At 40.4% G+C, this 53,494-nt stretch overlaps 2 protein-coding genes across 2 annotated transcripts; both read right to left on the bottom strand.

Annotated features, from left to right (window-relative positions):
* Positions 1-15,527: 15,527 nt before the first annotated feature.
* On the bottom strand, positions 15,528-30,197 carry htr3a (5-hydroxytryptamine (serotonin) receptor 3A). The gene is made up of 8 exons (XM_049592442.1): positions 30,024-30,197; positions 27,722-27,766; positions 27,132-27,241; positions 26,846-27,015; positions 24,520-24,680; positions 20,294-20,504; positions 16,440-16,676; positions 15,528-16,261 (listed from the first exon to the last, which is right to left on the bottom strand). The coding sequence occupies exons 1-8, from the start codon at positions 30,195-30,197 to the stop codon at positions 15,951-15,953; spliced, it is 1,419 nt and encodes a 472-aa protein (XP_049448399.1). The 3' UTR covers positions 15,528-15,950.
* A 9,237-nt stretch (positions 30,198-39,434) lies between these two features.
* Positions 39,435-53,037, bottom strand: htr3b (5-hydroxytryptamine (serotonin) receptor 3B). Its single transcript, XM_049593069.1, has 9 exons — positions 52,951-53,037; positions 50,207-50,370; positions 50,012-50,056; positions 49,528-49,637; positions 46,902-47,071; positions 44,588-44,745; positions 43,531-43,741; positions 41,785-41,994; positions 39,435-39,761 (listed from the first exon to the last, which is right to left on the bottom strand). The coding sequence occupies exons 1-9, from the start codon at positions 52,982-52,984 to the stop codon at positions 39,496-39,498; spliced, it is 1,368 nt and encodes a 455-aa protein (XP_049449026.1). The 5' UTR covers positions 52,985-53,037; the 3' UTR covers positions 39,435-39,495.
* Positions 53,038-53,494: the final 457 nt, after the last annotated feature.

The raw sequence follows: 53,494 nt of genomic DNA, 5'->3' as shown, positions 1-53,494 counted from the left end.
TCATCATCAAAATAGTCCTTCCTACGTTAAATGAATAAATGAAAGCTTGTGGTCTTGGCTTGAAATGGGTATCCCTTTCATTTTTACAACTTATTTAACAAGAAGTAATAAACCATCAAAGACACGTTGACTCATTGGGGTTGGTTGTCTCCATAGTTATCAATGGGGCTTCAGGAAAAAAATAGATTTGTAACTTTTTTGTTTTATTTAAAAAGAAACACCAAATAAGTTTTGAAATGAATACCACCTCTGTAATAGTACTCATCAAAGCCCCTTGTGTTTAAACCAGGAATTTGAACCAGGTGGCTGTCTGTTTGAATCATCCTCTGTAATGGCAAGTAAAATGAGGTAGAATTTACAGCACTGAAAAAAAATCAGGACTTTATTAAAGCCATTATATAATAAAAAATTATTGTGAGTATAACATGAAATGAAACAGTGAGACTGGAATAAATTAATCTCCATCACAATATGACCAGGAACTCTTGTTAGGTCCTGTTTATACGACAATGATTTCAACTGACAACGGTAAACTTTAGTTGCGTTTTGGCCAATCGTTTACACGACAGCAGCGTTTTGGGTGCCTGAAAACCAACGTTTTGAAAATATGAGTGCAATTTTTTGGAAACAGCACCGTCTCCGTTGTCACGTAAACTTGCAATATGCAGTTCCTCTGAAAACTGAGACTTTTCGCACATGTGCATTACGCTTCCAGTCACTAGGCATGCCGACGGTCACAACAACAATGCCGAGCTCTGTTTGTGCTGCTCACCCAGTTGAATTTATCAACGCTTCTCCGGCAAAGTGTAGATCTACTGTGGCAACTCCACCTCATTGTCCATCCATACAAAGTTATCCGTGCATGTTTTCGCCATTGTGTCTTCTTTGTTTTGGTTTGTAATCACCATAGACATAATCACCGTGTTGTAGAGGAGGGCGCTTCAGCGCAGGTGCATGGCGTCATGCCGTGATGTTGCTTTGCAAATTTACACTGCCACCCATTGGCCTGGCGTGCATACTACAGCATTTCCAGTAGATTTTGCGGCACCGTGTGAACGGGGATCGTTTCAGTAACATCGTCATATAAACGCAGAAGTTTTTTAAAACGCAAAGGACACACTTTTCCGTTTTTAGAGAAACCATTGTTGTCTAAACAGGGCCTTAGAATGTTAAACAGCCGAGGCTGATGTATGTCACTGTTGAGATACAACATTGTTTATTAATAATTAGGAACTAAAGCAAAACTGTGTGTGTGTGTGTGTGTGTGTGTGTGTGTGTGTGATCAAAAACACCTGAGAACATATGGACTATAACATGTTTGCCATGCTGACTGTCTTCACATGTGACAACTGTCCCCAACTGACCTCTTGCTAAACATTTATTTTAAGCTAGCTTTAGCTGGCTTTAGCTTGCTAGCTAAAAGTTGACTCAAATCAAAGCTGTTACCTTCAACATTTTAATTACATGTTTGATTTTTAAATAACTAATAACTGACAAGCTTTTAATACAAAAACACCAACATGAAAAATGACTCTGACCCATTTAAAATTACAAAACATCTCCTCACTCTGTGTTTTGTTTTTATTCCACAAAATGAGCAGGATGTCAAACTAACTGTTTGATATCAATGTAATGTCACAGCGCCCTCTAGTGTGGCTGTAATAAGCCCTGGGACAACCAATCACAGTGTCCCCCTAGAACAACGTGGTGGATTCTATGGACCAGGACCCGCTCTATATGCAGATATACATGGCTCATTTTAAGGTATTGAAAACACATGGAAGCATCCTGATCAAATGCTCGCACCACCTAAACTCACCCCTTTCAACACAAAGGAGCAATGGCTCTACTCCAAGCTCCCTCCAGATGCCCGAGCTCCTCCCCATATCTATAAGGCTGTGCCCAGACACCCCACAGAGGAAACCCATTTTGGTCACTTGTATCCATGATCACATTCTTTCGGTCACTACCCAGAGCTCATGACCATAGGTGAGGGTCAGGGCGTCGATGGACCAGTAAATCGAAAGATTTGCCTTTTGGCTGAGCTCCGTCTTCACCATGACAGACCAGCGCAGCACCCACATCACTGCAGAAGCCGCACCAAACCGCTGATCTCACGCTCCATTCTACCCTCACAAGACCCCAAGATACTTAAACTCCCTAGCTTGAGGCAGTAACTCTCCCCCAACCTGGAGGGGGCAATCCATCAGTTTCCAGCAGAGCACCATGGTCTCAGATTTGGAGGTGCCATCTCTCATCCCGACCGCTTCTCGCTCGGCTACAAACCGTCCAAACCTGACCCCCCCCCCCCGGCTGTGCCTTGAGATCCTGCCCATGAATATCACAAATTTCAGTGACAAGGGAGAACCCTGGCGGGGCCAACACCCACAGAGAACGTGTTTGACTTTACATCGAGTATGTATACATACCATTTCTGCCAACGGATGCCCCGAAATCCTACACACTGGACCTTTTTTGTTTTTGCAGAGAGTACTTTTAGATGAAAAGCAGTCCACAGTGAGATCGATGTATTATCCACAGTCAAGATGCTGTTTCTGGAAAGACGCTGTTGAATTCATCTCTTTTTTTTTTCATTATGTGAGCAGCAAAAACAAAATCTCATTCACATCCACTGTGATGAGGTGGAGGCAGAAATTTAAAATACAGACAGAAAAACCTTGACGACTAAAACTGTCTGCACATATAAAAACCCAGAAAGGGAGGTGAGATGACAGTCACTCTCTACTGCCGGGCTGTTTTGAATGAAATATGTCAACATTCACAATATGTGTCCAAGTATTTTGCTTTTCAGAATGACAAAATGAAAAGTTATATAATGATAATTATACTGTATATGCAGTACCTCCATGAAGTGACAGCCTGCTGATTGGCTCAATAAATCCGTCAGTCTTTCTGGTGTCAAACCCAGATGGACGACCTGCTTGTCAGAGGCATGTCAGATCATTTTTCTAACCACTGGGGAGGGCCTTGTGTTTTTTATTTTGGCTTAGGGGAGGGGCATTCAAATTTAAATGGTTGTAATTGGTTTTTATTTTACTGCGTATTTTTAAAGAAAACATGTACAGTACAGGCCAAAAGTTTGGACACACCTTCTCATTCAATGCGTTTTCTTTATTTTCATGACTATTTACATTGTAGATTCTCACTGAAGGCATCAAAACTATGAATGAACACATGTGGAGTTATGTACTTCACTCAAAAAGGTGAAATAACTGAAAACATGTTTTATATTCTAGTTTCTTCAAAATAGCCACCCTTTGCTCTGATTACTGCTTTGCACACTCTTGGCATTCTCTCCATGAGCTTCAAGAGGTAGTCACCTGAAATGGTTTCCACTTCACAGGTGTGCCTTATCAGGGTTAATTAGTGGAATTTCTTGCTTTATCAATGGGGTTGGGACCATCAGTTGTGTTGTGCAGAAGTCAGGTTAATACACAGCCGACAGCCCTATTGGACAACTGTTAAAATTCATATTATGGCAAGAACCAATCAGCTAACTAAAGAAAAACGAGTGGCCATCATTACTTTAAGAAATGAAGGTCAGTCAGTCGGGAAAATTGCAAAAACTTTAAATGTGTCCCCAAGTGGAGTCGCAAAAACCATCAAGCGCTACAACGAAACTGGCACACATGAGGACCGACCCAGGAAAGGAAGACCAAGAGTCACCTCTGCTTCTGAGGATAAGTTCATCCGAGTCACCAGCCTCAGAAATCGCAAGTTAACAGCAGCTCAGATCAGAGACCAGATGAATGCCACACAGAGTTCTAGCAGCAGACCCATCTCTAGAACAACTGTCAAGAGGAGAATGCACGAATCAGGCCTTCATGGTCAAATAGCTGCTAGGAAACCACTGCTAAGGAGAGGCAACAAGCAGAAGAGATTTGTTTGGGCCAAGAAACACAAGGAATGGACATTAGACCAGTGGAAATCTGTGCTTTGGTCTGATGAGTCCAAATTTGAGATCTTTGGTTCCAACCGCCGTGTCTTTGTGAGACGCAGAAAAGGTGAACGGATGGATTCCACATGCCTGGTTCCCACTGTGAAGCATGGAGGAGGAGGTGTGATGGTGTGGGGGTGTTTTGCTGGTGACACTGTTGGAGATTTATTCAAAACTGAAGGCACACTGAACCAGCATGGCTACCACAGCATCCTGCAGCGACATGCCATCCCATCCGGTTTGCGTTTAGTTGGACGATCATTTATTTTTCAACAGGACAATGACCCCAAACACACCTCCAGGCTGTGTAAGGGCTATTTGACCAAGAAGGAGAGTGATGGAGTGCTGCGGCAGATGACCTGGCCTCCACAGTCACCGGACCTGAACCCAATGGAGATGGTTTGGGGTGAGCTGGACCGCAGAGTGAAGGCAAAGGGGCCAACAAGTGCTAAACACCTCTGGGAACTCCTTCAAGACTGTTGGAAAACCATTTCAGGTGACTACCTCTTGAAGCTCATGGAGAGAATGCCAAGAGTGTGCAAAGCAGTAATCAGAGCAAAGGGTGGCTATTTTGAAGAAACTAGAATATAAAACATGTTTTCAGTTATTTCACCTTTTGTGGTGAGTAACTCCACATGTGTTCATTCATAGTTTTGATGCCTTCAGTGAGAATCTACAATGTAAATAGTCATGAAAATAAAGAAAACGCATTGAATGAGAAGGTGTGTCCAAACTTTTGGCCTGTACTGTATGTTCAACACATTCTCACTTTGACCTTGTCACATATGGATGTTTGGTCATAGACTTTCCACGTCCAGATACAATGTGAAACATACACTGGGTGCGTTGGTTTTTGATGTTCTTGGACGCCTTGTCAACTTCAGCCTGTTACATGTATTGTCTTCTTTCAAAATACACTTCTGTTTTTACCGTTTGCAAACAGTCTCTTTCAAAATAAACACACTACATCACTACAACATCGCCTATTGACGTTTTTCGTCCTTCAACAACAAAAGTACATGTTGGGGTTTAGGAAAAAGGAACAGGGTTTGGCTTTGTACTCTTATGGGCAGAGTTGGGTATAGAGTACTTTGATTACTTTTTGCAGTAACGAGTAACCTAACGCGTTAGTTTGCTGTTTGAGTAATCAAATACTTAAGTACATTTTCAAACAAGACATCAGTTACTTCCGTTACTTTTAGAACGCTGGTCCTTCAGCTCCGAAACAGCAACGGCCGTCGTTTGGTTCTAATAACGGAGATAACGTTAAACCTATCAGTCTGAAAGAAGCCACGGAGCTTGTGGCTCGCTACGTGGTCGGAGAAATGCTGCCATTGTCTACGGTGGAGTCTAAATAGGTGGAGGAGGACTCGCTGACAGACATATTTCAGACTCAGGACTTGCATTATGCCTGGTAAACGCTACACGCTGGTACTCACCAATTATCCCCGGTCGTCTTTCACGGCGTGTGTGATGTCATCGGGTTATTCTTGTCCTGTTTTTATTACTTTGACGATTATTTGTGTCTGTTCATGTGCCAGCCGACATGTTGTTGTAGTCACCTAAAAGCATCAGCAGATGGCAGGAGCTGATTTGAAGGGCCACACGTAAACTATCAAGCTACTGTATTTTCCACAGGAAGTTCTGACAAATGCTTCAGAATAAAAGCCTATTTAGAAAATGGAGGGATTCTCTAGCCGAGGCTATAAGGGGCTTTTAATTTGAAACAAGTGTTGAGTTTGAAATGACGGTGCGATATGTTAACTTTACAAAGACAAATAAAAATAAAAAGATAAAAAGTAAATATATAAACACACAGAGGGATTAATAAATAACGGACCATCTATAATGTAGTTTGTTTCAAATGAAGCTGGGAGCCTCTGCAGTTGTGGTGAGTAAAAGGTCCTTTTTATATTGTTATTACTTTATGTCCAACTGTGAGGATGTACCATTGTTTGCTAGCTTGATGCTAATGACAGTAATGTTAACTCAGCGGGTTGACAAAGTGCCTCTGCTGTTTCACACCATCATTTCCCTCTTTTACTGTGTGTGGTAACATCCCTAGGGGAAATATTAAAAACGCTGGGGTGTTGTTGTCATACAGTTGTCTACGGCAGCAGATTGTTGTGTGTTTCTACTGGTCAAAGTAGCGAGTCTGTGGTCCATTGCCCAATAGGGAATGTAGAATACTCAAAAGTACTTTAAAATTGCATGAGTTACTTTTCTCAGGGAGTAACGTTGGAAGTACTTTTAAAATAATTGAGTTACTTTACTCAGGGAGTAAAGCAGTAAAGTAACTGGTTACTTTTTAAAAAGTAACGCAGTAATGTACTTTGATTACTTTAAAAGTAACCCTTACCCAACACTGCTTATGGGACACAAACACTGCTCTCCTGGGTGAAAGTCGGTGGTTATTGGACCCATCCACCACACCTCCCACCTGTCCTACTCACACTTTTGCCACCTTAACTTTCAGTGTTGTCCCACTGCATTTTCCCCTGACATCGCTGAGCGGTGTTCAACTGTAACTGCGACCAGCCACGTATCACGCCAACATTTAAGGATGCCTTTTTTCATCAGTGTCTGATACCGCAAGTCACTGCCCAAGCACAGGATTTTGACGACTTCGGATTGAGACCACTTTGTTATGTTTTCTTTAGAAATCAACAAAATTATTCGATTTAACGTTGCCAGAAACTGTAAAACAGTAATTATCATCGGATTTTCAAATTTCCGACAGTCCTTGGACACATCAGGTGCGGCAAACGTTTCAACACGTTCTCATCCCAAGTAGTCACATAACGCCGCTTCATCAGTGGACTTTCACATCTACACATTACACGTTTGGTATCCTTCTACGTTTGCTGTTGATGTTACGGGATGCCAACGCCGCAACGTCAACAAAAACACATGGTTAAGTTTGGAAAAAAACATCATGGTTTGCCTCTTCATTGGGAGCAAACACCAGGCTCCTGGATGATAGCCAGGGGTTGTTGGTTCCTGTATAAACTCAGTCTCATTCAGAAGTCAGCAAATATTTAACGGTGCCTATAAGTTAAGGCCTGAGTCTAAGTAGTCTCTGACACTGAAATCACGAACAAAGTGGTGGTATTTGACAACTTTGGAATGAGAATGGGCTAAACGCTTCCATCAGAAAAAACATGACGAAATCTGAGCCTTAAATAATGATGTTTCATCTGTCACTTTATTCTTTAAATAAATTTATTCATTAAAATTTGCCCAAAAATAAACTGTAAAAAGAGAAAAGTCACACCCCAGCCATCCCCCTCCTCTAATAAATAAAGAACAGTCCCTTAGCTCTGCTGTATGTAACCTCTGGTTGTTGTAATGTGGCTGGTATCATCCTTAAAACATAAACTGATGCAAGAAAGCAGAAAGTAACATGCGTTTGGTTGAATAATCCTTTCGGGATCATTTCAAACCACAGCACCTGACTAAGTGCCACCACTCCCTCTCGACAGCCTGCTGCACGTTTCCACAAATGTTCACAGTGGAAGCGCATTCAGCTGTCTGGCGTCGCACTCACCACCTGGCTGTGATGTGCTAATGGTAACTACTGCAGCACATCAAGCCTGACTGGCTTTTGTCTGTTCTGCCTCTTGTGCCATAGAGGTCACAAACGCTATCATTAGATATGCAGGGCGTACTTATGTGTGCACCTTTATTGTCACACACGCATGACTGTCATTATAGAGGAAGCGAGCCGAGACGCAGGATGTGGAGCTTGTGCGTGGTGATAGATTGACCTGAAAAAGGTTTAAATGAGTCTTTTTGTGGCAGGTTGTCACTCATGTTCACCTCCCTGGTTGTGTTTTCATTGCTTTAGGAGTTAATTAAACATATCATTTTGTATATTTGCTCAATCTCAAATCTAACTGGAGAAACATTTCAACTCACAGTAGGAACTAAATGATGTCTCGTTCCAGTGTGTAAGGAAAATACATCACCAAGAGCAAAGTTAAAGTAATAGTTTAACATTTAAGGAGGTCCACTTCTTACCTGTCTTTTGAACAGTTAAGTACAGAGCTGGTGTCAGATCAGCATAAAGGCCCAGACCAGCCTGTTCTTATTCCTAAGTCGTCAAATATAACTGTTTTGCTGGTGATTTCGGAGTCAGACACTGAAACAAAAAGGCACCTTTCGTGGCGGTATAATACACCAGCGTCAGTATGAGGTGCCGTCTGTAACAATGTAAAAGAAAGAGCTGAAAATGAAATGTACAGTCTCTGCGCAGTAATGCATACAGACTTTTCAAAATAAATATACTATGTTGGTAAAATATGTTTATTGTTTATTTCCTTTTGCAATAAAAGCATGTGGTCACGTTTTAGGCAACAAAAGCATGTGGTTAGGTTTAGAAAAAAACATGGTTTGTCTCTACGGTCCCACAGGAAGCAAACAGCTGGCTCCCCTGTGATAGTCCAAGGTTTGTTGGACCCATCCACTTACAGTCCCGCCCGTCCTATAGAGACTTTCCACGTTTTTATATTACGCCGTTATCATTTTAAACTGATGCCCTCTGGTGGCGTAATAAAGTTACACCACCCGGCAGTCGATCATACCACTGCGAAAGATGCAGTGGTATTTGAAGAGTAGGGCATGAGAACACGCTGTTTAGTTTGGTTCATGTACCATCCACTAACATGCAGGGGTGGGGTGTCTGACCTGTACAACAGGCAGCCACCAGGGTGCAATCCAGGTCTTTTGGTCTCACTTTTGGGGACCCGTCATGTTGTATGGTAGGAATCAACACATTCTCATCCTGTCCTTGTCACATATCGACGTTTGGTCATGGACTTTCCACGTTGACATATGGCATGCAAGGTACCCTGTGCCATAACCTGTCGAGCTACCTAAATACATGTTTATTTTTCATCCATGTGTTCCCTGTTTTATTTTGGGAACCACTGTTTCGTCTCATCTCAGATCAGATCCCACGCCCTGGCAAGTTTCCCTCCTTTGTGATTACTTGCCCCGCCCTAATGTTTTTCACCTGTGTCTCAATGTGTTTTATCTGTATCTCAATGTCTTCCTTGTCTTAGGTTATTTAAGTCCCCGTCTTCTCTGTTTGTTGCCACATCATCTTTACCTTTGAGTGAGAGTTTCAGCGTTTCCCTAGTGTTCCTTGTGAGTGTGAGTTTTTGACTGTTTTTGTCGTATTGGATAGCTTTGCCTGTGTAACTGACCACACATGCAACTTTTATCCGAGTCTATGAGTCTGCTTCTTGAGTCCATCCACAGTTTGTGCTTGACACCCAGGGTGTGTTTGTTGTTGAAGTTCTGGGACGCCGTGTCAATTTCAGCCTGTTACATGTATTGTCTGTTTTGAAAATACGCTTCTGTTTTCACAGGAAAGGTACAGTTTGCATACAGTCTCTTTTAAAAATGGAGCACTACGTCAATACAACACCATGGATTAACGTTTCTTTCCTCTAACAACAAAAACGCATGGTTGGGTTTAGGAAAAAAGAACAGGGTTTGGCTTTACAGTCTTACAGGAAGTGAACACCAGCCTCCCAGGTGAGAGTCGGTGGTTATTGGACCCATCCCTCATGCCTGCCCTACTCACTTATGCCCCCTCAACATATGTTGTTGTACGTAAATGTTGTACAGCATTTACCTTGATGCAGCCAAGCGCTGTTAAACAACCACAGTGACCAGCCACATATCATGTCGATGTGAAAGGACGGCTTTTTTGTCAGTGTCTGACTCTGGACGTCACTCACCAAGTGTCGGTATTCGCTGACTTTGGAATCAGACTGGGTTTCCGGGTCATAACACAGTCGCACAGCACCAGCCATGGCAGTATGATGCGCATCACTATGAGACAGCATCAGTTTGAAACACTGCTGGTCACAACGTAATATAAGGACCGGGAAAGTCACTATAGGGCGGGTAGACGGGGTGGTGGATGGGACAAACGTGTCGAGCCCAAACCATGATTTCTAAACCTCACTACATGCTTTTGTTGATGTCCCAGCGTTGGTTGGAATCCCGCAACATCAAGTAGAAGGACACTGAGAGTGTAATATGTAGACGTGAAAGTCCGATGACAAATCAGGATATGTGAAAGTCAGGGGTTGTTGGACCTATCCACCACCTCTCCTGCCTGCTCTGCTTTGACTTCCACCACCTTAACAGATGCTTCCGTGCACCGTTAAACAACAGCAACCAGCCGCGTATCATGCCGTCGTGAAAAGACAGCTTTGTTCATCAGTATCTGACGCCGGAAGTCACTGATCATGCGCCACTTTTCAGTGACTTTGGAGTGAGACCAGGATGTTGGAATAGTCATGGTTGCCAGAGGGTAATTCAAAGCGATTATCATGACCTGACCTTTCCTCTGGCGCCACCATCCGGCCAAAGTCTCCACATGCTTCCCAGAAGATGAAGCTTCTCTAAAGGCATAATTTAAAGGTTGATTGTAGGGCTGAGAAACTGTTCTGCACAGTCTATAGGAAAAGCATTAAACATTTAATGAGGTTTGAATGCTGCATTCACACCGTCAAGGCAGGATGTGAAAAACCAAAAAAAATCCATCACCTTTTCCATCCTTTAATTGGCGCAAGCAGCGATTAAATGCAATGACAGAGACATGTTCTAACACCACTGCGGTTTTGCGCTTCCTGCTTGAGTTTAACACGTGACATTATATATTGTATGTGAAGTATTGTGATTTACTGATGTGCTAAAACATGCAAACGTGTGCAGTATGCTCCTTTAATGTGTTAAAGTTTAAACCAACACTTCCATTGTCATCTGGTTGATGTCATTTCGTCCCCAGTAAAGCTTGAAAAGGCGAGTCTCTCTGTGTGTGTCCAACAAACAAACATCACATCAAAAGTGTCTCCAACGCGTCCCAATAATGCCACTATATTTGCTCATTTCCTCTCTCTGGCACGCAGGATCAGATCTTGACTTCAGTGTATTGGGAACTAATGAGGCAGCTCTCCACTTTCCCTCTCCACTTATGCACTCACTCCAAAGAATTACACCCAAAACACATGGCGGCTCTGTGGTTATTTTTTCGGACTTTTTTTAGATTTTGGCAGAAAAGAAAAACAGGAAATGAGGGGGAAAAAACTCTCATTGTGAAGGGTTTTGTTGGACTTGTTGCTTCAGTGGGACTTTGATCTTATTTTGGGGTTTTAGGAAGGAAGGGGCAGGGGGGTGGTGAATGGTTTGTCAGGGTGGTAATATGAACAGTGAAGGGCCTTTGTGTTGCAGCGTGAGGATTCAGCTCTAAACTTTGACCCACTAAAGGCTGGAGTCTTTAGGCTGCCAGCCTTTGCTACAAAAATGACGATCTTCAAGTTTTTAACTTCTTTATCAAACCAAATCATGTGACATCATGGCAATCATATCTGAGGTCTGGTCAGGGTGGCCACTACGCGTGAAAATGTGTTTGCCCTTGACATCCTGTCTCACGTTATCTGATGTCTTTATTGGCTCATATACAGACAATTAATCAGTTGAACAAATATGAAGCTAAAGGATGTGTTATACAGCTGATGTTTACTTTAATTAGTACACGAAAAAAACATAGGAATGTTAATATTACCTAAATAAACCGAGGAGAAAAATACCCTGTATATCTTCACTTACATTTGTTCACACGTGTCTGATATGTCAAACACCGTATTACAAAGGTTTAAAATGTAAATTGTCTTCTAATTTCAGGCTGCAAAGTACTTAATGAGGGGCTGCGGCAGGGGCCCTGTGAGCTGGAGGGGCCACCTAAAGATACACCTGTGCTCAAAGAAGAACTCACAGTAAATAGAAAATGGTGCAATTTTCTATATATGCCCTCTAAAAGACAAACCTATCTCCATCATGGCTTTCTGTTTTTGTAAAATAATATCAATCTATAACAAAATGATATGCTTATTCTACATACACTATAGAAAATATAATCCAACCCTCTGGAGTCCACAGACACGCCGGTGCGACCAAATCACATGACCGATTTAAATTGACGTAGCAGCAAGACGCAGCCTCGCTGAGTCTCCGTTTCAACTTGTGTCGAAAGTGTGAACTTCAGACTGTATACCACTTTTAAATTGTGTTGATAGGCTAAGTAAAACCAGACTTATGATAAAAAAAATTATGCAGTGCTTTTTCCTGAATATTGTTGTCACGTTTGGTGCAGGAACAAATGGTAAAAATGGGCTATTCTAACGAAAGTGCATGCAAGCAGAAAAAAACATGGCCCCTTTCCTATTGGTGGTGTTTGTGTGATTTTAGGTCCAATGTGTTAATACAGTATGTCATACATAAATGACTAAAGTCACACAGGTAAGGTTTGTGCTGAAAAAATGATACCAAACAAGGCAAGATAGGTGAAATTTAAAGGTACAATGAAAAGTAGTCAAAAACAGTCAATTATACCCTTGACCACAAAGGGTTAACTATAAAAACTATTTAGTTAAACTAATAATTTCCTGTTTTCTTTTGTAGTTTTTGTCATTTAAAGATTGCTGGGTAATATGTATGTTACCTGCATATGTTACTCTGCGTTCCATTAAGTACATTAATATCAGCACAATAAGTAGTATCTACTAAATTGGATTAAATTTACACAGACTGGCAATGCCACTTTTTTTGTATAGCACGTCTCATACACAAGGGAAATTCAAATTACTTCACAGAGCAATATAATATAAAACATAATGAAAGATACAGAAAAGAGTGAAGAGAGAAAAAAGATTTAAAATGTAAAATTAATTACAAAATGATTCACTTTTTTTTTTTAACAAAAAAATCACAATTAAAAAAATAAGTGCAGACAAGAGGTGCAGAGATAAAAAGACTATTTAAAATGACTGAAAATTGAATTTAAAAATAAGTTTGCAGTCCTTACAGGGTGGAGCAGGCAGTGTGATAAAGGAATGACATGTTTGTGTCAGAAGATGCAACATTTAGATTTAGTATAATTATAAAAAATAAACACACAAACAGATGGAGACACAGTAACTGTCACTGTATCAAAACAGTGTATGAACAGTATGGCGTGTGTCTTCGTATTCTGAGCATACAAAGTATTTTATTATGGTAAATTTGTTATTATTACAAAAAAATAATCCCTTCCTAAGGCTGTTCTTGTGCTACTTAACTTAAAAAGAATTCCAAGGTGACTACTCACTGTCCACACAGATCATGACCGGGCTCTTCATTGGAACCATACAGATTTAAAACAGATTAAACTTCACTCTAAAAGATCTCTGGTGACACAGCAAGTCTTTTTGGAAACACAAAATACACAAAAAGACAAAGGGGTTTCATTTGTGTTAATGTATTAGTTTCCTTTACATGCATTTAAAAATATTCTTACGAACAAAGGATTTAATATTCAGTGACTCAGTTGTAGCATGAGCGAACCTGTTGTGCCGCTCTGCAGCTGAGGGAGACTGATGCTGTTGTGCATGGTGCCATCCTCTGGCTGCTGGGGTGAACTGCAGGAGTTAACTCATGATGATGAGCTGTGTGGTGTTTATACTGATATTAGCAGATTTGAGGCAGATTATGAGCAGTTCATTATTGTGGGAATTGCGGGTATTAAACACCTCAAATCTCAGAAAAAAATTAGAATATCAGCAGTGAATGGACCCATTTCACAATGGGGTCAGGAACCATGTTAAAACAATGTATTTGACATCATTTACAGTCCTCTAAACTGAGGGACTGTTCATTATTTATTTGGGGGAGGCATGTCAAATATTTTTTTTAAGCACTGGTGAGGGACATATGTTTTTATTTTGGCTCCAGGGACAGACATATAAATGTAAATGGTTGTATTTATTTTATCCCAGTTTGTAAAGAAAATGTGCATTTGGAAGGCATGCTTTTTTGAAACAATTGCCAAAATTCATTCAAAATCATTTATCACAGCCAGAAACTATTGTTGGATTTTCAAATTTCCAATAGTCCTTGGACACATCATGTGCAACGAACACTTCCATCAGAAAAAGGGAAAAAAAATAAATAAATAACCAAATCTGAGCTGAAAATAGTGATATTTCTGTTATCTTCAGCCTCTAACTTTTAACTTTCAGATATCAAAGGGTAAGTTTTAAAAATCTAATTAGTAATTTATGGAGGAGCGAGGGTCAAATACTTTCTGCCAGTCTCTAAGGGAGGCTAAAGGAAAAATATATAATAAAAAGTCACACCCTAACCACCGCCCTCCTCTGATAAGTGAAGAACAGTCCCTAAGTGAGGTTTTAATGCAGCGCTGAGAAATTTCATGGAGCGGTATTAGTACTTCTACCGCAGTAAAGGATCTGAATACGTCTCACACCACTGCACAGAATCTATCTTATATATAGACTATAAAAAAGACGTATTGTATCTATGTACCCATTTAAAATGTACCTAAAAATAAACCAAGTTAAAACCTGTGAGTGCCACAAAATTTCAGCTGAAGAAAAATATTTGTAGCACTGGAGAGGCTCAAAATAAATAAATTAAATTAAATTAAATTAAATAAATAAAAGAAGCCACACCTCCCCCCTGATAAATAAAGACCCGTCCCTAAAGATTAATCAGTAGTAATTATCTTAATCACTTAAGAGGGGGAAATACAAATGCTAAAGAGTAAAGTGTGAAAGTCCAGTTGGACAAAATTAAATTAAAAGTGAGGCTTTATTAAATAAACAGCCAAACGAATAAGTACAAATTAAAATAAATGAACCAACTGGATTTAATACTTTACATAAATACTGCTTATTATTTCATAATGTTTATGATAGCTATTTTTTATCTTAGGTTGCAACTTTAATTTCAGAATTCATTTTCCAAATCTATTTCCACATTAGCAAGTCGTTCTTCTTTAAATAAGAATAACATTAAAAATAATTCATAATAATGACATGAGTTTTAATAGAATATATCATAATATGTTACTGTACTGCTCAATGTGATTTATTTATCTGTATACGTCTGACATTTTGCATTTATTCAAATATGATTTATTAGGCCTTTTCTTCTCTTTTATGGTATATAATTCTCATCTCTTGTTGACACAGCACAATTGAATAAAAAAATAAATAAATAAAATAAAATATGATGATAATAATAATGATGATAATAATAATAATAATAATAAAACTACGGCACACATCTGCTACTGTATTTGTAAAATAAAAATAATCAGTGTATAAAATTACAGTCGTTTTTGGACAGATTTTATTACATAAGGTGACACATTGACATTAAACATTATATTGATATGTATTTGAAACGGTACAAGTTTCCACAGTTTTACATAAAGACTTATGATTTACCATCACATGAAAATAAACTAATAATATGCATCATACTTGTGTATATGTATCTGAGAACACATTCAGGGAGAGGGGGCATGCAGTCAAATATCTCAATAATATACATGTAGTGCAAAACAGGTCATCATATGCATTTATTACATCAATATTATAAATTCATTATTTACTAATTTTATGTATTCATTCGTTTTTTTTTTCTTTTTTAATCTATAAGCTTGTCTCTGAGTCCAAATTTTATTCCTAAACTGTGTCATCAGTGCTCCATATTTTCATACTTTGACCTTTATCCCAACAAACTGTCTTAGCTAAAATATCTTTGCTGTGTTACCACTGTCGTCCTTTTAAATCCTTAATAATCATGGATAATAATTAAGTGTGTTGGTGCATTGGACGTCTGAGAAAGTCTTGGCCTGGCCCTGAAAACACCTCAGGCTGCACTCACATCATGGAACTTTAAAACTCTCTGATCAAACCTAAAATGATGATAATAATATTTGTAGGGATTTGGTGGCAAACCCAAACCTTTGTACATGTGTCCCACATACAGGACGCCTTTCCCTGTTCCAATCATCTGCGAGTGCCTCCCTGTATCCACTGAGCTACACAGGGCATAGAGCCAATAACTCTGGCCCTCTGAATTCAGTGCTCCACCCACTGAGCTTGTGTCCACAGCAGTGCAGGGGTGAGCCTCAGGCGACCTGCCACACTGACCACAGCGTACCCAGTGTGATGCTGTAGGCCACCACGGCCACTAAATAAACTCTGAAGAGCAGCACGTCCAGCACGTAGCCGACCTGCAGCCACTCTTTGGCGACCTCCCGGCACCTGTCTCTCTTCTCCAGGAAGTGGCGTATGGCTGTCACTTCTTGCAGGATGTTGTCCATGACAGGCGGGGTGGGGTCCCTGGAGGGGGGCAGGCCCAGTCCGAGCAGTCCGCCTTCTCTGTCGTGGTGGCTGAGCCTTCGGCCTATCTCACAGGTGTGGTGGAGGGTGCACTGGGCTGCGGGATGAGACAAGAATAGGCTTCATTTAACTTGGAAAACTGTGTTTCATCGAAGTAGGTCTAAGTGTTAAAGCAAAGGGAAAAAGCTTCCTTCCAGTGCAATTAGAAGGGAAACATTTAGCATTTGGTTTGATTAAAAACTAGGCTCCCTTGCCCGCTTTCAACTGTAGCTTACCGGTCCCATAGTTGTTATCCTTGTAGTGCTCCAGGTCGGCGCCCTGGGAGGACAGTGAGGAGCAGAGTCGGTGCTTCTTGTGGATGCAGAAGAGGACCGGCGCTCTTTCCAGCACCAAGTACCTCACCCAGTGGGGCACAGGGGGCTGCAGGTCCTGCTTGTGGACCAGACGCACAATCAGCACGGTTTCTGTCAAGCTGATCACCAGGAGGGCCATGCAGACCACGAAGTACACACCTACAGAACAGGTAAGACGAGACAAGGTGTTTGATGATAATGATGTCAAAAGTTTGGGCACCTCAAGACATTTGAGCTCTCAGACAACTTTTACCAGGGTCTCAGACCTTAATGAGCTTATCAGGACTCTGGCTTGTTCACAGTCATCGTTAGGAAAGGCCAGGTAATGCAAATTTCAACTGATTCCTGAAACCTTGTCCCATCAATCAGCATCCATGGGCTCCTCTAAACAGCTGCCTAGCAGTCTGAAAACTAAAGTAACTAATGCCCACAACGCAGAAGACGACTGTAAGAAGAAAGCAAAGTGTTGTCAGGGAGCTGTTTCCTCAGTTTGTAATGTCATTAAGAAATGGCAGTTAACAGGAACTGTGGAGGTCAAGTTGAGGTCTGGAAGACCAAGAAAACTCTTAGAGTTGCTCGTAGGATTGTTAGAGAGGCTACTCAAAACCCCTGTTTGACTGCAAAAGACCTGCAGGAAGATTTATCAGACTGGAGTGGTGGTGCACTGTTCTACTGTGCAGCCACACCTGGACAAATATGACCTTCGTGGAAGAGCCATCAGAAGAAAACCTTTCCTGTGTGAGAAGTTTGCAAAGGAACATTGAAACGAGCCTGATTCTTTTTGGAAACAAGTTAAAATAGAACTTTTTGGACACAATGAGCAAAGGTATGTTTGGAGAAAAAACTGTTAAACACGTGGGTGGATGGATCAAGCTTTGAGCTTGTGTTGCAACTAGTGGCATGGGGAACATTTCACAGATAGAGGGAAGAATGGATTCAGCTGAATTCTTAAAGCAAACATCTCAGCATCTGTAGAAAAGCTGAAGATGAAGAGAGGACGGCTTCTACAACAAGGCAATGATCCTAAACACACCTCCAAATCCTCAATGGACGACCTCAAGAGGAGCAAGGTGAAGGTTTTGCCATGGCCCTCACAGTCCCCCGACCTAAACATCATTAAAAATCTGTGGACAGACCTCAAAGAGCAGTGCATGAGGACGGCCCAAGAATCTCACAGAGACTGAAGCCTTTGCAGGAAGAATGGGTGAAACTACGACTACCTGGCAACAGTGATGGATTAGTATAGTTTGGGATTGGGGGTAGTATGGAGCTACATTAGGGTCAAATGTTTTGTACTTGAAAAAATAAAATTTGAAACTGAAAATTCATGTGTTGATCTTGAATTTTGAAAAATACAACAATGTTGTATATGTAAACATTTTTTCAGGTTAAATATACAAAATACTTTGGTAATTCTTTTGAATGAATAATTTATTTTCACTTTTCACTTGCATATATATTTTAACATTTGAGGTCTTATTTTTTTCAGTTGCATGTTTTATCTTTTCAGATTCAGATCTTATTTTTTACAGTTTCAAATCTTTTTTTCACTTTCAGATCTTTTTTTTTTCAGTTTCAAATCTGTTTTTTGAGTTTCAGACTTTTGACCTTGATGTGGCGTGGGGGGCGTGGCATCAACTGAGAGGGGTGTGGAATCATGAGTGACAGTGCCTTCAGGGAACGTAGGAACTAAAAAAATTCTGACTCAACAGTTACATACACCATATTCATGTGACTGGCAGTGTAAAAATTGATGCCTTTGACAAACTTCCATTTAGAAATCTGTTTTAGACAGTACTGAGCACCAACTGCGGTATAAGAGCCATAAATTATGTCAGATTTTGCAGTTCAACAGCCACATTTTAAGTGCTGATATGTCCGATTTCCACAAAGCACTGTGAACGCAGCATAGTGTCCGTTTTGCTTGCGATGATGGCGTCCAGTCGGTCGTGATGATGGAGCTGTGAAAAAGTATGTTGTCACAAAAACGACCCTTTAATGTTTGTTATGATTTCCCAAAACATAGTTAACATTTCTAACCTGTGTGCTGGATGATGTTTGTCACTGGCATCAATTTTTACACTGCCAGTCACATGAATGTGGTGTATGTAAGTGTTGAGTCAGAATTTTTTTAGTTCCTACGTTCCCTGAAGGCACTGTCACTCATGATTCCACACCCCTCTCAGCTGATGCCACGCCCCCCATGCCACATCAGGGTCAAAAGTCTGAAACTCAAAAAACAGATTTGAAACTGAAAAAAGATCTGAAAGTGAAAAAAAGATTTGAAAGTGAAAAAATAAGATTTGAAACTGAAAAAAATAAGACCTCAAATGTGAAAATATATATGGAAGTGAAAAGTGAAAATAAATTATTCATTCAAAAGAATTACCAGAGTGAATCAAAATTATATTTAACCTGAAAAAACGTTCCATATACTTATTTTTATTTTGAATACATTGTTGTATTTTTCAGAATTCAAGATCAACATATGAATTTTCAGTTTCAAATTTTATTTTTTCAAAACATTTGACCCTAATGTAGCTCCATAGAGTAGGGCTAGACAAGCATGTTGCGTCTTCCTACTCCTTTTCGGACATGAAATGTTGATTTATGTTTCTCATTCTAAGTCTGTTCATAAGTTATTGTTTGTCTCTGTTTTGTAGGTATTTTTTCACAGTATAATCTATTTTAGTTATTTATTTATTTCAACTGCTCAAAATAAATAAATCAAATTAAATTAAAATCCACCAAACAAGAACTGAAAGACTCTTTGCTGGATACAAAAAGTGTTTAGGGGCGGCACGGTGGTGTGGTGGTTAGCACTCTTGCCTCACAGCAAGAGGGTTGCCGGTTTGATCCCGGGCGTGGGAGCCCTTCTGTGCGGAGTTTGCATGTTCTCCCCGTGTCAGCGTGGGTTCTCTCCGGGCACTCTGGCTTCCTCCCACAGTCCAAAGACATGCAGATTGGGGACTAGGTTAACTGATAACTCTAAATTGTCCATAGGTGTGAATGTGAGCGTGAATGGTTGTTTGTCTCTATGTGTCAGCCCTGCGATAGTCTAGTGACCTGTCCAGGGTGTACCCTGCCTCTCGCCCGATGTAGCTGGGATAGGCTCCAGCCCCCCCGCGACCCTCAAGAGGATGAAGCAGTTAGAAGATGAGTGAATGAATGAATGAATGAAAAAGTGTTTAGAAGCTGTGATATTTGCCAAAGGGGGCACTACTAAGCACTGACCCTACAGGGTGCCTGAACTTTTCCTTTTTTGTTACTTTGAAACTGTAAAATATTGAAATTAAAAAGTGGTCTTCCCTAAAATATTGAAGAAATGTGTAATCTTGAACCTCATGTCTTTTGGAGTTTTCATCCTGGAGTTTGCATGTGCGTTAACTGTCAACAAACAGGTGGATTGAGCCTAAATGTTTGTGTTCTTCTGTCATAGACCTGTGATATGATGGTAATTTTTTGAGGATGTTTTCTTGCTTTCCACCCAATGCATGCTGGGATCGTCTCCAGCCCTCCAAAAACCTGAAATTAGTGCTTGAATTTAGTCTGAGTGTGCTCTCAGAACTTGTTTTGCCCTCGCCAATCTGTCTCGGCATGTTTGACTTGCAGATTAACTGCTGCTCAATTTTGTTCGGAGCTCTCCTGACATCATAGTTTACCAACCTTTTTTTTTATTTTTAAATAAGGCTAAATATTTTAAAAGCATGAGCTGACACTGCAGGAACCCTGCTGTGAATGCAAACTGCTGATAAGCAGTAGCAGATCCCAGTCACCTATCAGCGGGGTTCCTATGGCGGTGGCAGGCAGAGTGTCAGATACAATGATGAGGAAGACAGAGTAGCCCAGCAGCAAAGTGATCTTGAAGGAAACCCTCTCTCCGCTGTCTGGTGGCAGATAGAAACCCACAATGTCCATCACCATCAAGAAGATACTGGGCAGCAGCAGGTTCACGGTGTAGAACAACGGCCGCCGCCGGATCACCACCTGGGAAATGAATGTTTTGAGTCAAGTTATAATGTCAGGGGGCTCTGTCCTAAGACTGTCAGTAATTAACATGTTGAACCTCTTGTTTTACTCCGTGCAGAACCAGAACTGTTGAAATTAAAGCTATATCCATCATCCCGGTAGGTCTGATCAGTATTTTCTAGTATCTACATAGTGAGTTTTGGTTTCCAGTTTTTATGCCAAAGGTTAATCATATCCTAACTCTAGCTGTGAACATAACACACAAACATGAGATATCAATCTTCTCACTCTCACACAGAATGCAAATAAAGCATATTTCAAAAAAACAAACACGTATTTGGGCCCACAGTTATTTTTATAGTTAGCAGCCCAGGCGCGTTATTAAGATTTGAGGACAGTGGTGGTTCAGCTCCAACCTCTGTAGAAGGGTCTGGGGGATCCTCTCACGCAAAATCATCTTAATGAGCAATCTCTTTTGGTGCACTATAGCATCTTGTTTACCCCTAAAAACTCTTTTTAAGACTTTATTTTCCAGAATAATTATGGATTGTGATATGAAGGGGCCTCCCTAGTGTAGTGGTTAGAGCACTTGTCTTCCATGCAGAAGGTCCAGGATTTGGATTCTGCTGGGGTTGACGTCATCAAACGCATACAGTCGCAAGAGGTTCCCACCACAGAATCAAACGGAATCAGATTCCTTAAAGAGTAACTCCAGAATCTGAGCCAAGTCCTCAAATGAGTGCGCATCTCAAGCCTGTTGTAGCCGGGAGGTTCCAGACATGAAAACAAATGGTTAAAAATTTTAGAAGTTGGTTGTTGGTTTGGCCATCAGGCATCTCATCTGGATCCTCCTGGGCGCCTCTCATTAAAGGTGTTCAGGGCACGTCCCACTAGTAGGAGGCCCCGGGGCAGACCCAGGACATGCTGGAGGAATTATATATCTCATCTGGCCTGGGAACACCTTGGGGTCCCCCAGGAGGAGCTGGAAACAACACTGGAGAGAGGGACGTCTAAGATGGTTTGCTTGGCCTGCTGCCCCCGAGACCTGGCCCCAGATAAGTGGATGAAAATGGATGGATGGATGGATGGAAACAATACTTTGCAACTGCTATCATTAAATTTGCAGAATTGTGAGGTTCTTGTACTTGAGTATTTACATTTTATGCTACTTTATACTTCTGCTCCTCTACATTTCAAAGGGGAAACACTGTACTTTTTACTGCACCATATATTTCTGCTTCAGTTACTATGAAAAATTAGGTATTACAAAATATAATCAACTAATGAATAATGATGATGAAAATTCAAGATCAAACTATCCAGCAATATATAAAGCATTAAAAATGAACTCTTCCTTTACCAAAACTTTGATTCATCATTATGCTATTTCCGAGGGCTTTAATGCATGAATGAAATGACATGTCATTAGATCTGTTTTGTCTTGGGGTTTGTTTTTTTTTTTAGATCTGGGGCTAATCATTAAAGAATCAGGGCTGAAGCCTCCACGCCCAGGCCTATTCACAAATTGTGTATAATTCAGTTCCAAATAATATCACAGACAAATATTTGAGATTAATTTTAAAAAAAAAAGCAAATACCTTTACTTTGGACTCTTCGTTTTCATTGGTCACTATCAGATGTCAGTCAGTGACACCTGTTGTGATTGGCAGACGGTGCGGAAGTGAAAGAGGGCGGGGCAAACAGCGCAAATAAACGAAGGAAAAAAAGCGGGTTTCGGTGAAGTAGATGGAGGAAAGTGTTAGCAAGACTCCAAAACGCAATTTTCTCTACTTAGTTACAGTTAATTAGCCTGAAGGTTTGTGTTCGTGCTGTGAGCGGGAAAGCTGTGTGGGTCCTCTGATGAAAACACCTGTTGGAAGATGATTGCGCAGTTTGTGACCCGAGATGCGTTTGAGGACCTGGGACGAAAGTTTCAGCCTCTGCTGCCTGCAACAGAAACTGCCTCTCCATGACCGAAGAGAAATGTGAGTTAAACTTTATTTATCTTCACTTGGTTTAAATAAAGAGGACACTACTGTCACGAGACATCTGAGACACATACTCTACAGGCCTGCAAGATTTAACTATATTTATTCTGTGTGTGAGGACAGGGGAGACTCAGTCTGCTGTATGACAGAGCTCAGGTGAAGGCAACAATAACTTGTGCTTAAAATGTGCAAATCTTAGTGATAAAAACTGCCACTGACCTGTTTATTTTTGGTGAGATGTTGTGAGCTTGTCTTTGCTTTACATGTTTAACTTTGCTAGTTGTTGATATAGCATTTACATATTCAGGTATGACCTCATATTAAAGGAGTCTGTCTTTATTTTTGAATGGATATAATTGTCTTATTCTGGTGTTTTATTTTGGAGTTGAATTTAAATTGAGTGTAAAATATAATTTGTTAATCACATTACATTAATTATCAGTAAACTACAATAAGACTGGGTATTAGAGGTGGGAATCGCCGTAAGATCCATGATACATTATTATTGCGATATTGCGATACGCTGAGTATTATGATGAAATTTATCATCTTTTTTCCCCAACTGCAAATTATTTCCCCAAAGGAAAGCTTTGTCAACCAAGTTTTACCTCATAAGATAAAGTTTTCAGTCTGTTCATCGATATCATTTTTATTGCAGCAATATGTGACACAGAGCAGACAGACTGACCTACACCGTCATAAAACCTGTCAGAAATGCTGCATACACCTGAAAGACTGAACTGTGGGCAGATTTAATGCTCTCTGAGAGGCCAGATTAAACACCTGAGCCAAACACTTCACATGCAGGCATCCCGCTAACTGAATGGTAACACCCATGTTCGAAGTGTTGTCTGTTAAATTCTTGTGCTGCATTTTGCAGGAGGTGTGCAGTGTTTGCTCCGGTCTGACTTTGATGTCCTGCTCTAGTTTGGAGAACGTGAGACAGCAGTCTCCTGTCCTCTGTCAGATAATGTCCCGTTATAGTCACATATGAATCCACTGACCTTGACGTCCAGGCGTCACAAGTTAACGGCACCCTTCCTGCTCTACTCAAAAGATTCCTCAGCTTTATGCTTCACTTCTCTGTAGAGCTTGGGTACAGCTGTGTTGGTCTTGGTTTTCAACAGCGCTGTATGGACGCTGATCTTTGCACATGAAGTAGGTGATGGACTGTGTTATTTTCTTCGCTCTCTCACAGTTGGATGGTAGTTTTGTCGAGCTAAGTGTGTCCAGTGTTGGTTGATTTTTAGGTGGAGCTGGTTTAGCGTTAGTTTGGCCATCAGCGGCTACTGCTATCGCTGGATGGTCTAGTGTGAGGTGAGCCCTCATGTTTGTAGTATTCCCAGAATATTTTGCTGTCATATGACACTGCTGACAAATTATATGTGTCATATCCAAGTCCTCCTTTCCATCTGTGTTAAAAAATCCAAAAATATGTCCAAACCAAGCATTTCTGATTTCTTTCTCCAGTGCCTCCATCTTTGTTTTGACAAACTTACTGCCAATATCGCTTGACTGAGACCTCTGCTGACCTCAGCAGGAAAAAAAAACCTCAGCACCATCTAGTGGAGCAAGAAAGCAATTGATTTTATTACTCTAGTACCAAAAGTTCCAAAATTAATGATGTACAATAAAAGGTTGATACTTGGTGTCTGTGTATCGATACAGTATCGCCATGCAAAATTTTGCGATACTCTGTTGTACTGTTTTTTTCCCCCCACCCCTGGTAACTTTTGTTAAGTACTCAACTTTACATTAAGCACATAACATGACAACGCCCAACCATTTTTCCCATCTTTCCCTAAGCCTAACCTACGTAACTTTCTGTTAACGTGACGAGTCCTTTGGCAGGACACTAAGTCATTAGATTTTGTCTGACCCGTTGTCTGAGGATAAGTTGTGTTATTAATGGGAAAATAATAAAGTTACAATAACAGCAGTTTGGCAGGTCTTGAGGACAGAGGTCAGAATCTTCAATACAAGATGCACCACCCCTCATTTATGCCACACATAGAAATTTAAATCTTAAAATATCAAGTACTCACATGAAACTTCATCTCAGCGTAGTAGTCATCATTGTCCACACTGAAGATCTTGTAGTTGGACAGTATATGGAGCAGCTCCCACTCTCCTTGGTTCATGAAGACGCTCTTGTCCTCCCTGAGCTCCTCGGGGCTTCGCATCAGGGTGATGTTGATGTCATCAACTACAGATCGAACACAATGTCGGGAGCAGCATGAAACGGCCATGGCAACAAGTTACCTTTCACCCTCCACTCTGCTCTTTAAGCACATGTCACAGCAGGGGAGAGTTCATGGATGCACAGAACAGAGCGGTTGTTCCACTCAAGCCTTAATGAGAAGAGCTGAAGAGAGAGATGGATGTTGTTTTCTGATGCCGGTGAATATTTTTCACCATTCTGCCAGAATTACATCAAGGGTGACAAAAGGGCAGATTATTAGCATCATCTAGAGAGCTGCACTGGGATGTTGCTAATGTGAAGTACCTGTAAGTACTTCAGAAATGTTTTACATCTTAATTATGAGATCTAGAATGGAAAATGCACTGAGAAATAATAGTTGGACACCTGAACTGTTTTTCATACCAAGTGCCAGAATAAAAACTGGCAACATACATTAATGCAAACTAGGGATATGTAACACTTGTTTGTTATTATGCAGCGGATATGTTAAAACTTTGCAATGCTGTGGTTAATGTGATTATGTTTAGGCACAAAATCCATTTGGTTATGGTTCCAAAAAGATCAGGTTTGGGCTAAAAATACCGCTTCTGGTGGCAGACTACTGTTATTGTAGGCCTTGTAAGTCAGACCTAAGTTATAATTTTTTTCAAATTAATGTGAAGTTGGCATTTTTGTTCCAGGCTGTTTTTTTTGGGGGGGGGGCATTTTTTTTTGCCTTTAATCAATAGGAAAGTGAAGTGTGAAGTGGGGAGAGAGAAAGGGAGTGACATGCAGCAAAGGGCCACAGGCTGGAATCGAACCCAGGCCGCTGCGGCAACAGCCTTGTACGTGGGGCGCTTCCTCTATCCACTAATCCACCGACGCCCCTGTTCCAGGCTGCTTAAAGTTTACTTGGTTTTTTACTTTTTCTATGAGTAATGATAACATTGTGCACTCAGAGCTGTTAGTAAAGCAGGTCAAAGCTGAACCAGGAAGTTGGTCTGTAAACTGCGATGGATGTTTATGAACGGTTTGGGGAATTTACTTTACCGATCTCCATTGGTTTTTTTCTTGTTAATAAGTTTGGCTAACCCGGGGGTTTGTGTACACTATGTCTGTTTATGTTTCTTTTCCTGTTTACTTCTTTTCGGTGGTGTTGCTGAATTCCCAGATTTCAGCATTTAACTTGGTAAATGTTATTATTTCTTATAGAAATGATGGTCAGAGCTACAACAATTGGACCTAAATTATGATCAATTGTGACTATCCTTTAATGCAGGTTCAAACTTGTTAATATATGCATGTTTCTGATGGTAGTGGGCTCCATTCTGTGTTTAGTTTGGAGTTAAAACAAAGCACACAGTGCCTTACATATTGCAGTTATTGCATTGTACAGCAGTGTCAGGAATAAACCTTATGTTATAATATACCTATGTAGTTGGAGACCTTATTCTTAGAAACCTTAACCTGTTAAGAACCCTTAACTCATCCTAATAGAGGAAAAATACTATATGCTTTGTGACTTTATCAAATAATGAAAAACAATTTCAAGAACTAAAATCTATGGCATCAAAGCCACAGCTGGTAACTTTTATGAAAATAACGTGTCATATTTGCTGAAACTGTCATAATATTCTAAAATAAGTACAAGAGACTGATAGTTTGCAGAAAAAAAATCATGTCTGTTCTCCTCTTCTTACTGCATCTAATGGCTTTCACCAGAATCTACTGCGACACACAAAAAACAACCACTCATAGCTGATGACTCTCTAACGCAGCTGTCAATCACGCAGGGTTGCAACGGTTTGAGATTTTCACGGTACATTTACTGTCTCAGAGAACATTATGCTTTTACGGTATACAGTATTACTAGGAATGCACAATATATACCGGGCTAATAAATTATCAGCCGAAAATGGGACATTTTTATTATCATGCGTTATTCTGATAATTAAAATTATAGCTGATAAATAACGCTGATAAGCCAGACTGCTTTCATTGGATTAACAAGCTTCTACACACCAGACACAGTGGGTGGTGCTACATGTACCTTTAAACTTGGTTTGCGAGGCACCAGTAAACACAGAGAAGAAAAACAACAACTGCATCTGATCTCCAACCGCCCGTCACCCCACCAGATTAACAAACTTCCTGAAAAACTTGTATGAAGTAAGTGGAAAATGTCTTACTGGTATGAAGCCAGCTCTGGAAGGTGAGGCTGCATTTCTGAACATCAAATGGGAAGTTGTAGATGTTGAGGGTGCACGCTGTGACCACCTGGATGGGCTTGTAGTTGCGCACCAGTCCATCATGTGTCACATAGACGTATGGTATGTCTGGAGACTTCCCCACATCGACACTGTTGAGACAAAAATATCAACAACAGCTTGTTTAGGAGCAAAGACGGGCTGAGGCCAGTTCTGGTGGAATAATAGAGGTAGCAGAAATATTTGTTTCAACAGCAGCAGTTCTTACAACTCATTGATGAGGATGTCCGGCACCCACACATTAGCAGTAGGAATAGAGACTTGTTTGACTTCATCAAAGTCTTCTGGGTTCCACACCAGGAATTCATCTGTCCAGGACTAAAATATTGAAGAACAGAAGAAGCTTAATGAGTAACAGATTTTTAGAATAGATATTTTCTTTGTTGCACTGGTGCTCCATGGTCACAAAATGTGACTAGATAGTCATGGTTTGGAGCCCTGAAGGTACAAAGACACACCTTCCTCTGCTCATGTTATTGTCAATTTCATTAAGTTGAACTGTTAGCACGGTGCCATTAAGTTTATTCACTGTAAGCTGGAGATAAACAAACACCTCAAGTTCATATATTAATATTATTTACAAATTGTACTGGTGCTCCATGGTCGCAAAATGTGATTAAATAGTCACGGTCTAGAGCCCTGCAGATGAGAAACACGCTTTACCTGCTCACACACTGTCACTCAGAAAAAGTTATCTGGATGAGAGATTCAAATCAAAGTAGCTGTGTTCCAGATGTATCTATACAGCACTTACAGTACTTGTTATGATTTTTGGAAATTCATTTCTCTTTGTCTTACCTGTCTGTACCACACATATGTTGTCAGAACCTGGTTCTTCTCATCCTGTTGTGGAATACAAGGAGACATCAGAGTGTTTAGAGAAACAATTTATATATTCAGAATATTAAAATATGGCTGAAACTACATATATAAATAACATTTGAATTAATACAGCTCCAGTTGAAGCTTCAATTTGAATAATTCAGAAGTATGTTAAAACATATTTTTCAACTTTATTAAACCTATTAGGTCTTGGCAAACTCCAGGCCACATCCTTTTTTGAGGGATAGAAAACCAAAGATGCTGTAGACTTCAATGCATTTTAACATCCATCCATCCATTTTCATCCTCTTATCGGGGGCAGGGTCGCGGGGGCAGCAGGTCAAACAGAGCACCGCAGATGTCCCTCTGCCCCGCAGCGTTTTCCAGCTCCTTATCGGGGACCCCGAGGTGTTCCCAGGCCAGATGAGATATGTAATCCCTCCAACGTGTTCTGGATCTGCCCGGGGGCCTCCTACAAGTGGGCCGTGGGCGGGACACCTCTAACAGGAGGCTTCCTGGTCAGATGCCAGACCCACTTCAACTGACCCCTTTCGACGTGACGGAGCAGCGGCTCTACTCCGAGCTCTCTCTGGATGTCCGAGCTCCTCACCCTGTCTCCAAGGGTGTTTTCACACCTGCCCTGTTTGAGTCTGTTCAATCAAACTCAAATTTGTTTGCACGCTAAGTGTGATTCGTTTGGGCAGGTGCCAACACAGCAATTGCACTCGGGTGTGCTCCACAACAAACGAACTCTGGTGCGGTTCGTTTGTTGTGAGAACGTGTTGCGACCTGGATCTGAACCAACTGCAGTCACATGACACATTGTTTGGGTTAAACATGAGCATGTTACAGTCCTGGAGGATTATTAATGTGCACCTCCTCCTGTACTGCCTTAATATGCACATTCAGCACATCCAATGCATCAAAACATTGTTTTCTAGTTGGAGCCGCGCCTCGTTTTCAAACTGTATGGTTTGACTAAAATGAACAATGACAGCAATATAGTCCACGATGAGCAGCGCTAAAATCAACCTGCGTAGTTGTCCCTCCATTATGACATTAGAAAGTGTCACATTTATCTTGCAAGTGTACTCTTCTTCAACATTTGCTTTACTTCCTGGATTTTTCCCACATGGAAATTCTGACCAATCAAGAGAAGCTTTCTCGCGCAAGGCATTTGATCTGGTCCTCTTGTAAATGCTGCCGTGAGAACACGAACCAACTCTAGGCAATTATACAACTTTGGAACAAAATTAGTCTCTGATTCAGACCAACGCAAGACAACTCTAGGTCTAAAAGCACCCTAAGGCTGAGCCCAGATGCCCCTGTGGAGGAACTCATTTTGGCCGCATGTATCCGCACTCTCATTCTTACAGTCACTACCCAAAGCTCATGACCATAGGTGAGGACCAGTTATTCGAAAGCTTTGCCTTCTGGCTCAGCTCCCTCTTCACCACAAGTGGCAGCATCACGGCAGATACTGCACCAAACTGCCGACCCATCTCATGCTCCAGTTAAACATGTTTGAATGAATATTTTAAAAGTTTGTATGCACATTTTGCGATTCTTCTGAATATATTTCAAACGCTAGCCAGAACAATGGATATTCAAAACTTTCTTAAAACATTTAGTTAATTCCAACCCATTTCCAGGCCCTGAAAACAGTTTTTCTAATTTTATAACTTTTCAGGGAATTTCATGACCGTGGTGACCCTGAATAGAGAATTGTGACAAATAATTGTTATCTGAATGTTGATTGAAATGATCAGGAATATCTTAAATGTCAACTAGTTTATATGGAAAGTTAAATGAAAATGGGATTGGGAATACTCTCCATTGAAGCACAATATAAACTGACAGGATTGAGGTGGTTGCTTTATTTCTTAATCTTAAGGCCCAGTCTTGCCTTCTTGGAAGAGAGTCTCTTTTTCAAGATTAGTGTTAAAGTATATTTCTAATTGAATGTGTTAAATGAAATTAATACACAGCAAACCTGAGGTCAGGTCAAGCATATGAAGGCAGTCTGCAGCCCTGAAGAGGTTAATCCATCTGCTCTGCTGTGTTAATTTAAGTGTTGCAAATCAAATGTAACCCTGTAACGCCTCAGTTAGGTGTGCATGTTTGTATGTTTAATTGCAGATAATTATGCAGATTATGTATGGCATATAAAATGATAATTAAAGGGGTCATGACACGCATGGTAAATGATGTGAATAACACAGTGAAGCAAGTTAGTGTGACGTTCTGGATGTTTGTTCATTTGTGCATCATAACTCACCACATTAAGGATGGAGTAAACCATGAGGTCGATGGCCACTATGGTGGACGTCCTCCAGTCTTTCACGGGTCTCACTCCCTTCTTATACCCCGCACTAAGAAACTCAGACAGGCGCACTAATGTGGCATTGGCAAATCTTCCTGTGCTGCTGCCCAGTTTCTTCACTGCAGACATGTCAGCTATTAATCGTTTCATGTGCACTGACATGAACAAGTCAAACATACAGTGTTTATCTCACAGTGTCAGCAAGAGTGGTACATTTAAAAAAAAAAAAAAAAAGTCAGTCAAAAGCGATAAAACATATTATAGCATAGTTTTTTATCAGTAGGCCTGCTTTCTTAATGTAATCTCCATTAGAATAAAGAGCTTTTTTGTTTTAATAAAATTTGGTGAATTCAAATTATTCTTAGATATTGGTTAAAGTACTTGCAAAAACATTTTTCACTGAAAAATTTGATTTAAATTGACCAACAAAAAAAAAAAACAACCAAGTATCATCAATTCTATTCAAGTTGAAACAAACTCAAAAGAAATTGTCATAAAGTGTGAAATAAAATGATGCTTCATTTTGAAACTGAATTTACTGAGTGTGTTCCCAGCTGTTTTAATGTCACTTTTATAAATTGTAGGCTACAGGATATTTAATTAATAATTTCCATGTAATGAAATGTAATATATTTCAAGTCACTAACTTTAAAACAAGCTTATCTTGATTGTATGCAGTTTTATGTCATGTCAGTTTTATTTAATTATTATTATTTGTTTGGAATTTTAAATTTTTTTTTGGTACTTTTTGGACTATGTTTAACAAATGTCTTTATAAATGACAGTATAGAAAAAAATCAGAAATCAATTCAAAATTTCTTGGTAACCTTCATCGAATAATCCACCATTGTGATTAAATAACATTTGTAAGGAAAAAAAAACCCTAATCACAGCAATTTACCCTTTCGATTTAATAAACATTTGTAAAATTAATTAAAAAGAAAAACCGAATCACAATAACTCACCTTACTATCCAAATAACAGTATTTGTAAAATTTAAAAAAATGATTACCATAATTTACCTTGTAGACTAAATAACCATAAAAAACATACATACAAAACAAATCAATATTTGAATATACAAATGTAAATACATATAAAAATACGTTTAATATGATATAAATAAATATGTATAATAAGCAATTCTTACCAAATAACAATGAAAAATAAAAAAACTTTAAAAAATAAAAAACTACTACCAATACTTTACCTTTTAGACTAAATAACCATTAAAAACATACATACAAAACAAACAATATATAAATATATAAATGTAAAAAATTATAAAAATAGATATAAATATATATAATAAACAATTCTCACCAAATAACAATAAAAAAACTTTAAAAAATTAAAAAATAATTTAAACAATAAACAATAATTTACCCTTTTGACTTAATAACCATATTTGTAAAACAATAAATAAAAACAAATCAATCATTCACAGTTTTGACCAAATGATATTTGCAAAACTAAAAATAAAATTAATACTAGTAATTTGCCTTTTTTTTTTCAAAAAACAACTGTATTTGTAAAACTAAAACAAAGAAACACCAAATCACAATAATTTACTTTTTTATCCAAATAACAATTTTTGTAAAACCTAAAAAAAAGTTATCACGATAACAAAACACACATAAGAAATACAAACATACTGTGTTGCTGCTTGTTGCTATTTTTAATTCAGTTTTTTTTATGATTGCTTTCAACAGTCATGTTTTTTATTTGATTATTTTGATGCCGTCCTTTATTGTGCTCACTGTTTTACACACTGTTGTATTAATTGTAAGTCACTCTGAAAACGAGAGAAAGAGCACTTTCACAGCACTTTAATGGTGATATGCTCTGATATCTAGATACTTTTCTCAAATGAACTTACATGATTCTGTCTTGTAACGATAAATCAAAAGATTTTACCAGAATATGAGAATAATGATATTGCAGTCAGTCCCTTTGACAATGAGTCACACAAACCACATAATAATATATTTTTGGCCATCAGTGTTATCACATCTATCCTCGGCAATTAAACGGGCTGTAAGACTCAAATTTAGCTGTCAAATTAAAGTGAAGACACTTTGTAATGTTCAAGGCTCCAGTAGTTTAACAGTAAAAAATACTTTAAAGCACATAAGGAGTGTAAACAGAAACAGCCGTACCTGTACAGGCTCTGGATGCTCCTTGAATAAGAAGGAAGACGAGTGCCGTCCAGGCTGATGAGACTCTCATGGTGCCAGTTGACCTGTGTTTTCTTCTCCTGCTGTGCAGTCCACCTGCTGCTCTGATGAAAGGCCTCGGGATGCCTGACACCCATATCCTCCATATCCATCCACTATATCCATCACTTCACTCTCATCCACCATCAAAACCTTGTTAGTGTCACTCAGCTCATAAGGGTGTATCCATCTGTGCTGACGCCACTCCTCCCTGTTCAATACAGCAGCAGCTCTGTGAGATAAATGAAGCTGAAAGACTGTAGAAATAAAAGCCGGTGACCGGATCGTATGTCATGTCTGAGTAATCATTTAATTAAGTGATATGCCAGCACCAGGCAGGCGTGTTACCGAGATCTAGAACAATTAAGAGACTCTTAGGAGAGGGTCTCAACTCACTCACTGACAGCAAAGTTTTGTAATAAATGCCCTTCATCAGTGGCCGTAGATGATGTTGAAGTTGAACTTTAACGTAGCCAATTTTAAAATGAAATAATATACAGGGTGTCTACAGATATAACTGAGTTCAATTTAAGACTTTTTAAACCCACCTTATATGAAATTCAAGACCAAACCTGCAAAGGAAATACTTCTTCAGTTTGTCCAATGATTGTAAACTGTCAGTGGATCTGTCATGCTGGAAGAATTTTCATAGCAATGTGACTGAAAATGTTTAAGACCCATTGAACTGAATTGAACTGAATTTAAGATATTTTAAGACTTTTTAGGACCTGTAGACACCCTGATATAATCATATTAATTTCATTATGTGTGCATCATGTATAAAAAATTGTGAATCAAAAAATGTGCATGTTTAAATGCATAATTTATCCAAAATTAAAACAAAATCTCGACTGACAAATAAACAACATGGTCAAAAGTGTGTAGACATAGAATGATGCACCAAGTTCTTTCCCTTCCCACTTAGTTAAGTGTAAATAACACAAAACATGATAATCTGACACCCTTGTTAATCCTCCCAGCCCCTCCTCCCCCTTTTTATTTATTTTTTGAATCCATAACTATTAATCAATTTTCCTTTTTTATTATTTTAGATAGATAGAATGATAAATAGAATTATACACTTTATTCATGAATATTATATTTTGCAAACTTGTGTTTCTTTCTATACATGTAAGACAAATTACCTCTAAGGGTAATTTTGATTTTTGAATTGTAGAATATTTTCTATATTTTTGTAACTGAAATTCTGTCTTCACTTCACTACTGCCATAATTTGTTTAATTGTGAAAACCCCCAAAAAATAGTTGTAAAAAGTCAAACAAACATGTAGACACCTGAAAGTACCACTGATGTTTAATTTAAGTTTTTTTATTACATTTTCCACTGCATAAACAAAACATTGCAGTACGATTAAACATATCACATTGAGTAACTGAGAAATGGTTAATAAACAATACAAACAAAACAAATCTGGGCACCAGTTAACAAGGGCTGTGATATGTACTGAAAGTTATATCACGATATTTTCCGGTTATATCGCGATACACGGTATATATCATATTTTTTATTCTCCTCAAAAGCACTTCATTAATGCTCGGACTGGGAGACAAAATCGAACATAGTATTTCTGACCAAATACCCTCTCTGATGCTCTCAGAGAATCTCTAGTCCTTTAACAGAGGAAATGTCTGCCATCAGCTTTAACCATTAATCAAAAACAGGCTCTTCTAATGATTCAGAATTATCCCTGATGCCCAAACAAAACCTGCCAGGTGCCACCCGTATGTGACAGCTGAATGTGTATTTCCAAAACTCTGAGCATGAGTGTGCTGCTTCAACAGCTTCCACTCTTCGGGGAGGGGCTTTTCACAAGACTGTTGAACCTGACTGCAGGGATTTGCTCCCTCTCAGCCAGCCGAGCATTAGTGAGGGTGTGCGATAAGACGTGGTCTGCAGTCGGCGTTCCAGTTTATCGGAAAGGTGGTGGATGGAGTTGAGGTCAGCCAGGGCTCCGTACAGGCCAGTCGAGTTCATCCACAGTGACAAAACACATATATCATCCCCAGCCAGTAAAAACCATGCATCTCCAAATTTGTTGATTTAAAATTTGTCAGGAGACATGAAATACAATACTTTTCAATGTATGTAACATTTGTTCATCATGCAAATTCAGAAGAAGCATGATCACTAAAGTTGGATGGGGAAAAAAAGTTGATTTATTGATATCGGTATTGGGTGTCAGCCAAATCAGTTGTGAAATATAACGGTTAGGTATAAAGTCCAATATTGTGCATCCCTATCAAAAATTGCTCCAGACCAAAAGCACACAAAATATACGAACATGTTTGTCCACACACTTCTGTGATACAGTGTAATTCTCAGTGTACTCTGAAGTATAACCATGCTGTGATCACCAGGAAGTTAAATGTAAATTGCCCTAGCATTTATATTACATTTTCATTGATACCAAATGAAAATGAAATGGAGAGTTTGCGTTTTCATTTGCATCATGGCAGCAGTTTCCTCTCTTGTTTTATGAATTTCGTCACCCGTTAAAATAAGAGGACCAGATGCAACATCTGATCAATCAGAGGAGAGCAGTTTCTACCACTGTCAGTCATCCTCTTTTCATTGTCCAGTTCTGTCCCAAACATAAAGCTGCAAGTAGCAATGAACGGGTCCTCGCTCATCTGCACAACTCGTGGGGGCTGGCAGGATGCCCATCTGACGCGGCAGCTAATTTCTGTGAAAGTCAGACCCTGCACGAAGGAGTGAAATGGTAAATCCTTCGATTGTGGCAATTGGAATGACCTATTTCACATTTTATTATCACTTCCTGTGTCCAATTTTTTAATTTTTTTTTTAAATTTTATTTATTTTATTAATCCCAGAGGGGAAATTCAATTTTACACTCTGTTGCCAATTACACACAGGTCCGAACACACACATGCACAAACTGGACCTATACATGCACTAAATGGAGAGATGTCAGAGTGGGCTGCCCATGACAGGTGCTCTGAGCAGTTGGGGGGTTCGGTGCCTTGCTCAGGGGCACCTCGGCAGTGCCCAGGAGGTGAACTGGCACCTCTCCAGCTACCAGTCCACGCTCTACATTTCTGGTCCGGACGGGGACTTGAACCCTTGAACCCTCCGGTTCCCATCCCAAGTCCCTATGGACTGAGCTACTGCCGCCCCCAAAAGAGGGGGTCCAGAGGGTGGCGCAATCACCATGACACCCAGTGTGCCTGGAGCCTTATATAACACTGGAAGTTGTGGGCAGATTGGACCATGTATGGCGGAGTTACAAACCACTTTCTGTTTGGTGGCGAAACATTGACATTTGACACCTTGCCACGGTCACACTGTTTGACAAAACTCAAGCTTTAAGAAACTTTCGATGTCCATAGTCTTTAGATGATTTGAAGTCAATTGGATGAAATCTGTAGGAGGAGTTTGTTAAAGTACGACCTCTGGAAATGGCCAAAAAATGCACAAAAGTGGCAAAGTAAGTCAAAATGTCTGACTTCCTGTTGGGTTTGGGGCATGGCTTCAAGAGACGTCTTGGGATGTTACGTGTGTCTACCAAGTTTCAGAAATGTCAGTGACACCAGCTTCGGGGGCTGCTTCGTTGAAATTTTGTGGGGGGCGCTACTGAGCCATATTTTGGCAGCCGAGCACGAGACCCCTAAAATACCAAATTTTTCACCAGATGTGATGTGTGTGCAAAGTTTCATGAGTTTTTGCATATATTAAGCTCCTCAAAAAAGCGATTCATTTGCAGGAAAGATAAAAATCCCTTGGATTTCAATAGGGTCCTGGAAGCGCGTGGTACTCTGGCCCAAATAAATATGAATATGAATACTGCAGCCTCTGAGGGCTTTCAAAAGATATACAGTTATTTAGTAATAGACTGATTCCTCATGACTTGCTGTGATTCAGAAATATGAATCGGCACGTTCCTGGTGGGTTTGACTTTAAGAGGCTTTTATTTTCTCTTCTGTCGTGTATCATCTTCACAAAACAATCAGCTTAAAGGCTTTTCTTCTATTTCAAAAGAACAGTTAGAGTCATCTCGAGATGATTTTTATATTCACAACAAAGTGAAAACACAAAGCCTTGAACTCAACACTCAGCCAATTGGTACTTACAGACAGTAACAAAACACTGACTAAACATTTATCTTCAGCTTGGTTGCATAACACCATGTAACAAGATCCACTGGAAGAAGAGGTTTGCAGATAGTGTGAAAATTGCATTAATATGGATCTTTCCACCGGCAAGTTTGCTATGACGCACGTTTGATATTCTAGTCATGACTATTAGGAAGCCAACAGGGAATAGAGACACAACAGCTGAGCTCTGAATGGGTTTTATTGATCTATTTTGTGGCACTGGGATGGAGATTAAAGTATGAATACAATATCATCACATCACACTGGCACTGAGGATTTTCTCCAGAGAGCTGCTTTATTATACAGCATCTCTGAGTAAATCTTCACAGTCGGGAATTCATGATAACAGACACGATACAATAATGTCTCTCTCTAACTATAATGTTGCCATACAGTGGCAGTGCAGGCAAACAGAATATTAAGAGGACAGCTCTAGTTTCAGACAACATGAATTATATTTATAGTTTTGGCAACAGTTTGTGAAGATTAAAAATCAAAAGCTGAGATCTGGGAACACGATGACATGGCAAAAAGTTGGGGCATGAAACATGAGCAGATAAGTAAACTAACAGATAAGCCAAACCAGCACAGTCGCTACAAGAAAAATGTTCACATTGTGCGTTTCTGCAAACCACGAATATGTTACAGTTGCATGTTTCATACGTATCTTATCAACGTTTCTAAGGTGACATAAAATATAAGCTGACTTTGTCATCGGAGGATGGAGAGGGCGGTGGATGGTGTGTTACCTTTGTGGTGATTCCACCACCATTTGTGGCACCAAACCTGGGTGTTTTTTTGCCAAACCTTTTTTAAGCAGCACATTGTGACGTTTCCCAGCAGCATTTGAGCCATGTAACCAAGGTGTTTTTAGTGGCACATTGCAGCATTTCCCAGCAACACTTAGCACGGAACATGGGTATTTTTTTTAGAAGCACATCACAGTTGTTTCTGGCGGTGTTTGTGGCACCGATTCGGGTATATTTAGTTGCATATTGAGGCCTTTGCCTGTGGCGTTTGAGCCACAGAACTCGGATGTTTTTAGCGGCATATTGCGGCATTTCCAAGCATCGTTGGAGCCATGGAACGTGGGTGTTGTTAGCGGGGCATTGCAGTGTTTCTGCTGTGTTTGTGGCACTAAACCTGGTTGTGTTTAGTAGCATATTGTGGCTTTTCTCAGTAACATTTGAGTCACAGAACCTGGATGTTTTCTGCAGCCTATCACAGTGTTTTTCCAGCAGCGTCTGTGGCACTGATTCAGGTGTATTTAGTGGCATATTGCAGTCTTACCCTGCCACATTTGATCCACAGAACCTGGGTGTTTCAAGTGGCACATAGCTGCATTTCCAACCATCAGGGCCAGGGGACGTGGGTGTTGTTACCGGGACATCGCAGCATTTCCAGGCCACGTTTGTGGCATTAAACGTGGTTGTATTTAGTAGCGTACTGTTGCCTTCCCCGACAGCATGTGAGCAACAGAGCCCGGCACATTGTGGCATTTCCCAGCAGCGTTTGTATCAAACCTGGGTGTTTTTAACTGATGCATCAAGGTGTTTGTCAGCAGCATTTGAGCCACAGAACTTCTGTTTCATCATGGTGTTTCCGTGCGGCATTTGTAGAAACCAAAACCTAGTGTTTTTAACCAACACATTGCAGGTTATGCTCCACATAACCCCGGTATTTTTAACGGCATATTGCAGCATTTCTTGGCAACATTCGTGACATTGAACCTGGGTGTATTTAGCAGCACATTGAGGTGTTTCTTGGCAGCCTTTGTGGCACAACACCTGAGTGTATTTAGTGGCACATCACAGTGGGATATGTACCACCAAACCTCAGAGTTTTTCAGCGACACATTGCAGTGTTTCCCTGCGACGTTTGAGCCACAGAACCTAGCAGCACATAGTGGTGTTTTCCAGTGGCTTTTGTGTGACTAAACGTGGGTGTTGAAAGTGGGAACAGGATCTTTTCCTGACCATAACCAATTGGTTTTTGTGCTTAAATCCAGCCGCACTTTCACCACAGACTTGTGGAAACATACAATATAACGTATCTGCTACAAAATAATGTACAAATATAACATATCTGTGGTTTGCATTTGGTTGGCCAAACTTATTTGGAAGAGAAAACTAAAGCAAACAATAGAATTATTATCCAAAATGTCCACTGTACACATTAGTCAGTTTACAGATGGATTTCCAGCTTCAACTTTGACCCACCGTCATAGTTGTGCATGTACAGCATTCCTGTGCAGTGAGGGATTACTACAGACATTTAAGGTACACTCAAGGTTTTACCTCCAAATAAAGTGAATTGAATGAGAGGCGTTAACATCAAAGAATTTATCATTTATTGCAAATGGTTACACAGTTAGATTTCTGCTGTGTGAAGGATCTCTCAATTAATCTGAGCAGCGACAATGATTCTGCTGAGAGAGAGAATCCCCAAACACTTAGGGTACCACATCAGATACAGAAACATACATGAACATGAGCTCAGCAAGATAATTCAAAGCTTTAATGACACAAGGAGGGAGCTGCACAGCATCAGCAGCATTAGAGAATAAGAAGAGTATTAGACACAGTTTATAAAGGCCAACTAAAGCACTTTTATGAATATGATGGAATGATAGTAAAACATATGATGCAACCTGAGCGCTCTGTCTGCACATCATTAAATAATCTGGATAAACTTAGTTTGTGAAAAACCTGTCTGATCTTCTGATGCTTGTGAGCATTTACTTTGATGAGTGCAAAGTAATCAACCGATAAAAACAATGGCAATAACTCCAAAAATAGGAGGCAAGTTGTGAGAACTGGCACACAATATATAGTGTTTCCTGCTTCTATTTTATAGATAACTTTTGTAGAAGGGAAATTAAAAAGACAATTTAATATTTAAACACACATTGTTCTGTCTGAAGCAACAAATTTGTATTCGTCCTTTTACATTGCAACATATTTAGACTTCTCCAGCAGACTTCAGTATTGCATCCTGAATCGCTGTAGCTACTGGAAACACCATTAGCAAGAAATGCTTTCAGTAAGAGTATTAAAAAAAAAGTGTCTGAATGTGTGGTCAGGCGAAGCTCCAGCTGGTCCAGAGCATCAGCAGCGTACCGGCATATGAGGCCAGAACCAGCAGGTAGAAGCGAAACAGGAAGCAGTCGAGCTTGGAGCAGAGGGCCAGCCATTCTGCCTGAGCCGAAGACTCACTGTCCTCCTGGGATAAAGCCAGGCGGAGAGAAACCAGCTCCTGGAGAAGCCACTCCAGCCCAGATGGAGCATCCTGGATCTCATTCAGGGACAGCAGGTCCTCCTCCAGTGACGGCTCAAGCTCATAATCTATGAGGAAGATCAGGGAATCTGGTTTAAACTGTGAACAGTTAATATAGATGCATGCAGTTTCTCTACATAAATGGAAATAATACAAACTGATCATCATGGCTGGGACAATTTAGTCATATTTCTGGCATCAGTATTGTGATACTTTCAAAAATGCTCAGTTTCCAAACACTTTGGTACAGACTGTTTCATCTCAGCTGGCCAGAGAACAGCTTTTCCAACTCTTTCATCATTAATCAGAAGCTTTCAGATGGGATTTTACAGAGATAAACTGGAGGAAAACAGTTTTCACAAACTGAAATATAAGAACATCTAAGCCTTAAAGGTCCAGTGTTTAAGATTCATGGGATTTAGTGGCCTCTAGTGGTGAGGATTGCAGATTGCAGCTGAAACTGCTCCCGGTCAGAATTCCTTCAGTGTTCATTGTTTAGACGGTTCTCTTCCTCTCCAAAACAAATGGACCAAGTGATTAAAAACACAGAGTAAAGCAGACAAACCGCTGTGGCATCTCACAGTGAGTTTGCAGAACTGAAACTTCTCCCTTGTCACGTGCTAAGTGTGTGTTGAGGATGCTTCCTTAGTAGGATGAGTCCTTCCAAGTCCGGTGCTACAAAGGCAAGACTCCTTCCTAGCATTGGAACACATTGGAACAGGCTAGCGAGTGCCCAGGTGTGCATCGCTGAAGAGGACCTGCCTTTAATTCTGGCAAATCGAGCGCAAAAAATTGTGGTTGCTTGTTGCCCGCTGAGGATACACACATGCATCCTTGAGAATTTGAAGGATCCTTGACATTGGAACGGTCCTTTGGCTGGATTCAGTGACGTAGCCTTCCTGAAATTCAGCCCTTTTAGGATCCTTTCTTGACTCAGAGAAGCACCATGACAACATGGCCGACTCTGTTGACCAGTGTTGGGCTTGTTACTCTAAAAACGTAACAAATTACTCATTACTTTTTCAAAAGTAATAATATTACTTTACCTATTACTCCCTGCCAACAGTAATTTGTGACACGACTCTTATATTGGTAATTGGGTATCTCCCCAAAATTCAGATGTGTGCCTCTGTGTGAATGTCAGGGTAATCACTGGTAAGTGTAGCTAGGGCTAGATAGCTTTATTTTTTTTTTTAATCTGGGGGACTACCTGCAGCAGAAGTGTTCTTGTCATCTTTCCTGTTGACAAAATCAAATTGATGGGAATATTTCCAGCCGCTAAGGTCGGTGTGTCCAACTAGCTCGCTGCTGAGTGATGCAAATGCACAGCAGAACGATTACAAGCAACAAAAGTAATGTTGTAACAAGTTGTTTGGTTTTAGAGTAACTGTAATATTATTACTGTAATTGTACAATATTAGTGATTAGTTACACTACTCATCACTGGAAAAAGGAATATTATTAATGTAACGCACTACTAGTTACGCGTTAGCGCCCAACACTGAAGAGGACTCACTCCATTTGTAGATATAAACAGCTCATTCTAAGGTTTAATGTTAAAAAGTCAGTGCTTCTCTGACACTGCTCATCGCAGAGGGGCTGCTAACCATGGTGGCTGATGCTAATAGCTCTATCTGGAGTCAGCATTAGGTTTACTATAGAAACATGGCGGTGCAACATGGTTGACTCCATGGATGAGGACCCACTCCCTGTGTAATTATAAACAACACTTTCTGAAGTTACAAAAACGCACAAGTCTTATTTTCAGGTGATTATACACTAAAGAAAACACTCATATTCCATTTCTGCTAGTAAATCCTCCGAAATCCTACTCAAAAGCCTTTGTGTCACCAACAATACCAGAAGTTCAGTAACATCTGAATTGTTTTAAATTGTTAGGGTTTAAACTTTCCCGCAGAAGTGCTTTGGCTTCCTTTTATCCAAGCGTTCTTTCACCCTTGACTTCATTGAACACCTGTTTATTGCAGACTGACCTTTCTGATTTGGTGAAGCATAAAGCAAGAACAATACCACAGTATCGCCTGTCAGCAGGACTTTTGGAAAATCTCAGTCTTTGAGCTCGTAGCTTACCTCCAGATGGGTTGATGTGATCGAGGGTCTTAATGGAGGTTAAAGCGCTCTCTGTGAAGCCGTGACCAACTGAGCCGTACTTGTCCAGCAGGCAGGCAGACACTGACATTTGCCTGACCTCCTTCTCACTGTGGTGGAGCAGCTTCACCACCAGAATAGACTTGATCAGGCTGAGCATCAACAGGGCCATGCACACTGCAAAGAACACACCTGGACGGAGAGGGGAGAGAAATCAGAAAAGCTCCCAACCCTGGCTTCTTGTACAATCTCTAGATTAACCTAATAACCAGAGTAAAGCATTATATTCCAGATCAAACCTGATCTTCCTCTTATGGCCCTCTAGAGTTTTACATCTGTGGATGTTTTTGTGCAGAGATGACTGCACTGACTGTATTGGTTTTAAATCAGTTGATTTAAGTTGTTAGAATGTAACTTGCAGTTATTGTAACAAAAACAAAGTTTTAACTGTATTTTTGTAGAAAAAAAGTTTATTGAAAAAAATATACATAGTTAAAAAAGTGTCAGGAGCCGAAAGAAGGGAGAGGCTCAGGAATCAGCAGCAAGGTTCAATGCTTTTGCGTTGCATTGAACAGTGTTAGAATAAAATGAAATAATAATAATAAAATTAATAACAGCATTAAAAATAGATTTTTATATTTCCACATAATAAATCTTTTTATTGGATTATGTTTCTTCAACCTAAAGGCATGCTGCCCACCCAGTGGACATGTGAAAAACCCCTTGGATATAGAGATAGAGAGAGCAGGGCCTCCAACAACCTGTCACTACACCACATCGGGGACACCTCACAACATTCCAACAGAAAGTCTAGCATGTTTGATTTTCTTTTTGTCGTTCTTGACTGCTCCCATCACAGCCATCACTTTGACCAATAGGACCACAGAGCAATAAGCTGTCATAAACAACTGTACGGCAACAACAGCCCAGCCTTTTAGATATTACCTTTAGGGACGTTAGCACACAGAGTAAAAAGGGAACAGCAGAGGCTGCTGTGTACTGCCATTAGCATCAAGCTAGCAAACAATGTTATTTCTTTATAATGGAGACAGACATAAAGTAAGAGAATTAAAAAATAGCGGCTTTTACTCACCGCAACTGCAGAGGCTACCAGCTTCATTTGAAACAGACTACATTAGAAACGGGCCGTTATTCATTATTCCCTCTGTATTTTTATATTTTTACTTTTTATCCGCTCCCGTTTGCCTTGATAAAGTAAATGCCTCGTGCCATCATTTCAAACTCAACACTTCCTGTATCTGTTTCAAATTAAAAGCCCGTTATAACTTGGGTTGAGAGAATCCCTTCATTTTTTAAAAATACTTTTGTTGTGAAACATTTGCAGGAACTTGTTGTGGAGCATTCAGTGACTTGTTTGTTTGCATACGGTTCTTCAAATGTAGCTCCTGCCATCTGCTGGCACTTTTTACGTTACTACAACAACATTTCTATACTGTTGGAGGGCCTTCCTGTGTACCCTGTTGTTTCCTGTTGTCCATGAGCACCCTACACAAGGTTTTGATTTGATTATACAGAGCAATCAGTTGTCTCTTTTCCAGTGCTTGACCTTGTTTTTATCTTCTCAATTATTTGTGTAAATCAAAAAGATACTGTTGCAACTATTTAGAACCCCAGATAAAAAAAATAGAGTAATGTAATTTCATAGAAAAATCAACAACTCTGCTTAAATATATCTGGATAACGAACAGAAATGTTGACATGTCCCACCTATGAGTGGAGTCCTCACTGCAGTGGCGGGCAGATCATCTGTCAGGTTGACTCTAAAGACAGTGTAACCCAGCAGGATGCTGATCTTAAAGGCAATGCGTGTGCCGCTGTTCAGAGGCAGGTAGAAGCTGATCACATCTACCAGCATGAGAAAGATGCTGGGGATGAGGAGTCCCACCACATACAGCAGGGGGCGCCGGCGGATCAACACCTGCAAGAAAGATGAGGCCAGAGAGCTGAGATCTGATGGACACTCAGAAATAATATCATTTATTCAGCCACATGTTCCCTTCAGTGGCGTCTGGCTGTTTTGCTTTTATTCATCCAGGTGTTGACATAGCTGCCACCTTTGCTTCATACTGAAGTTTTCTTAGAATCAACATTTTTCTCAGAGCTGAAGACGAACAGAGGCATTCTCCGTCAGAGACCCTTTTCATAAAACATACCTACCTTCAGCAAATAATCTGCCACAGTGTAACAATATCCCAGTGAGCCATGAAACGCTCCATTATCAGAAAGCCTTTCGCTCTTTGAGCTGAATAAATAGCAGCCCTCCCTGCTCTCCACCTGCAATGGGCTATGGGGCCATTTTCCTCACCACTAACAAGAAGTCCATTGATCAGGCAGCCACTGAGACAGTCTCATTATGGTTGCTCACCCTCCCCTGTCTATCAGCCTCCCTCTCTATCTGTCTCTTTACTTGCCAGAAACAGCCTCGGCCTCATCATTTGGCATTAGCTCACTAGCCCGATCCATGAAGGTCGCGGCCAATTGCTTTACACTTTACAATTCCAGCGCGCAGTGCGGAGGGGGGCTAACCCACAGAGGGGCTACAGTTTAAAGCTCACCATCGATAAGCAATCACACCCATCACAGTGCAGCGACTGGCTCACTTGTAACAGAGCTGTTTCACAGTACTGCACCGTTAGACATCAGTGATATTACAGAAAAATAACCTGCAGTACAACATTTATACTCTCTACCTTGGCCTTCAATCACTCCCTCTGTGTTAATGTGATATATGTACTGTACATGACCGAGACAATAAGGCACATACGTTGAACTGGATGTGAGCATAGTCAGTGTTGTCTTGGTGGATTTGCCAGTAGCTGGAAGGAATGGACAACAGTTCCCACTCTCCGTCGTTCATGAACTCCCTCTTATCATTAGCAATGGCCTCAGCACTCCTCCACAGCGCCAGGTCGATTTCCTTCACTGCAACAGAGAGATAGAGAGATGATGATGAAGGTTAGAAAGGAAAGCAGTAATTATCTGCTTTCCTTTTTGATCATGTTCATCATTTTTTCTCCCAGTAAACACAAAGAGATTGTGTTTGCTTGGATTTTATCCAGGTAGTTTTTACACTTAACTACCTCTGTCTAAACATGCGAACAAGGTGAATTGGAAGTTGTATGTCTACCAGGCTGCAGCCGCCTTAGCTGAGTAGTTGGCTACTGATGAAGTATGTGGGACAAAATAATCTCAATCACTGGAACTTTGCTCATTTATTATGGAGATGATTCAGTTGTTTTAGCCGCCATCCAGTTATGTGTGCCCAAAAGAACATACTCAAAGAGCACCTGAGAGGATACCATCCCTTTATTCTTGTGCTGTCTGCTGTAACCCTCCAACATCACAGCTCCAGTTACATTGCACATTTCTCATACAATAGAATGTTTTCAAATGGAAAGCATTTATTTATGGTCTTTTATTAAGGGTCTTTTCAGTGATTTCAGAGTTGTAATTCTCACGCATGTCTTTATTTTTTAATGAAATATATTCCAACATGAGATCGATTGCGGACGCCACAGTGAAACGAATCAATCATACCCATGTTCTATGATAGTACGCTAACCATTCGCACCAGATTTTACTGCGCGTGTTGCATCCCAGTGATATGACGCCATATTACACTGTGTCCCAGCCTTTATTTAATAGCCTTGCTTTCATTATGTCACCTACCAATGGGAGTGTTTATTGGTCTGGTGCATTCTGGTAGTTGCAGTCTTTCTACTGCTTGAGCAAAAGCTAATGCCACAGCCCTTTTCCTCTTTTTTTTCCAGTCATTAAGCACCAGTTAGTTTCAAAAGTATTTGCACTGCAGAGCCTGCCCAGTTTTGTCAAAAGACCATGTTTCCAGCACAGAAATACTTCCTTAAGCAAAAATATTAAACATTATCTAGAACCAGCCCCTAAATTTGTAAGATTTGCTGCTTCCCTTTTTCTAACTTGATCATATTTTTGAGTTTAGGTGTGTTAGTCAGTAAAAAAAAAAAAAAAAAATCTTTTGAAGGAGTCACCTTGGGCTTTAGAAAATTGTGACTGACATTTTATAGACAAAATAATTAGTTGCCTAATTGGGAAAGTAATTGGCAGAATAATCTATAGTGAAAATCGTAACCCCTGTCTCCGTTCAAAGATGGTCTCTGGTGTCAGATGTGAATGGCCCTCTTGATTTTTCTCCGGTTGATGACTTTTGACCCCTTCCCAGCCTTTGGTCTGATGTTCACAGTCTAATGGTGTTGTCTGTTCCTAGTGTTCATCCAGTCTCTTGTATTCACCTTATTCCTGCGTGTGCTACTGTAGAGATGATTGTGGGTTGACATTGCTCCAGTCGAGTCATTATATGCCAGTTTTTTCTGGCACAGCCTACATGCTCCCTTGTTTTTATTTTCTTGATCAAAGTACTGCCAAACGGTGCTGGTTTTGTGAGAGGACATCTCTCCAATTTCCCACTGTGCTGTTTTAAAACTCCAGTCTACTTCAGCATTACTGCGGGGAGGGGGACTGCTGTTTGATGGCTCTGTGGTATAGTTTCATTGGCCTACCTACAGAGAGGAATAATTTGCCACCTGTACTGTTTTATGTTAATACCGGATTGTCAATCATCCATGTTAATGGAAGTTTGTGTAAAAAGTCTACCCTTTGAAAATAACTATAACTTAGGGGAGATTCTCCATCCATTTTTCCCCAATAACATAGATAAGCAAATGTACACGGTAAGATAACCGTTAACTTTTATATCATGGTATACCTTAAAACCGGTATATCGTTGCAACCCTAGTGAGTAGTGATGACCTCTTGCTTGGAAACTCTAGCTACATGTTCATAGGCACATAAGGGTGTTTAACTAGAATGCTCCAGGTGGTCCCTTGGTTGTAAAAACTGAGCAAACTCCATTGACTGTTGAAAGCTCTAGAAAAGCTACAAAGTTGACCCTGAGTTTCCAGTGTTTTGTCAAGCTCCCATAAGGCTTGGGAGATTCTAAGATTAGGTGGTTGTACTCAAGTCATATTCCTCATGGGTCCCACAATATTCTACCCTGCATTTACCTGAATTTACTGAGCTTACAGACACACTGGGAAACACACCTGAGTGAAGCCAGCTGCGGAAGGTAAGGCTGCAGTTCTGCTTGTCAAATGGAAAGGCGTACATCTCCAGGCTGCAGGCCAGTACCACCTGCATGGGCCGGTAGTTCTTCACTGAGCCAGAGGAGTTGACGTACACATAGGGGATCGGCAAGGACTTCCCCTCGTCCACACTGAGAATGAGCGAGAGGGGAGGAAAGGTGGAAAACAGGGCAGAATATGAGACTTGAGGAGCTGTAGTGGTCATTTGGTGGTCCAACTTATATTAATGATCACATTTATCACAAGTGGTCTCTGAAATTCAACTTTACTTTCGATTACAGTTAACGACTTTAATCGTCACCTTCGAACAGTTGTAACACCAATCATAAAATGTAGGACAGAAGCAGAGAAGAGAATATGAAAAAGAAGAAGGATAAGACCATTTCTTACATTACCATTATCAGCCAGTTCCAATATTTAGCCAGGTTAAGGGACCAAACTTGTTTTTGCATGTTTTCAACAACATTACTTAATATTGTAGAAGTAGTAGTAGTTGTTTTTTTTAATGTATGTTAGTCTTTGTTATTTTGCAACTTTTAGAGACTTGAATCACTGTAAACAGTTAAATGTTTGCTCTAAATGCTTTCAGAGATGTGAGGGTGCGCTAGCACGGCAAGATAGCTCTAGCTAGCAGGTCAGCTATGTACGCTATGACGCGCCAGTCAGCATCCACGCTTTACCCAGGAGAACAGTCTTATCTCAGAAGCCCTTTGGTAATTACCAGTATTATCTGTAGAATTTTAATCCTTTCGAAAGAGAAACTTAAGTCTTGTATCCTTTTTCCACCAAAATGAGCATGCATATGCAGGTTTTTTAAACATGGTAACCTGCTAAAAGAGGCAACAGACTATCTTCCAGCCAGCAGCACAAGTTGAGTAAATATACCTTTTTTCCCCTTCCCTAGTGTGTAATGCTCCATGTCACAGACACACTGGAAAATAGGTTTGTAAACTGTAGAAAGTGCATGGAGGCTGGTGAAAATGTCAAGGCAGTTAATTTTGCCTAAAATCTGTTACCTGTCCAATCTCCCGTACAAACTTGGTGCAGACTAATTTTGAGTAATGTTCAAGCACTGCTTGGACGGAGCAGGCTCCTCCAGGAAGGGTGCTGGGCTTTGAACAGTGGAATCACAACTTCCAGATCCCTCAAGTGATGCCTATGCCATCCCATAGACTTACAGTGGAAAAGAGATGTCAGTAAATCAGTGGATCACAACTTCCGTGAAATTAGTCTTTTCACAGGGGTTGGATCCATTTAGATTTTCAAAGTCTAGAGGAGCCACCTGAATAAATAATTTTATCTCTGTTCAAGTTAGAGGAGGGTTAAACCACAAGTTAGTCACATTGCTCTATCCATTTCTCTTTTTTCATCCACTGGACGGAGACAGACGGTATTTAGTGACAGCCAGTCATTGTTTTGCACCAGAAAAGGGGCATAAAGTAGCGCATCCACACAAGTTGTAATTCCACTGTTGGGCCACTGCTAATATTGACTTCAAAGCCATGGATGTATATTAAGAGACCTGGATAGAGCATTGGAGGTAGGACCCTGTTCATTCCTATGACAGTTGCTCAGTGGTGCATGAAACCAAAAAAGCTCTATCTCTGAAATTACCCAGATGATCAGCACTGCTTCCGCATCAATAGGTCCATAGCGCAAGGGCACTAGAGACTTTCCCCGGCCGAGAGGGCTACTTCAGGTTAGTGCACCACTAACTTGAATGGGGATTAAATGATTTAATTTTGCACCTCTGCTGGACTTCACAACCTCTCTCCCAATGTAATGTAATGTCTATGGGAAAAGTATTTTTCGGGCCTAATGGCATCATATGACAGACTCAGAAGTTGTAATTCCACTGTTTGGCCATCACAAAAAATTGGCTTCGAAGTCTGGCGTACTTCCTGGGAGCCTGGGCCACCCGTCAATACCAACTAAAGCTGAGCGGAGCTGGAACTGCTAAATACCAGTAACTACATCAGAGTCCTTAGTCCCAGGAGTGATTGCTGATTGTAGCCTTTCCAGTCAAATACAGGCCCCAGATGTTAGTGGCTGGGGTTTCTGTGCGTTGGGAAAGCGGCTTTTGAGTCAAAATCTAGTTGCTGATCATACTAGTTTGAGTGGTGGTAGAGTTAAGGTTGGTGTTTTGTATTGGGCCTACTTTTATGTACATATCTTATATATCTGACATATAGTATATTTTAATGCACCAATAATGATATTGGACCCTGCGTTATTGATAGTTATTACAGTAAGGATAAGGATAACATGCACAGTTGTATAATTACCAAAGCCTTGCTGAGTGGGTGATGTAGAGTTTGAACTTTAGCATACTCTTTATTGAGAACGTTCTGGTGTTATTTTTATTCTCACTGGGGGAGTGCCGAAGTAGGACATTTTAAAATCGACTCCTAGTTGCTAGGATTCAGTGCTTAGGGCTTATGGTGGACATTAGGACTCAGACAAGGTCTCTGCAAGTGGATCTTTATAGATAACCAAAATCAATGGAGATCAATGGCTGAGCAAACAATAGGAAAAACAGAACTAAAAGATGCTGTACATTGAGACTAAAACGTCAGTACTTTCTTACAATTCACTGACGATAACATCGGGAATCCAGATGGCATCAGATGACAGCGAGATCTCATTGATGCCATCAAACTCCTCTGGGTCCCAAACCAAAAACTCGTCTGTCCAGATCTGAAAATAGAGCAGGAAGTTTGCAATAAAATAAATGGGAAAACAGATAGTTACAAAAGCACTTCAACCAAAAATTTAACTCAACTGCCAGTGTTATTGATTGTGAAGTGTATTACAATCAATACTGTGTAATTCACTCGTGCTGTGAAGTGAGAGCTGCTGTGAAATTTACAAGGCTCGCAGCATATTGTGAAGAAACTTTAAAATGAAATCCCATTGTTTTGCACAGGTTGTGTAAAGCTGGCAGCAGAAGTCAGACACTGAGGTGATAGATATTTGGAAGTGTTTTAATTTTAAAGATATGGATTTTATAGAGGAGAAAAATATGTGTTTTGCTGAAGCTTTACAATGAGAATCAAAAAGGACCCACCTACCTGTCTGTACCAAATACTGGTAGTTATGCTCTGGGTCTTTCCATCCTGTGAAAAGCAGAAAGTCTTGATAATACTTTGTAATAATACTTTAGTCTTATATTATACTGTGTGGACGTTGATGATATCAGATCTCTAACCCATTAAATTAAAAACCAGCAGCGTGATTGTAGCAGAGTGTTTTCAGAGTTTACACACCACATCGAGGACAGACTGCAGGATGAGGTCTATGTAGATGATGGTGGGACTGGTCCAGTTGTGAACAGGTCGAACTCCGCAGTCGTATTTCCTCAGGAGGGTCCTTGTCAGCTGGTTCAGAGCTGATCTCTTCGGCTTCTCGGGCACACATTCAGCCACATGAGCTGAAAGGCAAAGCTAGATTACCAACTGGGGATCCAGATCCTCCAGGGTCCCAAAAGACTTCAAGTTCGCGGTAATGTGATTAATTACAAATTTCTTTGGGTGATACTGTCTGCGTCTACCATTTAAGCACAAAACTGAAATGATCAGAGTCTTTAGTAGGCTTTGTCATTTTTATGTAGTGTTGAGGCCAGACCCTCAGGGACCCTGTATCAAAAATAAATAAAAACCTTTAAAGTTTCAGTCGATACTTATTTGTACATGGTGCTTATTTGTAGAAAGTGGGGTGTGTTGATGAGTGTATCACATTTTTACACTAGGAGACCTCAAAGAAACTAAGTTTACACTGCTATCAGTCAGTACTGATTAAGGCAAAACACACTACCTGGGCCCTTCCAGTTATTAAGGATAGCGTTAGTTCAGGCAGGACACGATGTCAAGTTCAGCTCACATCCCAGCTACATCAGTTGATCTCAAACAGCCCAATCAACTGATGAAGCAGCTGACTGATGAAAGGGAGTCAGCTGATAGATCACATGATTCCTTTCTATGCAGCCAATTGGCAAATCTCATCGAGGGTGCTCTATTTAAACTGCTCTGGCCTGCCTACTGTTGCTGCTTCCTCTGCAAGCCGCTTTGCAACCCACCTCCACCCCAGCTCCTCCTTTTCATGCTGTATAGATAGATTAGTTTATTTGTCCTATTAGGAAAATTTTCCAACCCGACATAAACCCCACAGGTACAACATACATTTGCCACACACACATGGATCTGAAGTGTCATTTCTGTTTGTCTTTGATGCTGCTCTGTTCTGTTCCTGGTGGGTCTTTGCTGCTGCTGCCTTAGGCTTTCCATGTAGGCACATGGAAGGGCAGGGAGGTGTGCTCTTTCTGCCGTATGGCTTTCCACGCAGGCGTGTGGAAGAACGGAGAGGTGTGCTCTCTCCGCCTTATGGCTTTCCATGTAGGCGTGTGGAAGAGGCTTTCTGCGTAAGCCCGCGGAAAGGCAGAGGGGCCGCAGAACAGAGCCATACCGCCCAATATAATACTGTGCCAAATATAATACTGCAAATGGAATTAACGCTTTCTTTGACAAAAGTTTTCCTGACTGAACTTAAGTTATTTACACAGTAATATGAAAGTATTTCCTGACATAAGTGGTTGCGGTGCTTTTTAATAACCTGTGATTCAGTAACTCTACTTTTTCTTTACCAGTGTCGTCATTATTACATGCAGTGTACCAGTGGCGCCCCCAAGGGGATACAACCCAGACACACCAAACCAACTTCAGAGAACTAGCTGGAATAAAAGCCGACTGTAGCGTCACCTCACGTCACTGTGTCTCGGCCAGAAAGTTGCACATGAACACACTGTAGAGACTACAGCTGACGGCCACAAGGATGTAGGTTCTGCATCTGTGTGGAATAAAAAAAAACTCTCCACACCAGCAGATGGCAGTAATCTGTATTTATTATTCAAAGAGGGAACCTGGAGGACTGACTTGACACAAAATATTCTAGCGTTCAAACTTGCGCAAGTAATGCGATGTGAAAATTTGTGTCACGTTTGGTTAGCCTAATGCTGCATACTTTAAATTATTATTATTATGATTTTTTTATTTGTTAGGTAGATTTATCTTTGCTAAAAAAATATGTTGGATTCATGTAATGCATATTTTCAGACTTGTTTTACTTAAAAAAAAAATAAAATAAAAAGAAAATTAAAAACTCAAATCAAAATTTAAAACCAACTTGACAGCCACCCTGGAGTAACTCTGAGGACCCTCTAGTGCAGTGGTTTGGCTAGTTTGCTGTCTCTGTTAAGTAGCTGTCTGTTAGTCACTCACTCTACAGCAGGAAACGACACTTCAAAATAAAAGCTCTGTGCTGGAAATTCACTGTACTTAAAAATAAAGTGTGTTTTTTACAAACTTGACACATTTGCAAGTCACTTGCAGTCCACTTAGAATGGACCTGTGACCCACTTTTGGACCACGACCCACCAGTTAGGAACCACTGCCCTAGGTGTCCCAGACCCCACGGTGAAGACCCAGGCCCTGACATGTACACAGATACATCACACATTAAAATGAGACTGTTGTGGAGCTCAAAATATTAACTATACCTGTATTAGTCTGTGCACATCAGATAAATAGTGACGTTAATCGTAACATGAGAAGCCTGTATACTACAACAGCAGTTGAGTTCCAGAAATTCTGTCATGCTTTCGGTTTTGGTGTACTGTGCCCAAATTTCCGGTACCTCAATCTGGCCACCCCTATGAAAAGTTTCCGGGGGCGCCGCTGTACCGGTGCGTGTGTTACATGACATATGACAGAAGGGTTAGAAAAAAAGATCATGACACTACTGACAGTGAATCTGTGAGAGACGTTGACCTATAAAATAACCAATGAGTCATGGAACGGTCACACTCCAAAGAGCAAACAAAGCTAGCTGGCTCTGTTTTGATTTTACATTTTACAAAGAAGAAATCTTTGCAGGTAATTTTTAACTTACAAGTAGGTCATTCTATTAAGGAAATGCAATTATCTAGTCGTATCTTTAGCCAGGAAGAACACCTTACCTGAGAACAGCAGCATCAACCAGATGAGAGACATCAGGCTAAAAAAAGTCAACCTTCCAGATGACAGGTGATATCCAGGTGTCGCATCAAAACATCTGCTCTGTTAACGCAAAAATATCCACAGTTTCGGGAGCAGCAGTGTTGAGTGTAGAGGAAGCACAATGAACAGGGTAGTGCAGACATTTTGGTAGCACTGATATTGATTTTCCACTGCCTGGGTAAGGTGATACATAATGAAAGACGCTGGAGAGGAAGCTCCCCGGAGGTTTGTTTAGTGCTGGTGTATTGCTTCATTACAGAGGAGCACGAACACTTAGGTATCTGTCATCATACAGGTGTTTCTAAGCCAGCTGTAAGCACCACACATGCAACAGATACACATCATAAATTGTTCCTGTGTTGCACAGAATGGCCAAAGGTATTTTCTTAAGTGTAATTTAAGAAAACATTGAAGTGGGAAATTCGACCATATAATGAAACTAACAATTCTGCAGCACTGTACAGGATGTATTGTGAAAAAGTAAATGTCACACAGCTTGTGTAC

The sequence above is a fragment of the Epinephelus fuscoguttatus genome, linkage group LG12 (assembly GCF_011397635.1).
Source record: "Epinephelus fuscoguttatus linkage group LG12, E.fuscoguttatus.final_Chr_v1".
Classification (NCBI taxonomy): Eukaryota; Metazoa; Chordata; class Actinopteri; order Perciformes; family Serranidae; genus Epinephelus; species Epinephelus fuscoguttatus.
This window is presented reverse-complemented; position numbering and strand designations above follow the sequence as displayed.

What these genes read in the sequence shown, in the direction of transcription:
- htr3a (XM_049592442.1), bottom strand. Translation starts at nt 30,197, where the DNA reads ATGTCTGCAGTGAAGAAACTGGGCAGCAGCACAGGAAGATTTGCCAAT. An exon ending in CCAGAGCTGGCTTCATACCA is followed by an intron (nt 24,681 to 26,845) that starts GTAAGACATTTT and finishes TTCGATCTGTAG; the next exon opens with TTGATGACATCAACATCACC. An exon ending in CATAGGAACCCCGCTGATAG is followed by an intron (nt 16,677 to 20,293) that starts GTGACTGGGATC and finishes CCTGTTCTGTAG; the next exon opens with GTGTGTACTTCGTGGTCTGC.
- htr3b (XM_049593069.1), bottom strand. Translation starts at nt 52,984, where the DNA reads ATGTCTCTCATCTGGTTGATGCTGCTGTTCTCAG. An exon ending in TGCAGTCTGTCCTCGATGTG is followed by an intron (nt 50,057 to 50,206) that starts GTGTGTAAACTC and finishes TGCTTTTCACAG; the next exon opens with GATGGAAAGACCCAGAGCAT. An exon ending in CCAGTATTTGGTACAGACAG is followed by an intron (nt 49,638 to 50,011) that starts GTAGGTGGGTCC and finishes CTCTATTTTCAG; the next exon opens with ATCTGGACAGACGAGTTTTT.